Source organism: Solanum dulcamara, chromosome 2, assembly GCF_947179165.1.
Source record: "Solanum dulcamara chromosome 2, daSolDulc1.2, whole genome shotgun sequence".
In the NCBI taxonomy this organism is placed as follows: domain Eukaryota; kingdom Viridiplantae; phylum Streptophyta; class Magnoliopsida; order Solanales; family Solanaceae; genus Solanum; species Solanum dulcamara.
The window spans coordinates 14,031,966-14,104,054 of record NC_077238.1 but is presented as its reverse complement, the minus strand read 5'-3'; the positions used below and the strand labels follow the sequence as shown (position 1 = coordinate 14,104,054).

At 36.0% G+C, this 72,089-nt stretch overlaps 1 protein-coding gene and 1 long non-coding RNA gene across 2 annotated transcripts; one reads left to right on the top strand and one right to left on the bottom strand.

Moving 5' to 3' along the window:
- The first annotated feature begins 35,677 nt into the window (after positions 1 to 35,677).
- On the top strand, positions 35,678 to 51,242 carry LOC129880361 (uncharacterized). The gene is made up of 3 exons (XR_008765370.1): positions 35,678 to 35,971; positions 40,725 to 40,787; positions 50,975 to 51,242. It is a non-coding gene; the product is annotated as an uncharacterized LOC129880361 (long non-coding RNA).
- An 11,781-nt stretch (positions 51,243 to 63,023) lies between these two features.
- LOC129870267 (agamous-like MADS-box protein AGL5) lies at positions 63,024 to 63,566 on the bottom strand. Its single transcript, XM_055944991.1, has one exon. The coding sequence runs from the start codon at positions 63,564 to 63,566 to the stop codon at positions 63,024 to 63,026; it is 543 nt and encodes a 180-aa protein (XP_055800966.1).
- Between the last annotated feature and the right edge of the window lie 8,523 nt (positions 63,567 to 72,089).

Below are 72,089 nucleotides of genomic sequence, written 5' to 3'. Positions count from 1 at the left end.
TATAATATGCTGAAAATATTACGCTTAAACCGTGACATATGATTTAATTAACATGCTGGAAATTATCTATCGAAAGCGTATGTACATGATATGTAATAATAGAATGATTGATAGTTTGAATAAAATATACAAGAGTTGGGCATGTTGTTTAGTATATATAAATATATGAAAATATTAAAATTGATAAACTAATTAAAGTATAGGGTTTATCAATATTTATTTGTGTGGTAAACGTATTTCATTTAAAATTAAAATCTGAAAGTCAACAGAAATAATTAAAATAACTAATTTCTTTTGGTATATTTGTTTAGCGCACGCAACCACATAAAATTTGTGTCAAAGTAAAAAAAATTGCAAGTAGCACGTAGATTTCCCCTCCCCTTAGACTATCCCCAATTTCATTATTATTATTATGAAGAGTAGAGTTTACAAGATTATTACAAAATTAAAACAAAAGGTAAATGGACAAATAATACAAAATGTAAACGAAATAGTGATATTTTAAACTTTCGCACTCCTCGTGTCTTGAACTTTGAAGTTCAAGCCCTGCTAAATCATAAAGAAAACACAACTAATATACAAATATATATAGAGGTATATCATGATTATATAATTTGCTACAACAAAGCAAGCAAATAGAACAAGAACACATTTCAAAAATAATAAACCAATATATCAAAGAAAGTGGGAACTAACCTGGATACTTCATGTATTTATTTTGACAAGATATAATATGTAAGAACCTAGAGTAAGGACAGTACAATAAGATAGGAAAAGAAAGTACTAACCGGTTATTATGAGTTTTATGTCAACGAAAGCGGTAGCAATATCCAAGATCCAAACAAGCCGAAGTAGCAAAGAGACAAAAGAAAAGAACTTAAAAGCAATTAGTATTTTGTTAAAGCTCTCTTGTGTTCTAATGTATTTTTTTCTTACGTGTTTCGTCCTTTTCTTTTCTGTCTGTTTGTTGTCTTTTCCCTCTGTTTGTCTGTTTTGTGTATCTGTTCTCTCTGTCTGTTCTTCCTTTTTTTTTCTTCTCCCTTTCTGTCTGTGTGTGTCTCTTTTTATAGTGATACACACATGGATAAAAGATCATGAAATCAACAAAATCTACTGGCTAGATTTTGAATTTCAAACCTTTGACAAATAAGTCAGTGATGGTGTATTTCATTTAAAAAATATGACAATATTTTCAAAATTCTCTCCACAAAAATCAAAACCACCTCTTCTTTTTAGATTTGATCAAAACTTTATTCAAAAGATGTTTCATAAGTCAAAAGGGTCATGCCAAGGGATCCACTATCAATAAATGTACAACAATTATTCAACCAAATATTCAAACAAAAGTTAAAGTGTGATGATACTTCAGATTTTATAAGAAAATAAATTCAATTGTATGGATCCAAACAAAAATATAAAAATATTATAACTTTTTAACATAAATGTGTCAAACAAAAATTCAGAGTCAAATTTTCGTAGATCTATATCACAACTAAAATAAAATCATTGAACTCGAGTTAAGGCAAGATTATCAATTTCACGATTTTCACATAACGAACAACATCATAAAACTCATATTAGATCCGTAGACAAATTAAACTTAACGACTTATGATCTTGACATAGCAAATAATACCACAAAAATTATATTAGATCTGTAAACAAATCAATCTTCAACAAATAATGTTTAAATCACTAATAATTAGAACGATAATACCTGAGAGGATTTGTAAAGATCCGTCTTCAATAGAACGATCTAAAATTGTGCATAATTAAAAAGTCATGATATGAGCATGAACATGAACATGGTCAAAACAACATAAACATGATCCGTGATCTCAATCGATTAAGAATGAACAAAAATCTTTAAATCTTGAGTTTATCAAATTATGAACAGCCCAATATTAGTTAAAAACAAAAATCTGTAAACATAGTTAAATTTGAGAAGATCTAGATCATCCAAACAAGAAACTTATCAAGAACTTAGAATACAAAATATAATCAAACCAACATATACACAACAATCATATGAAATTTAGATTTATAAGAAACATGACATATGTATACTAAATTTTAAATACAAACATACCAACATATACGCCACAATCTTATGAAATTTTTATTTGCAAGGAACATAACATATATATCTATATACACATATAATGACATAAAATTTAAATGCAATCATACCAACATATACACAATTTTAGATTTGCAAAAAAATAAATAAAAAAAATAACATAATATATATATAATGAAATAAAAGTAAAATGAAACTATACCAAGACGGATTTATGAAGATCCGTTTTCGATTTATTATTTTGTTTGTCTCATGGAGGCGCTGCTCGTCGGAAAAGGAGGTCGGCGCTGCCGTCGTTGAGGAGCTTCTGTCCGTGCTTTATCGCTGCTGCACATCGTCGCCGGAGATCGTTTGGTTCGTTGTTGTTCACTGCAGCTGGTGGCCGCCATTGTTGAAGGTTGCTGCTGTTATCAGCAACTTCTAGGAGAAGAAGAGCTTGCCGAAAAATGTTGTGGCTACTGCGTATTGTTGTTGGCGTCACTGCAGCTGCTGCTCGCGTTCTATCCTCCATTGGTGGCTGACGGCGGAGCTGCTGCACGATGGTTGTGCGGCGGTGGTTGTGTTCTCATCTTCTGGTGATATCGCGGTGGTGATACGGAAAGGAATTGAGAGATAGGGAGGCGGCGTCTATGGTTGTCTTCTTCTCCTTTGGAGAAGATGACCCAAAAAATGTCGTAGGGTTTTGGGGAGTGAGTAATTAGAAAAATAGGAAGAAAAATATTAGGATTAGTCATGTCCATAGATTAAGTCAATGAACGGACAAGATTAAAATTGAGATTTAAAATTAGACCACATTACATTTGATTAGGCTAGAATTGAAATAAATTGGAAGTGGACTAATTAGAGATGTACTAAATTGGATAAAAAGACTATGCTTAAAATAAAATGGAGGAAAATTGAATAGATAGTCATCTAATTAATATACTATACAAATATATATATATATATATATATATATATATTGAATAAGTAAAATCATACACTTCATCAAGTAGTAATATTATATATATAAAGTAAATATGCATGTACATACTATATAAATACATGCGTATATATACATATATATATAAATACCACATGTATATAATATGTACTAAAAATAGATGTGTAATATATATTAACATAAACAAGTAAGAATATATAATAAACTTAAATAATAACCCTTTTATATATACATATACACATAAAACATATTAAAATAGATATGTAATACATATATATTAATATGAATAAGTAAAATTATAAAATAAACTTAGTAAATAATATATTTTTTATATAAAGAAAATACTCATGTATATACTATACAAATATATATATATATATATATATATATATATATATATATATATATATATATATATATATGTTGCAACGTATGCACACTAAAATAGATGTATGACATACGTACTAACTAAAATCCACAATAAACTTAAATAAGTAATAACTTTATATGCATATGTATATAAGTCGTATTAAATTAGGTATGCGATATGCACAAATAAATATGAATAAGTAAATTGATAAAATATACTTAGTTCAGTAATATTTTATATGAAGAAAATACACACACACGTATAATATATACTAAATAATGTGGAAAAATATTTGAATGTACAAAGCTTGTTATTTTCATAAACGATAAAAAATGATGTTAATAATATTAACAAATAAAAAAAAATATTATAAGCTATGAAATCCAAAATATATGATTTTTTATTATTATTATTATTATTATTATTATTATTATTATTATTATTATTATTATTATTATTATTTTGTAAAAACTAAAAAATATAAATTTATACATATATATATATAATACAAGAAAATAATTTTTAAAAATGTCTATCTATTAAGATAGTGATTCGAAAAATAATTATAGGTCGGTCAAAATTGACTGTTAACACACTCACTATTACACAGTTTGCAGATATCATCGGTTCCTCTCATGTGACCATTCACACACTCATATTTGGCCCTCTCATAGGACCCAACTAAACCATATATGTGTCAGAACGTGACACTCAATCCATGAACGTGTCAGAACGTAAAACCCGATTCATTAATTTGTCAGAAAATGACACCCAATCCTCACAACTACAAAATTCACATTTACAAATTAATTAACCAATAGAAGAATGTACATAAATCACTCCGGACTTGTACTAACTCATCAAGATAGTTAACCCCTAAGGTTTATCACAAATATTCTCTTATTTCCTATCAATGTACATGCAACTATGACATTTGCAAATACACTTCTAAGTACAATAAAATCACTGCTAGTTTCTCTCAAAATCATTAAGCAATCCCTTAACCAGGTCACTTCAAGTTAGACCACTACTAACACCCGAATTTTTGCCCATGACCCATGACCTAGAGCTTAATTATACACCTTCTCATTAACTTCCCTTCTATACTACGCAATGGGTATAGATTTAACTACTCAGACAAGAGAAACCTAGCCTACCTGGGTGCCAAGCAACTGTGGAGAGGTAATATAGCTCCAATCCCTGATTCTAGATGTCCGATAGGCAAAATAGGCTTGAATTCTACTGGTTGAAAACCTTCCAGTGCTAAGATTCCTTCCCTATCTCTTCTCAAGTTATGAGCAGCCTTCAGAGGGTTTTTGCGGGAACCCTCACTTGTAACTTACCCTCTTAAAGAAGTGGGAAAATAAAAACAATCGTGACTTAAGTTCTGTCCACTTTCTCTCACTTGGCGATCAGAATCCCACTGGAGCAGTGCCGCCATGGTGGGACTATTCTACTTTGGCGGGATTGTGGGATCCAATTGAGTTAATTTTATTGATATTTCTTTTAATCTTAATTAACGATGGTTCGGGTCGTTATAATAGATACTAGTTTACCCTTCATTCATCCCCAAATGATACATGAGAAGAAGGCACGAACTTATTGGGGCACACTTGAAAGAATAACTACTTTCCATGGTCTAGGGGAAAATTCGCGTAATATGAATTACGGTGTGAATGAAAGTATCTTGAATACACGCTTGACAAGGATTACTTATAGAAAAATTGACCAACTTATAAATCGTATTGCCCCTCTCATCCTGCTCTAGCCGGATTCTTCCCGCTGGAGTGGCACCTTTGAAGCGGGGTTTCTACCACTATGGTAGGGTATCGCGGGTAGTAAAGAATGGGGAGAAGAATGATTTATCCCCATTCATCTTACTCCTTCACTCAAACATCCCCAAAACACTCTCAAACTCTTCGCTCTGATCGTCTACTTTACTGTAAGAATTTTATCTAGAACTTTAGATTTATGGTACTATTTACATTCTAACTACAACATGTTAAGAATCAGTAGAATGAGAGGCACATGGGGTAGGTTTTCAACCTTTTAGAAATAAATTGCTTGCATTGGTATATTAACATAGCATGGACCCTCTCTAATATCCACAATGTCTTTACGACGTCTTGGGCGTAAGGTTAACAACAGATTTTACCCGAATCATTTTAGAACATGGGGTGAAAGTTGAAAGGTTTTTCTTGGACAAAACTTTAATTATGTTATTATGAGTTTTTGAACCAAATTATTTTGTAAATAAGGGGCTAGGACACTTAGAAATACTGATCTGTAGATATTTTTAAAAAATAGCTGATTTGGGGTATGGAGGCACCGTGAACTTGCATGGGTGTTAATACCAGATGAAGCCTGCTCTGGCGGTATTCATCCCACTCTGGCAGGGCTATTCTGGCAGGATCCTACTGCTCTAGCGGGATTTCACCAGGCAGTGGCCTCGCTTCTTGGAAATTTTCCTCTCACTCTTTCTTCTAAACTCAACTTTTACACATATACTACCGAGTTCTAACTAAATCTTCTTGAAATTTGTAGGTATAATATTATGGAACACAACAACGATTCCAACCTCCCCTTTATCTGCTTTCCCGATGCCTCCAGTCAGGAGAGACATCACGATTATTGGAAAAACAAGTTCCTACTAGAGAGACTTTTTTATATGCTGGGAGTGGCGGACATGATACCTATTTTCTATTCTAGGCTAGAGGAGTTTGGGTGGGGCCTCTTGACTGAATCCCCTCCCTCTACATGCACCAACTGGGTGAGAGAGTTCTATGCCATACTCTCTACGATACATTGGAGTGATCCTCACCCCACCATCTATATTCGAGGAGTGGATATCCCACTGAGTCCCCACTATATCAATGTTGTACTAGAGAAACTTAACGCCTCCAATGTTGACTATGAGGCCAAGTTGAGGGAGATCGATCTGGAGTGGCTACGGGACACTTTAGTGGACCTGGAGCATTGAAACAGGGTCTATTGGCCCATCACAGAGGGCATCACCAGTACTGATATATCAGACAAGTCCAAGAGATGGCTACACCTAGTGGCTAGGAGGATTTGCCTTTCTGGCAACCGCACAGATATGACCTTTCCACAGGCTCTAGTGGTGGCTTGCACCACTCAAAAGATAGGCCTGAATATGGGGGCCCATATTGTGTAATAATGGAAGGTGTTCTATTGGGGCAATAAAAAAGCTTTCTTTGTGTCGGTTCTAATCTCCGCCATGTGCAAGATGATCAGTGTGCTGCTTCTAGATGTTGCTGAGGTACTCTATATGGATCTCCCCTTTAACCTCTTACTTATCAAGCGGGCTTCTTCCCGAGGGCAGAAGAAGTGAAGGATGGACGGGGCTGAGAGAAGCTAGGCAACAACAGTTGTGGAGGATGAGATCAAAGATGAGGATGCTGCCCCTCCCACTCAATCGCAGCCACCACTCAACCCTTACTTGGAAGAAGGCCTAGCTATGGTCTGGAGATGGATAAGGGGGCACTTTCCCAAGACAACTGCTTTAGTACCACCAGCCACCACCTTGGAGGTTGATATGCTCCGTCGTCTTCTGCAATGAGAGAGAAGGAAGAGCATAGAGAGGGATCACCTCATGATGCAGATGTGGAGGATCAAGACTAGCGTCGCTCCCCACAGGGAACTTCCCATATTGGTGTGATAGAACCTTGGTATTGTTGTGAAGAACTATTGATATTCATATGAATTTAATGATAAAGAGTGGGGTAATAAATGAAAAAATTAAGTAAGATGACATGTGGTGTTCGATGTGGTAGAACCTTGAACTTGTTGTGAATATTAGGATATATTTATATGTTTTTGATATGATGTTTGATTAATTGGGTGATTTTGGACTATATAATATATATGTGAATATCTATTTTATTTTCACTCATTACTTATGCATCCACTTATCTGTGATGGTTGAGAAAGTGATATGAGTGAGATACTAGATATTGGGACCGAGGGTTTTATCGGTCGAGGAGATTTACTGAGGTCAGTGGATATTATAACTGAGGTCTTTTTTGGTGGCTGAGGTATTTTCTGACGGATGTTATAACCACGGTCTCTTCCAGTAGATACATGGTCTTTATAAAGCCCCCATGGGTTCTAGTCTGAGGTGATCAACGGATGTGTATCATTAGGGCAAACATTCATCATGATATATGACACTGTATTGCATTTTGTTGCATCATGCATCTTTTGCCATTGTGGATGGTTTTACCTGTGATATTTCCCTGATATGTATTATTGATTGTGCTAAATTGCTTGCTAATTAAATTGTATTTTTGTTAAGGTATATGAATATTGTGGAGTTAGAACTATTAGACGGGCTAATTTCTGTGCAAGTTATAGTCTGGGGTTTAGATGGTGTGGCACGAGTATGTGTATATTACTAGCTTTACTTAGTCTGAGTTTTTTACTTGCTGGATACCACATTGTTGGTACTCACTCCTTTCTAACTACACTTTTGTAGGTTCTGAGCCCGGATAATGACCTAACTTTTCTTATTTTCATTTGAGGCTTTCTGAGGCAATTCGAGAGGTAGTTATTGATGTCGACTGTCTTTCCTATTCCTCTTTAATTATTACTTTGTTCTATTCGAGAGACAGAGATTGAGACTTGTATTTATTTCATATCTTATAATTAGAAGGCTTGTACATGTGGCAACCAGTCTGTGGGAGATTTTTGTAGTTTTCTAAGTTTTTGGTTTATCTATATTTATCTATCTAATCTACTTTTAGCTTTTATCTTTCATATTTAGTGGGTTTAGGCTGAATTGTCAGGTAAAAAATAATAAGTGTCATCATGCTCAGATTTTTGGTCATGACAAATTGGTATCAAAGCCCCAGGTTCATAGGTCTCACATGTACAAGACAAGTCTAAGTAGAATCGTGAGGATTGGTACAGAGACATTTGTACTTATCTTCGAGAAGCTATGAAGACTGTTAGGAAATACCTTTACTTTTTGATTCTCTATCATGCGTCCTTGATCCTATCTAATTCCTATTGTTTCACTCCATCTTTTCTCTTATAACAATAACTCGTGCATGGTACTTCATGTGTGCAATTGAGATATCATCGCTTGGGGTTTGTGTCGGATCTAGCATTAAGGCAAAAGTGATATAATTATGGGAAGGATGTGTAGTCAGACTTGGAATGCTCTACAACTCGAAAGGGATGTGTAAGGTTGTGGTTCAATGATACGATTTGAGATTATGGCATTGAAAGATGAACAATTGTTAAGAGACTTCATGAACTCTCATCCTTTCTGGTTAGTTATTCAGCAGTGAAAAATAGCATTACTATAGCTCATTTGATATCTGAAGTGGTTTGATAATAAAGAATGGTATAATTAGCAGAATGAGTATGCGGTGAGCACCGTGACTTTGGGGACTACACACTATGAAATTTATCATAAAGAAATATGTTGCGTATTATATTATGGTGATAACGTTGTGCCAATTGAGATTAAAATTTATGCGGGGATTTCATAGAGTGGGTGTATATCAAGAAGGGTTATGATAAGTCTATTGCTATGATACTTATATTTACTTGGGTGAGGTTATGAGCTGTGTTGCTTCTGCTATCGACCTGGCCTACGAAAAAGTGCATATCATTTTTGGCTGGAGACTGAAATGTTTTGGTAATGTATAGCGGTTATGTAATATGTAGAAAGATATAGATGATCTAGGAATGATCTCTCAGATGGGTATGATGTATTTTAGTGGTAGATCTGTCGGGCTCTTATGGTATGGTATTAGTGATATATGTGAATGTAGAAATCGATTAGCAAGCGTGACTACTAGCTATTGAGGTGTTATCGATTATTTCACCTACTTGGGAAATGAAGTTCAATGTTGCATTTACATTTGAGAAACCAACTGGTTGTTACTATGGATGTGGGAGTTAGGCATGGTTTATAAGAAAAATTATAGTGGTGGATCTATGGTGGGGAATTAATTTGTTTGAATAATGACATGTATTTTGAGGATCTAATTGGGGACTGGTGAGTTTCTTATTAGACAAAATGAGTAGTTTGACATTGAAATGATAAGCTTATGGGTGGAGAAAGTTCTATCAAGTATATTTGCATGAAGGCAAATGAGTGTACCAACAAGAGAATACATATGGGAATTGGTTAATTCACAGGATTAGATAGTATAACAAGTTTGAGGTTAACTCCGTGATGATGGAAAGGGTGGATGAGCATGGTAATAGTTGTTTGGGATGGACTCTGATTAGGATGCAACTATGTGGTGATGGGATTTTGGTTAAGGGAATCCAGTATGATTTTGATGACTTGCGAGTATCTAGGATATCGATTTCTACCACTTGATGAGTAGCTTAGTTATGTGAAATGTTGGGTCCTGGAACACATGACTTCATCCATCTTGTTTTGGTTATGGGAATAGTATCGGTGTTCATCAGTCGAGTTGAGCATGCTTTGAGAGTAGAGTCTATGGACATTCGACTCTAGCATTATGGTAAGTTCTATAGTGGTCTTGAGTATGACAACTAGCATAATTTGGGTTCCTAATGAGGGATAGGGTAAGATTGACGTATAAGTGTCTAATGATAAGCTAAGGTATGTGATTGCATATAATCTTCAAGATATGGGCTAATGTTGATTGATAAAGTGATTGGTTTACATGATTTGAATAGAAATTTCAAATTATGCATTGTAAGTCTACATTCGTGGTGGTTGGTTTTTGTCAAGGTATGAATTGGCAAGGTAAGAAATGATTGATTGTAGCGATTGTTGAGCATTTGGAAGAACTTTTGCATGGTTTAAGTTGTAGCGTTTATTACTCCGGTTGTGAAAGAGTTCAATGAAGTTTTTATTTGAGAAGCTTGATTTAAGTTAAAAGGTAATATGTTGTGGATGCTTGGCCAAGAAAATAATAATGATAAATGAGTTAAGGAAAGGAACACGAGTCTGGTGCGTCAAAGAGTTCTAGAATTTGGTATTGGGTCATGTGTTCATAGTATACAAAATTATAGGGGTAAGGAAGGGTTCCTCTACGTGTGGCATGATGCATATGATGGTTGAATAGTAGTTGAAATTGGGTAAGTGTAAGATTGCGTGAAATTGATATTGATCGTGATTTAATAATTTTATCTTAATAAGAAAGTACTATGAGATTCAAAATTTAGAATTTAATCAATTGGTTGAGACCCATACCTATCATGGGATGAGAGAGGTCCATAGTTTGAAATATTGGGAACAATAAGGTGTTGCTAAGAAAACCTGGATGCTAGTGGCGGTCTGAGAGTAAAGTAACTGGCCGATGTGACTATGATATTGTAGTAGTATTGGTAGTGTCAGCTTCACTAGAGTATTGTAGAGAGTATGAGAAAATTGACAAGTGTGTCTACGATTGTTATGAGACCAGGCTGGCTAACTGCGGAGTCAGAAGAATGGGAATGTGTGTTATGGACACTATAGAAAGAATATCTTGTGATATTCAACTTCGGTTCTATGTATTCTTATGTGACTACCTACCTTATTTTAGACAGGGTTTAGTGTATGATTCTCTATCTATGATTAATGGCATGTTTTCACTTCCGTGGATAGATTCCTAGTGTGGATCGGATGTACCAATCCATGTCCTTTTCGGCAGGGTAAGATGTGATGCAAGTTTGGTTATTTCAGATGTGGCAGATTTGGTGTTACCTTGTGGTAGTTGAAGGTTTTCAAAAATTCTACAAGCGTCATCTTGCTTAAGAGAACTTATAGAAGATCTACCTTATATATTGCAGTTTTTCGACAGTCTTGGTTTTTACCTTGTTATTGAGGATATGTTCAGCTAGGTGTAATTTGATACTTGTAGGACTATTGGGCCTGGTTCTTCCGTTTGGAAATTGACTACAATCACAACTACTGTTCTATTTTTCAGCGGTGTTATTAGAGGTTTTGTATGCTTAGATGTACTGTTAATCAGGTGGTTACTTAATCATCTCCTTCTTTGGATCAAATTAGTTGGGTTCTCCCTTGATGAGTATGTATTGTCTAAAGATCTGGTGTTTACAACTAAATCTCGTTGAAGGATTAGGTTAAAAAAGGAAATTTAATTAAGATTAGTGATGGGTGTGTGCATTATGCATGTTTGGTGGTTGGTTCTGGATTCACTCCGGGTTTTAGCAGGTAGTAGTTAAGAATATTCTATGGTTATGTGAGGAAAGGATTCATTCTGATGGTTGTGCTGTGATTTAGAGAGTTTAGATTCAGGGTTGGTTCATGGATTAGCCTATGGTTTGGTAATCACTCTTGGGTTGTAGATTTTTCAATTTTGATCCAGAAGTTCAATTTTGATAGTTGATCCTGATGATATGGTCTAAGGATGGATTCAATCGGAAAAGACAAATACCGAACTTGGAGGTTACCTCAGGCTCTTGGTAGCATCGAATATCCTTCTTTCTTTTACTTTATATTTGAGGATGAGCATGAATTTTAGTGGTGGATGATGTAATGACCCTAAAGGTCATTTTCGATATTTTTGATAAAATTACCATTTTACTCCTCCCGTCCGTTGCCCCGAGTCATTTTAGATTGGGTTTAAAAGTTGGTATTTGAAATCTTGTGAAAAGTTGAGATTTTGCTAGAGAAATGAGTTTTAAAAGCTCAAGTTGTCAAATTTTGAGTTTCGGAGTCATTTGAAGTTTCATATTTTGGAATAAAATTTCGTTGATTTCATCAATTTCGGAATGTGAAAATTCGTCTAAGTGAGTTGTCAAAATCAAATTTGCAGTTGAAACGTGGAATTTAGGTTCGAAGTTGGAAATTGAAATAAGTTTTGATCCAAGTTTGACTTTGGTCAATATTTGGGGTTCGGATGCTCGAATTGAATTTATGATGGTTCTAATGATTTTTGAAGGTGATTCTAACGCTAGAAAAGGCTTCGTTGTATTTTTTGAAAGTTCCGAGCTCATTTTGGTATTTTGGAGGCCTAACTTAGTTTAGTTGCTACTTTTTAAATTTCGAATCAAGTAGACCTCGAATTCAAATTTTGTCAATTTCATTGAGTCCAAAATATTATTTCCAAGCTAGTAGCATATTTTATTTGTGTTCGGGATGTCCCAGATGAGCTTTGGTGTTGTTTTATCAAATTATGGAAATTAAAAGGTTCATTATTAATTTTTAAAAATCAAAATATTATTCCTAAACTTCTAAAATTTTGAAATTGAAAATTTTAATGCATTTTTGCTAAGCCGAGATTGAACTTTTATCACAAAATAAGAAATAATTATTTATCAAGTAGAAATGATATTTGACTGGTCAAACGAGTTCAAAATTGAGTTTCGATTGAAGGAGTAGGTCTGTATCATTATTTAAGACATTTAAGAAAAAGAATCGGATCATTTCACAATCGTATTAGAGATTTACGGCTCTATTAGTGAAAATATAAGTTGCAGATTAGCTGGTGCAAATAGAGCTGTACAAATATATAAATTTCAAACTGTGTTCATTTGGTATTTTGAGCATATTGGGAGTTATAGAACTCAGAATGGAGTGATTCTTGTGGATTTCTTCTTGATATAATACGAGGGTTATTATACAATACTCAATTTTACATTTTCTCATGATTTCTTTATTTGGTTTTCTTTCCTTATCCGTAAATATCTTGGAGGAATTTAGAGTTTTGTCGATTTGGACTGCAATTTTGATGAAAAAGGTATATTTAGGATCCTTGTGTGATGGGTAACTTTATTTTATATAAATATATTGATTCATCAATTACTTTTATTATATTAACCGTGTATAATTTAGTGTTTTTCGGTAAGTTAAAGTTTGCTAACTTGAGGATTTCAAAGTTGACTTTAACTTAATTTTTGATAAAATTTCATATTTAAACTTTCCTAAACATTGGTAAAATATTTTTTAAGAAATATTTTAGATTTGAGTCAGAGTTTTAGATCCGAATATTGAGAGTTTTTCTCAAGAACATGAATTTTGGTAAAATTGGTGTTTGAGGGATGATTTCAACTCCAAATTCGAATTGGTTTTCAACATTAGTTTCTAAACACTTCAAAGATTGTTTTCATGTAATAATTTTCAAATTTTGTTTTTGTTTTTGAAATCAGGTTTTTTGGGTATTTCGGACCAGTTTTGGCTCAATTTTAAAAATATTAATTTGGATATCATTAGATTCGTGTTCTTATTGGGATTGGATATTTGAATATATTATATTGATTCGGAGCGCCAACGTAAGGGCAAAGCTCAAGTTTTGGACTAGTGGATCGGATTCGAGGCAAGTGAATTTCTAAACCTATTCTAAAGCTTGTAGGATCATGTATTCGTTTCTTATGTGTTTAGGATTGATAGAAAGTGGTGTTAAGAACTATTGATATTCATATGAACTTGATGATAAAGAGTCGGGTAATAAATAGAGAAATTGAAATGAGATGACATATGGTCTTCGATGTGATAGAACCTTGGGCTTGTTGTGAATATTGGGATATATTTATATGTTGTTGATATGATATTGATTAATTGGGTGATTGTGGACTATATGACATTATATGTGAATATCCATTGTATTTTCACTCATTACTTGTGCATAAACTAGTCATTTAAATTGCTTATTTTCTGATTTTACTTCCGTATTTAGTGGGTTAGGCTTACTTGTCCGGTGGAACAGGATAAGTCCCATCACACCCAGAGTTTGGGTCGTGACAGTGGGATTATTCCCGCCAGAGCGGGATAGGGCCTGCTGTGGCAGGCCAGTCGAGACAAAAATAGGGAAAACCCCTAAAAATGTTATTTTTCTGCAAAACCCATTCTTAAGAGCAAAGAGGCGACCTAGGGTAGTTCTTCAGAATTTTTCCATGAATTCTCGCGCCAAAGGTAAGTTAATTACTCCCCTAATCCATATTCGATTCTTAAACTTAGAATCATATTTGATTATCATTGGGAGAGGGTTTTGACCTGAAATTAATGGTGGAAAAGGCCCTAGTTGGGCATTAGGATCATGGGTTTGGCCAAGTGTTAGTAATTTGTTATAATCCAGATAAATTAGGTCATTTTTTTATCCTTTGCATATGTGTGATTATTTTTAGACCAAAAATAAATAGAAAGTCTTCGAAAAGGGAATCCTCTAGTTGTTTAGAATTTTCAAGGCTTGATTTTGAGGTAGGTGATGGTTCGTCTTCCCATTTGTGTCATATGTGCTTGTTAACTGCTACATTATATGCATATATATGAATGTGAGTAGGTGAAGATGAAATGAATCAAATAAAATGACTATTTAGGATCAATTGCATGCAATGAACCTATTCTTGGTATTTGTAACTGTTTGAGACTATTCATTATAATTGTGATTGTGTTGTGTTTGATTGGATCGGGTGTCACATTCTGAAATATGATTAGATCAGGTGTTATATTCCGACACGTATTTAGATTAGGTGTCACATTCTGATACAATATTAGATCGGGTGTCATGTTTCAACATACTAACAAGTGGAGTGTGAGTTTCATGAGTACACCATTCTTGACTGTTGCATACAAATTGAAACTGTTGACCTGTGTATATGTATGTGTACTGTTAAGAGATGACAAGTGGTAAATTAGGACTTGAAGGTTCTCACATTGGATGCCCTAATTGGGAGTCTTCAAACCCACGAACTGAACAAAGCTCAAGATAGTTGAATAAAGAGACCAAGTAGGAGAAGTCACTTGCTATAAAGGTGAATCCAAGTGAACTTTTCACTGAACATGAAGACATGGCCTATCTAACAAAGATATTTCACAAGATAGTGAGAAAACAGAGAAGGTTTGCAAAGAAGAGAAACTCTAGTCGACCTATAAATGCCATAAATCTGTGTCACAAGTGTGACAAGCCAGGAAATTTCATCAAAGACTACCCAATGCACAAGATGGAGTATAAAGACTATATCAAACTGGAGGAGACAAAAGAAGGGACTTTGTCCTTTATAAAAAGGGAAGAAAGGCTGCAGTTGACTATGTTGTTAAGAAGGATCTTGCTGATTAAGGAAACTCCTCAAGTGATTTTGAGAAGTCTACCAATCCTGAATATTCTTCCATGATAGGAATGAAGGATGATTAAGAAGTGTTTGATTTGATATTTGTGTTTATGGCAAAGTCTGATGATGAGGGAGGTGAAGAAAAAGCTGAAGCAGAGGTAACTCTTGCTGACCTCAAACACAACTTGCACATATAATCTTCTAAAAGATTGAGAAGTCTAGCAGCTGTGTTGATTGACTCAATTATTGAGTTAACAAATGAGAATGATATGATGAATAACAGCCTAGACATCTTTCAAGATGAAAAGTTTTCCCTAGTTGCTCAATCTCTGATCTGGAAGAACAAATAATATTTCTGGTAGCAGCTAATGTAGAGCTTAATCTTGAACCTAAGATGTTGAAAAAAGCAATGCAAATAGAAAAGATGAAGTTAAAAGCTTACAGGCTGAGCTTGAACAGAAGTTAAACAAGGCTGAAATGAAACTATCTGATCTAAAAGAGAAAATAATGGTTCTAGAAGCTGATAATGCAGAACTTAACTATGAGCTTTAGAAATTGAACAGAGGTTGTTCTAAAGGGAAGGGTGAGGCTAGTAATTTATAGTTGGAGATTAAAGGTAAGCTGCATGATGCTAAAATGAAGCCAGCTATGGCACTTGAAAAAAATGAACAACTTGAAAATGATCTAGCTCAGGCAAAAGAAAGTTGAATAAGTAGCTAAAATGGACCACCCCCTAAAAAGTACTTGAAAATTTGACTAGGGGTACAATGGTGGAAGAAGACTAGGAATCTTGAACATCAATCCTCCTTACAACCATCATAGGAAGTATGTATCTATGTCTGACAACCTCTTTACAACCTTATGTGTCTTCATTGTTTGAGGAATGGGCATATAAAGGAATGACTGTCCAGCTTGGAAAAGATCTCAAGAAAATCTCTCAAACTGTTAAATAGAAAGTCAAACAGAGCAAGGGACTAGGTCCTAGCTCTGGATACAACAGTAGTATAAGAAAAGCTTCTTTACCATATTGGACCAAAAACTCTCTTATTATGCCTTTATCTCATTATTGGGGACTTAGATTGAAATGGGTTCCCAAATCTAACAACAAATCCATGTTGCAGGGAAGTAGAGGAAGTAACAATCAGTGCTGGTTCATAGATAGTGGATGCTTAAACCATATGAATGGAAAGATTGAAAACTTTCTTTTACTCAAGACACTTTAAGGTGGAGATGTCTCATTTGGAAATGGTAAGAAGGGGTATATTCTGGAAGTAGAAAGAATTGAAAGATCCCGTGGACACTCTATTGAGGATGTATATGATGTGAATGGCTTGAAGTATAGTCTTCTAAATACATCTCAAATATGTGATAACAGAAATAAAGTTAGAGTTTTGTCAGAAATATGCATTATGACAAATCTAATGTCAAAAGAAGTGATTCTAAGTTCTAAAAGATGCAAGTAGATTTGCATCAGTTTAAGAGAAGTAAAGTGTGGCATTTGGTCCCCATACATTCTGATAAAACTATAATTGGGACCAGGTGGGTGTTTAGAAACAAACTAGATGAGCATGGTGCTATTATAAGAAACAAGTCAAGGATGGTAGTGCAGGGATACAATCAATAGGAAGGTATAGATTATGATGAGACCTTTGACCCTATAGAAAGGATGGAAGCTATTAGAATTCTTATTTCATTTGATGCCTTTATGGAGTTCAAGCTCTTTCAAATGGATGTAAAGAGTGTATTTCTTAATGGCTATCTGAATGAAGAAGTTTATGTGAAACATCCCCCTGGATTTAAGTATGTTGATCATCCAAATCATGTTCTCAAACTGAGTAAAGCTATGTATGGACTGAAATAGGCTCCTAGGGCTTGTTATCAAAGGTCATCAAAGTTCCTTCTAGAAAATGGTTTCAAAAGAGAGAGGATTGGCAACACTCTCCTCTTAAAATCAAGAGGCAAGGAGTTTCTTATTGTTCAGGTGTATGTTGATGATATTATTTTTGGAGCCACCTCTGAATCTCTTTGTAAAGAGTTTGCTGACTTAATGGAAAGTGAGTTTTAAATGACCATGATGGGAGAATTGAGTTTCTTTATGGGATTGAAAATCAAGAAGACACTTAATGGAACTTCCATTTTTCAAGAAAAGTATATCAAGGAGCTTCTCAAGAATTTACATAAGATAGATACAAAGCCCATTGGTACTCCCATGGGAATCAACTCTATGTTGGATGCAGATGGAATTGATTCGACAGTGAATAAAATAATGTACTGAGGCATCATTGGATAATTGTTATATCTAACTGCAAGCATGCTTGATATTGTATTCAGTATTGGTATGTGTGCTAAATTCCAAGCCTGTTCAAAGGAATCACACTTGAAGGCTGCCAAAAGAATTCTAAGATACTTAAAGAAAATAGGGGACCTGGTGGGTATGCAGATACAGACTATGTTGGGTACCAGGTAGACAGGAAGAGTACTTCAGGAATGGCTCACTTTTTGGGGTCATCTCTTATCTCTTGGGGTGCTAAGAAGTAGAATTTTGTTTCTCTCTCAATAGCTGAAGCTGAATATGTGGAAACTTTTTCATGTTGTGCACAAAATTGTGGATTAAATAACAACTAGAAGACTTTGGAGTAGTCAGTCAAACAATTCTTCTTCAGTGTGACAACACTAGTGCATTGAACATGGCAAAGAATTCAGTGCAACACAAAAGGACCAAGCATAGTGATGTCAGACATCACTTTTTGAGAGACAATGTTGAGAAGGGCAACATTGCTATAAAGTTTTGTAAAACTGAGGATCAAATTGTTGACATCTTTACCAAGGCTTTGAGTAGGGATTAATTTGAGAAGAATAGGCTGAAGTTAGGAATGCTAAAGTTGAACTGATCTTAGTTTATCTGAAGCTCACAACCCTCATTGACTATGATTAGGATGCAGATATCTTTGATCTTTGATCTTTGCATTGCATTATTTTATGAAAGTCAGTCTTATACCTGTGTAAGTATACACTCACAAGAAATGAGCTTGATTAAAAGGAAAACTGGAGGAGCAGGATAAATCATTCCTAACTTGTAGAGAGGGACCTGGTCCTATCTCAAATGTTAGTATTCTTTACATTGCATTATTAACTGCTTATGTGAACCGTTATGATCGCCATATGTCAGTCATCTGTCTTTTGACCATTGTCCCATTATTTAAAACCCAATCATCATGATCTTTTTGAAGGGACCTGACATACCTCTTCCTTTCCTTTTATACCTTCAAAATTTCATCATTTTCAAAAATCAAAACCCTATCTAGTCCTAAGCAATTTCTCTCTCTCTCTCTTTCTCTCTCTTTCAAACTTCATCTCTTACTCTTTGCTCTCAGATCTAAAAATGTCTAACCCTAGTTCAAAAACTCAGGATATGCTAAAAGCTCTTTAAGATATTGACCCTTCTGCATTTCCTACTAGTTTTGACATCTCTTCTTTTTTAACTCCTGCTTCAACCCTTCCTGTAGGTGAAGTATCTGAAAATCTTGTTATTAATGCCTCTATTCCAGTCAGTGAACCAGAATTCCCTATAGTCTCTCACACTCTGGACTTAAATAAGCCTTTGAATATATATCGTGATGACTCTATTTAGTCCATACTTCCATTTGAACCTAAGTTGTCTTTGTCTCTACTTGGTCTGCCTTCAACCGCTATTATAGAGCAACATTTTGAAGGGGATTTCCCTGAAAGTAGAGGAAATGAGTCAAATATTCTAACAATGAGCAAGGAATTAGTAATTCAGAACCTGGATGCAGTGAGTCTTGCAACCATGCAGGACAAGGTTATTCCCTCATTTTCAGAAGATAAACCAGGTAATATGTCATGACTCGACCTAGGACCTTATAGTAACACGGCGATTAGAATTCCGAAAGACTTCAACCAAGCCTCTTAGCATAATATTCATGAGAATACGTAATGAAATTAAGCAATAAAGCTAAATCAAGATATGAAAGAAAAATCTCAAATAGAATGTAAGTCTCAAACCAAGAAACGACAACATGGACTCTTTCAAACATCTAAAATGCCTCTACCAATCTAGATGAGGGCGTATGACAATCTCTTAGCTCACCCAATATAAAATATAAAGAAGTCATAAACTCATAAGAAATAAAATGTATCATCCTCAGAATGTGAGAACTCACCAACATTATGAAAGTGCTAACTCTAGCCACGAGCGGGAGAAAGACAAATGTGATCATCAGATCCTATATTATGATACAATATAGGCAAAAAATATGTGTTAGTACATGGAATGAACTTTTTTTTTTTTTTTTTTTTAATTTTTTTTTTACGGGAACAGACCCTACACGAGGCTCCCACCTCTCGTGCACAGCCAGGGGTTGAGCCGCACACCCCCAAACCTTATTATACATAAAACAGAAAAATACACGGAGGGGGACATAAACCTAACCTCCAATCCTATGGTGGTTCATAAGTCGGTCATCCTACTAAGGTCAGCCAACTCATCCCCGATACAAACACACGAAAAGGAAACCTAGAAACTATGCACCTAAAGAAGAGGTCTCCTCTCGATACACAGAAACTAGGAAAGCATAAATAAGGGAGACTCGCCCTTTACATAAAATAAAGGAAAAATCTAAATAAAACTGGGGATGAATCCTCATAAAAGCTATATACAATAAAATTTTAGCGTCAACGAGGATCATCAAATAACATGGCTAAAAATATAGCATAGAGACAAACACTGCAATTGGGCGCTCAATGCACTGCTGCAACACTAGTAGTAGATCATGGAGGCTTCTTAATCCTTTTGGTCTTCCTCTGTCTAAAGCTAGGTAGGCCGGCTCTATCTAGCATGTAGTATCCTCGTGTACCCTGAGGTAGCTGCTGTAGGGTGGTGTAGTGGCCTGGAGTGGTAAGAGTGTGACTGTGCTTGGAGAGAGCATCCGCAGTGAAGTTTGCCTCCCTGTATACATGCTTGCAAGAAAAGAAAACAAATAATTCAGAAATATCAACAAGGTCATGAGTTATCCGGTGAAGGCTCCACGGAGGTTTCGTCTGATGATTGATCCATTTAGTGATCAACTCCGAGTCGACTTCTAGGATAACGTGCTGAAAGCCCTGTTGAATGCACCATTTAAGCCCATAAACTGCCGCCTCTAGTTCGGCTTGATTGTTGGTTCCCTCCCCTAACGGTATGGCGTAGGCGAAGATGAATCTACCCATATGATCTCTTAAGATGCCACCCCTCCAATTGCCCCTGGATTACCCAACGCGCTTCCGTCAGTGTTCAGCTTAACGAAACCGAGTTGTGGTTTAGTCCACGAGACTTGGGTGATCTTCATTTCATGAGCACACTTATCTATGTAGGAAATAGTGTGGATCCAGTTCGAAGGCCAATGGATATAGGGGTACGCGATTCTAAGTAGATTAGAGATGTCTTTGAAAACGGCAAATTTCACTCTCGCCAGGCTAGAATTCTTTCCCCCGTATTTGCTCGCGCACCTATTCTTCCACAAATTCCAACATATAAATATTGGGGTGGAGTGAAAGATAAGTTTGTGAGCTTCTGTGTGGTACTTGTGAAGCCACCAGCTCATAACAAGAGGTTTGAGGGGTGTGGCTTCATGCTTTATCCCTAGGGAGTCAGAAAAGTAGCGCCAAATATTCCTAGCGAAGTGGCCCGTGTTGAAAATGTGCTCTATGGTGTCTGGACCTGGACTGTGGCAGCAATAGCATGGAGTGGAAACCTGACCGAATGCAATGATCTTTTCCTCCGTTGGCAGCTTGCCTCTAAAAGCCCTCCACAGCAAAAAAGAGCATTTAAAGGGGATGTTTTTGTGCCAAGTGTAATGGTCGGAAAGTGTCTTGGTCCTATGTTCTCTCACAAGCTGCCATGCCGAGGAGCATGTGAAGTTCCCATTGGTATTCAGCTTCCAAATGGCCTGGTCCGGTGTGTTTCCTTGCAGCTGAAGTGTGGAAGAAGTGATAAGAGGAACTAGTTGCGCTGGTGCCAATTGATTTAGCATATCGATGTTCCATTGTCCATCTATAAGAAAATCAGCCACCCTAGCATTGCTTGCTCTTCCCAACTCCTGCCTATAGTTGGCTAAGGGTCCGATACCTAGCCAATCGTCCCACCAAAAACAACATGAACCCGAGTAAATCCTCCATTGAATGTGAGGTTCGGCAATGTGTTTGTTGTGCATCATGTGTTTCCACACAAGCGACTGGCCAGAATGGAATTTTTTGATGATGGGGTTGGCTCTCTGACAGTATTTGGCTCTAAGGAAATCACCCCACAACGTTGGTTTAGCTCTAAAGATCCACCATTGCTTTAACTGGAGAGATTTGCACACATCTATAGTTCTCCTTAACCCAATACCTCCTTCGTCATAAGGGTAACAAAGTTTTTTCCATGAAGCCCAATGGTATTTTTTTTGTTATCCTTCCACCCCCAGAAAAAATCAGCGGTGACTCTATATGCATGAGCAATAAATATATGACATAGGCAATATGAATCATCAATGTAAGACCAATATCATTAAAGTATGAGTAAAGTCGTGAAAAATATTAAAACATTTATTTCACTGGTCAATGCATCAAAAACATCATAATCAGCATAAGAACTTACATATGTGGGAGATAACCTTAACCAATATTAAGACCATGCTACCTATTATATAGAATCTGATGATCTCCACATTGAGAAGAGGGAGGCTACTTTCCAAGTTAGGCTCCATCCAATTATTATCATGATGTGCAAGATGTGGATCTACTAGCTAGGCCATATTGGCAAACCTACAGTGGCAATGTATTTTGAGAGACTAGAGGTTGCTACTAGGGCATAGGTCGAGCCCCCATCTCAAAGTCCACTTAGTTCTAAGTACATCATCCCATGGAATACATATCATGTCATAATCATAAATCATACTTTTAATAATCATAAACTTTTCATAATCATAATTCATAAACTTGTTCATAGGAATAACTCATTATCAAGTAATTCATGTAATGTGGGTGTAGACCTTCCACAAAATATCTTGAGGATCTTAAGTCATCTCTCTCATTAAGGATATTAATTCACCCTTTCATTAGAGTCTTGAGTCACCTTCTAGGATCTTAAGTCACTATTTTATTATAGTCTTAAGTCGCCTTCAAGGATCTCAAGTCACTCTTTCATTAAACTTGCTTGAAACATCATTAAACCTTTATTCATATCCTTTCATAAAACATTCATAATCATCCTTGCGTAACACATATTACATTTTATTCATAAAGCTTTTATTGAAGTAACTTAAAAAAAATATGATCATATCTCATAAATCATAATTGAAACTAGCATATATCATGGGTCATTGAAATTCAACTAGAAATCATGCAATATCATGTGAATTATGTATAATTAGGCTAATAGCATAGATACATATCATAATTGAGAAGACCTAATATAAAACATGAAATTAGGGCTTTTAATTAAAAGAGTCATAAGAGAATTGAGAAAAAAAATATTGGGATTCCATGGGTGATGCACATGGATGAAGTCCCGCATACTTTGACCTTGACGAGTCCTTAATTGAAAAGAGTGGAGTCTTAACCTTGAAGAAATTCCCTTGAATTGCTTATGGAAGAAGAAGACTTTAAAGAAATTAGTACCAAAAAATGTCCATATTCATTAATGAGATATAGGGAAAATACTAAAATAACCCTCATTAAATATTAAAACTGGGCATCACGAAGGACCCACCATGGTCGTGAACCACCATAGTCTGTAAACTTCACCACAACCCGAGTGATGTCTGTGGTCAGTTCCTTGAACTTGGATAAAAAGGAAATCTAAAGGGTCCCCTTCACGTAGACCATAATGGTCCGTAAAGGTCACCACGACCCATGGTGAGAGACATGACATAAGAGTCAGCAGGAGTGATCAGCACAAAACTCACCATGGTCCATGAAAGGCATTACGTCCTGTGGTGCTGTGATTGTGGTCTTGGCCTTGGGAAAGTTTCTGAGGGTCTCAAAGATGGGTCACCACGCAGGGTAGCACAGCTTGTGGTGCTCACCATGGCTCATAGTCCCTTTTTGTGGTACCATCCCTGCAGGATTGAGTTTTAGAACCTTAACCAATGTGGCACTTCACGAACTGTGGTGCTCCATACGGCTCGTGATGGCCTTCATGGTCATCACCTAGTTCCAAAAATTTGTATTTTCTAGAATTTAATCTTTTGTTCCTCATTTTTTCCACTTTCCAACTTCCAAGGTATTACAATATCTCCCTCTTGATGAGATGTGGAAAATTATGAAAGCTATACATGCTACGGAAATTGAGGGGGTTGAGTTGGTGTCTTATTAACTCAAGGATGTGGCAAATATTTGGTATAACCAATGGGAACAAGGTAGATGTGAGGATGTTGAACCTGCTTGTGGAATGAATTTGAGAGAGCCTTTCTTGACCACTTCTTTCCCCGAAAATTGAGGGAAGCGAAAGTGGAGGAGTTTGTGAATCTGAAGCAAGAAGGCATAACTGTTAAGGAGTATGGCCTGAAGTTCATCCAGCTATCTAGGGATGATCCTAGATACGAGGTCAAAAATGAGAAAGTTTGTCTTCAGATTGGGGAGACATGTGAAGAGGGAGTGCAAAGCAATATTGTTAATCTCCAACATAGATACTTTAAGATTGATGGTGTATGCTCAACAGGTAGAGGATGAAAAGAGGAAAGACAAAGAGGAGCATATGAACAAGAAGGCAAGGTCAGCTGGGCATGAGAATGAACAGAAGCAGAACAAGGGTAATAGGTCCTTCTTCCAGAAGAAGCCTTTCAACTATGCCTCATCCACAGAAAGTGCACCTATGCTGCAGAACAGGTATGATCGGCAGGGACAAAGTCGCCAGAGTTTCAGACCCCATGGTTCTCAATCCCAGACTAGTATGAGTCAAGGTTCGAGAAGGAAGCCACCTTGCGGCAAGTGCGGTAGGATCCACTTGGGGGAGTGCAGAGCGGGAAGGGTTGGTTGTTATAAATGCGGCCAAATGGATTATTTTCAGAGGGAGTGTCCAACAGGGGGAAACAGAGCCCAGCATTCTACCACTGCACCACTGGCTAGGGGTGATCAGAGGGGCACTACTTCAGGCACGAGGGGAGGTACAAACCATTTATATGCCATGGGTAGTCGCCAAGATCAAGAGAACTCTCCAAACATCGTAACGGGTATGATTCGAGTCTCTTCTCTTGACTGCTATGTTTTGATGGATACGGGTGCCATCCTATCTTTTGTGACTCCTTACGTGGCTAGTAAATTCAATAAAATTCCTAAATGTCTTCTTAAGACTTTCAGTGTAGCTACTCCTGTCGGTGATTCTGTCTTAGCTGAGAGAGTCTATAGAGATTGCACTGTGTCAATTCATCATAGGGATACCTTGGCTGACTTGGTTGAGTTGGACATGGTTGATTTCGATGTGATCCTTGGCATGGACTGGCTTTATGTCTGTTATGCCTCAGTTGACTGTAGGACTCGGATCGTTAAGTTCAAATTCCCGAATGAGGTTGTCATAGAGTGGAAGGGGAGTCCTATTGTGCCTAAGGGTAAGTTTATTTCCTACCTTAGGGCCAGGAAGCTAATCTCAAAAGGGTGTATCTATCACATTATCCGAGTGAAAGATGACAATGTTGAGTCTCTATCCCTCGAGTCGGTTCCAATTGTCAATGAGTTTCCTGACTTCTTTCCCAAAGATCTACCTGGAGTCTCTCCCGATAGGGAGATCAACTTTGGGGTTGATGTTCTTCCTGATACCCAGCCTATCTCAATCCTTCCCTATAGAATGGCTCCGGCTGAGTTGAAGGAGTTCAAGAAGCAACTGAAGGACTTGTTAGATAAGGGGTTCATTAGGCCGAGTGGGTCACCATGGGGTGCTTCCGTCCTAATTGTGAGAAAGAAAGATGGGTCCCTTAGAATGTGTATTGATTACAGGAAGCTGAACAAGGTCACCATAAAGAACAAATACCCTCTCCCAAGAATAGATGATTTATTTGATAAACTTCAAGGTGCCACTTATTTCTCAAAAATAGACCTAAGATCTGGCTACCATCAGTTGAAGGTGAGGGAGTGTGATATTCCAAAGACAGTGTTTCAGACCCGTTATGGCCACTTTGAATTTTTAGTCATGTCCTTTGGGTTGACTAATGCCCCCGTAGCTTTTATGGATCTTATAAATCGAGTGTTTAAACCATATCTTGATATATTTGTGATTGTATTCATAGATGATATCTTGGTCTACTCTAAGAATGAGGAGGAGCACGCACGTCATCTTAGCCCAGACCCACATCCCCAACAGATATAAGAAGCTTCTTGAGTTTTGCTGGCTATTATCAAAGGTTTGTAGAGGGATTCTCATCCATATCATCACCATTGACTAAGCTGACCCAAAAGAAGGCTAAGTTCCAATGGTCCGATGCCTGTGAGGAGAGTTTCCAGAAATTGAAGACCAAGCTAACCACTACTACTGTCTTGACTTTGCCCGATGGAACAAAGGGCTTTGTGATCTATTATGATGCATCTAGAATTGGATTGGGCTGTGTGTTAATGCAGAGGGGGAAGGTGATAGCATATGCTTCAAGACAACTTAAGATTCATGAGAAGAATTACCCAACTCATGACCTCGAACTGGTAGCTATGGTATTTGCGCTTAAAATTTGGCGCCACTACTTGTACGGAGTGCATATTGATGTATTCACCGATCACAAGAGCTTACAATACGTCTTCAGCTAGAAGGAACTCAACCTGAGGCAAAGGAGGTGGCTCGAACTACTTAAAGACTATGATATGAGCATCCTCCACCACCCAAGTAAAGCTAATTTTGTCGCTGATGCTCTTAGCAGGTTGTCTATGGGTAGCACTACCCATGTAGAGGAGGGAAGGAGGGAATTGGCAAAGGAGGTGCATAGATTAGCCCGATTGGGAGTTCGTCTGGAAGAGAACAATGAAGGCAGAGTTACTGTTCAGGATTGGTCTACATCCTCTCTTATAGCAGAGGTAAAGGAGAAAACAGGACCAAGATCCCATCCTTCTCTAATTGAAAAGAGTTATTCACAAATAAGAGGTAATGGTTTTTACCAAAGGGGGAGATGGTGTATTGAGGTACCAAAATAGATTGTGTGTACCTGATGTCGATGATGTTTGAGAGAGGATTATGGCCGAAGTGCATAGTTCTAGATACTCTATTCATCCGGGCTCTACAAAAATGTACCATGACTTGAGGGAAATCTATTGGTGGAGTGGGATGAAGAGAGATATTGCGGAATTTGTCTCTAAGTGCCCAAATTGCCAACAGGTGAAGGTTGAGCATCAACGACCATGTAGCTTGGCCCAAAATATTAAAATTCCGGAATGGAAGTGGGAGATGATTAACATGGACTTTGTTATGGGTTTGCCAAAGTCCCAGAAGCAATATGATTCGATTTGGGTAATTGTGGATAGGATGATGAAATCAGCTCACTTCTTGCCAGTTAAGACTAATGACACCGCAGAAGATTATGCAAAGTTATACATTCAAGAGATCGTCAAATTGCATGGAGTCCCCTTGTCTATTATCTCAGACAGAGGAGCTCAATTCACTTCTCAATTTTGGAAATCCTTTCAGAAGGGATTAGGTTCGAAGGTGAACTTGAGTACGGCCTTTCATCCCCAAACAGATGGCCAAGAAGAGTGCACCATCCAGATATTAGAAGATATGTTAAGGGCATGTGTGCTTGACTTCAAAGGAAATTGGGACGATCACTTACCTCTCATAGAGTTTGCATATAATAATAGCTATCATGCAAGCATTCAAATGGCTCCTTATGAAGCTTTATATGGGAGGAGGTGTAGATCGCTAATTGGATGGTTTGAAGTTGGTGAATTTGAGTTATTTGGGCCTGATTTTTTTCACCAAGCCATGGAGAAGGTGAGAGTCATTTAAGACAGGCTAAAGATAGCCCAAAGCTGCCAAAAATTTTACATCGACGTGAGGAGGAGAGACTTAGAGTTTGAGGTGGGTGATTGGCTATACTTGAAAGTGTCACCCATAAAGGGCGTCATGAGGTTTGGAAGGAAGGAGAAGCTCAATCCTTGATATATTGGTCCTTACTAGATTTTGAGGCGGATTGGGAGTGTTGCCTATGAGTTAGAGTTACCCTTAGAGCTAGCCTCTATTCATTCGGTATTCCACATTTCGATGTTGAAGAAGTGCTTAGGAGATCCCTCATTGGTAGTCCCCATTGATAGTATTGGAGTTAAGGATAGCTTATCCTATAAAGAGGTTCCGGTCCAAATTCTTGATCGCCAAATCCAAAAATTGAGGAACAAAGAGATCGCCTCAGTTAAAGTCCTATGGAGAAATCAATTTGTTGAGGAAGCTATATGGGAAGTGGAGAAAGATATGAAATCTAAATATCCACATCTATTCGTGCCTACCGACGAGAATGTTGAAGGTAATGTCCATTTCCTTGACTTAAATTTGTTTGCGCATTATGAGTTTGATTGGTAATTTGTTTGAGAATTTAATTGGCTGAATGACTGAATTCTGATTGTGATTTGTACCCCGAGTCCATTCTTGGTTACTCATCATTCGAGGATGAATGATCCCAAGTGGGAGATAATGTAACACCCCTCAAAAATTTCCCCTAAGATTCGGACCTTTCTTGTATACGAGTAGGGTCGAACTCGAGTATTGTGAAGTATATGCATGAGTTAATATGAGTCCCTGAGAAATTAAGCGGTGTTAGAGGCAATGTGAGGCACAAAGGACCCCTAGGACTAAGCTAAGTCCAAAAGATTCGTCGTGACTAAGTTTTAGGATGAGTTCGTATAAGGGGTCGACTTCTAACGACCCTACCTTTTGAAAGATGACAATTTGGGTGTCCTACAACCTATTGAATTAAAGATCGTCGAGTCTTCTTTTCAATGCCACCAAAAATGTAATTTTTGGTGTTCGAAGTTAAAAGATACGATGATCCCAAGATGAACCAGCACGACAGGAATTTCAGGCCTGGGGTGCAACTGCTGGAAATCTGGGCTTGGCGCCGTAGTGGCGCGACACGCCACTATCGCGCCAGGAACAAGCCTCAGTAGTTTGTCCCCTGGCGCGGTGCGCCACTACGAGGTGTGCAGGGTTTTCAAGCCTATTTTCCAGAACCCAGAAAATATGGCCTTGGCACTGTAAGGGCGCGACGCGCAACTATCGCGCCAAGAACATGCCTCAGTAGTTCGGTCCTTGGTGAGGCGCGCCACTAACTGATGTGCAGGTTTTAGGCCTAATCGAGCTGACGCTGCAATGGCGCGACATGCCACTATCGCGCCAGGAACGTTTTCAGCCTATTTTTCAGAATTTTAGAGAAAGGGCAATTTGGGAATTGTCCCAAATTATATATACTCGAGCCTTGGGCATTTTGGGACCATTTTTCAGCCTCTACCTCTCTCTCTAAAAAAGCCCTAAGTATGTGAGAATATGCATGAGCAATAAATATAGGACATCAGAAATATAAATCATAGATGTAAAACCAATATCATTAAAGCATGAGTAAAGTCGTGAAAATGTTAAAACATTTATCGCATTGGTTAATGCATCAAAAACATCATAATAATCATAATAACTTACATATGTGGGATATAACTGTAACCGACATTAAGACCACGTGAGGTATTATATGGAATCCGATGATCCCTACATCGAGAGGGGGGAGGCTACTTGCCAAGGTAGGCTCCATCCAATTATTATCATCATGTGCTATATGTAGATCCACTAGCTAGGCATATTGGCAAACCTATGGTGGAAACGTAGTTTAAGAGACTAGAGGTTGTTACTAGGGCTTAAGTCGATCCCCCACCTCAAATTGCACTCGGTGCTAAGTACATCATCCCACAAAATACATATCATGTCATAATCATAAATCATAATTGTAATAGTCATAAACTTTTCATACTTATAATTCATAAACTTGTTCATAGGAATATCTCATTATCAAGTAATTCATGTAATGTGGGAGTAGACCTTACACAAAACATCTTGAGGGTCTTAAGTCACCTCCCTCATTAAGGATCTTAAGTCACCCTTTCATTAGAGTATTGATTCACCTTCTAGGATCTTAAGTTAGTCTTTCATTAGAGTCTTAAGTCACCTTTAACGATCTCAAGTCACTCTTTCATTAAACTTGCTTGAAACTTCATTAAAGCATTATTCATATACTTTCATAAGACATTCATAAATTTCCTCGCATAAAACGTATTACAACTTATTCATAAAACTTTCATTGAACTAACTTTAAAAAAATCATGATCATATCTCATAAATAATACTTGAAATTAACATATATCATGGGTCCTTAAAATTCAACTTGAAATAATGCAATATGATGTGAATTATGCATAATTAGGCTAATAGCATAGATACATATCATAATTGAGAAGACCTAATATAAATCGTGAAATTAGAGATTTTAATTGAAGAAATCATAAGCGAACTGACAAGAAATTAGTGGGATTCCATGGGTGAAAGGAGCCCATGGATGAAGTCCCACTCACCTTGACCTTAATGAGTCCTTAATGGAAAAGAATAGAGGCTTTACCTTAAAGAAATTCCCTTGAATTGCTTGCAGAAGAAGAAGACTTTAGAGATAAAATTGAGAGAGAAGGTTTTGTGATTTAGGAATTATGGAGAAAATGAGAGGATTAGAATAATTTAGGGTAGTTAATAGGTAGGAACTTAGTCCTAAAAACCGTCTATATTCATTAATGAGATATAGAGAAAGGACTAAATAACCCTCAAGAAATCTAAAAATTGGGGCTACACGGAGGACCCATCACGGCCCGTGGTGGTGTCTGTGGTCAGTGCCTTAAACTTGTCTAAAAAGGAAATCTAGAAGGTCCTCTTCAAGGATACATTATGGTTAGTAAAGGTCACCAAGGCTCATGGTGAGGGACCTGGCATAAGAGTCTGTAGAAGTGATCACCATGGAACCCACCATGGTCTGTGAAGGGAATTACGTCTCGGGGTGGTATGATTATGGTCCTAGCCTTGGGAAAGATTCTGAGGGTCTCAAGGGAAGGGTCACCACAGAGGGCCCCATGTCTCGTGGCGCTCACCATGGCTTGTGTCCCTTATCATGGTCCCTTCCCTACAGTACTGAGTATTAGAACCCAGACCATGTTGGTACTTCACAAATTATGGTACTCAATATAGCTCGTGATGGCCTTCGTGGTTATCACCTGGTTTCAAAAAGTTGTATTTTCTAAAATTTCATCTTTTGTTCTTCATTTTTTTGACTTTCCAACTTTCGGGGTCTTATATAATCCCAACCTTCCTTCTGAAGAACTTTCTTCTAACTTGGACAAAACTTTTGAATTTCCCCACCCTCCATGAGTTCTATTGATGAGGAGAATGATGAGTATAATATGCCCTTGTCTTGGGGAATCAAAAGAAGAATGGTCTCTATGTCAAGTAAAGGGAAGGAAAAAGTGGTTGAAACTCCAAGATCAAAGTCAAAACGCTATCCTACTACTAAGAGCTATACCAAGAAATTTATGAGTGATGCTATGAAAGTAAATAAGGAAAGAACAACTAAGGGAAGGAGAAAACGATTGTCAAGGATTGATGAGACTGTCATCCCTGATCAAGGAGATATCATTGAGGTGTCTAAAGGGAACAACAATAGTGAGACTAAATTAGAAAAAGGTGAGGAGACTTGAGAAAATAAAGGAAGGCTCCACTGAAGGGTAGAAAAGCCACAAAACCAAAGGCAATAAAGGTCTCTGCAAAGAAGTCTGTTAATAAGAAGAGGAAAAGGAAATAAGAGGAAGAAAAAGAAGAAAAGAAACCAACCAAACGAAAGAGAGAATCATCCTCGGAAGCATCCCTAGAAAAGAGAGAATCATCCCTTGATATGGATGAAATGGATACAGCTGAGTTACTTGCAGCATCTGAGCTTGAGCCTGACAAGGGACTAGGTTCAAGTAGTAAAACGGTGATGATTAAGAAGGAACTGTCACAAAAACAAAAAGTCAACATTTTGCGGACTCAAAAAGTATTAAATGGCAGGGTGTTCGATACTGATATCATAGTCATTCAAGGGATGAGTGAGTTGGATGATGCTGTGGAACTTCAAGGGTGGATACACCTATTTGTTCACCATGTTCCCGTGCTACATGAAATACAGGTTAGAGAATTTTACTATAATGTTATGGTTAAGGATAATAGGAGTCTTTACTCCCAAGTAGAAGGTTTAGATCTATGTATGGATGAGTATGTCCTTAGTGACATTCTAAAAGTTTCAACAGATGGGATTTGGTCTATGATAGGAATGAGTTGTTTAAAGAGGTTTGTTAAGGAGTGTGGGAAACTCCAAAAGTTGAATACAACAGGCATTCCGAAGAAGTTTTTAAAAGTGTTGTACTAGTTATATTTTGAGTTTGTGAACAAAGTGATGTTTCCCAGGTCTTAGAAGAGAACAGTAGTATCTGCTGCTGATTTGTTTTTCATGGAAGCTTTAAGCAAGTATGATGATATTAATTTGCCAGCCCTTATCTTGGAGCACATGCACAAGACAATTACTGTTAAAATGGAAAACATTCCATGGGGTATAGGTGTTTCCTCACTCGAATGTTCAAACATTTTAACATTTGTTTAAGTGAATGCGTAAAAGGAACTGTGAAATAATCTTTTTCTATGAACACTCTAGTAGAATGTGAGTGTGTGGAGGGTAAGACAGGGTAGGTGAGCAAAATATCTGAACTCTTGATCCATCAGACCCAGTTAAAGCATGAATTGGAGGAAATAACAGGACTGCTAAGTGCTAAAGATGCTGAGATTGCCAGACTAAAAGGAAAACTGCTAAGGCATAATCAAAGGGACCCGGTTCTTCTGATCTGCAGGCTTTTAAGGAAGAAAATGTTGGTCTTGCTGCGCAGGTCTCAAGTCTTAAGGATAAGTTGCTTCAACATCATGAGATCTCTCCTGATAATTTGTCCCTTATTCTCAAGTCTCTTACACAAAAACCCTTATCTTCTTAGTGTCATTTCTTGAAACTTCCCTGATTTTCCTTGCTCAAGTCACAATGGTTAATATTTGCATTTATTTTGTAATATTTTGAATATTATCTTTTAACTTGTTGGAATGAATGACTCTGTTTCTTATTTAAACTTCTTCACTCATTACTTATTGATTTGTGCTTGTGTTGCCCTTAGTGGCCTTGACTTTTTTGAGATGTGTATGTTTTGCTCTTAGTTTATAGTTGTTCCTTTTTATGATGTCAAAAGAGTGAATATATTATAAGCTGCATGATGATATTAGATCAGGAAATTATGTTGAAAGGGGGAATTGGTGATAGGGGAATTTCTTTGCTCTATGTGACTGGTGATATGGGGAATTGTTTTGCGGTGTGTAACTGAATTGAATGTGTCTAAAAAAGAGAATGTTGTAAAAAGGTTTGTCATTATCAAAAAGGGGAAAATTGATAATGTTGTTTTTGATGATTTATCAAACTAAAGGAACAGGTAAGGGACCTGATCCCTTTGAATACTCTGAGTTGATAGTGAAAGCAAACAACAACAACAACAACAACAACAATCCAGTGAAATCCTACAACATGGGGTCTGGGGAGGGTAGAATGTACGCAGACCTTACTCCTACCAAGGTAGGACGGCTGTTTCCTGGAGACCCTCGGCTCAGTAAAAGCATAAATGCATAAAAAATGTTAGATAAGAATAGAAAATTAAAAGCTTTATGAGAAAAACAACAAACAAATAACGAATAGGTAACAAATAAATACAAATAACTAAATACTAATAACAAATAACGATTAAATAAATAATATAGTGAAAGCAAACAATAGTATGAAACAGATCCTGCCAAATCTGCAGGTCTGGTGTGTGCACGTATGAGTCCATTTGCAAAGGGATAACTAGAGTTAGTTATGGAGAATAGTTGAAGTCTAAGCCAGCTAGGGATTCATTGATTTAGCAAGCAATAGAGTTATTGGTTTAGATCTGAGTGTGGCAGAGTTGTTGCATAGAAGGGGAAGGGATTGTGAGTGCAATTCCTAGATTGCAAGAGTTAGTAATCTGAATCTTTGGCTCATTTGATTAGTGAGGTTGGAAGTGAAATATTATGATATATGTCGTGATTTTTTTCCCTTGAGCAAGAAGTTTTCACGTAAAATCGTGTTTGATTTGACTTTTTTGTACTTTAATTTTCTGTATTATTTTCTGATAAGGGACCTGGTTCCTGATGTTTGGTGGACGTGTACATTCTAACACTTGGGAAACTTGTACATTCTTACACTTGGGAAACTTGGAGGAGCTATTTTTAACTTGAAGCATCACGTTCAATTAGTCAAGAAAGGCATATTGTGTCTGAGAGATCATTTCACAGAAAAATAGTGATGAGCTTCATGAATTTATTATCTTGCATTGGGAGTTACTGAAATGGCATACATGGCAGAATTTGTAATTGATTCTTGCTTGGCCAATTCTTGTCCACTCCATTACAAGGTTCATTGGATTTCTAAATCACTTTGATATTCACATAAAGTGTCGTGCGACTCAAGTATATTCATGGAAAAAGTTGTTGCTTACAATCTTGTTTGATGTTCTTGAGCCTGCTAATCACACTAAAATAGAAGATAGTGAATTAGGTAATGAGCTGCGTCAAGTTTTGTTAATCAAGAGATTAATAATTCTCACTGACGATGTGTGGAAAAATTTACATATGAGCTTTAAAGATGCTCAGAATGGGAGTAGAATTATTCTAACAACCCAGTTGAGTGACGTTGCATTTATGCTAAATGTGAGAGTGAACCCCATCATCTTCATTTATTCAAAGATTATGAGAGTTAGACATTATTACAGGAAGAGGTGTTTCAAGGGGAAAGCTTTCCATCTAAACTTGGTGATGTGGGATTTCCAATGTGTCTCTTATCGTTTCTAGAATTGCCTAACTTGGAGATTCTAAGGTTACTTTCCAGATCCTTCGTAGGGAATCAATGAGAAGTGAATGCTTCAGAGTTTCCTGAACTCAAATAGTTAAATTTGGACAGCATCAATATTTTCTAGTTGTCTTATCTCTACAACGATGTTTTTTTAACCAAGTGTAAGTAGCTTGGGGAAATTCATTCTCGTTTTGGTGATGGTAACTCTAAAAAGAATTGACTTAAACATGGCAAATGATGCATTCACAGTTACAATACAGTCTCAAAACAGTACACTCTTGTTGTATTCAACCTAATTACATTTGATTCTGTTGGTTACCTTCTCATATACCAAATGAGGTTATATGCTATAACCTTGACTCTATGTGGTAAAAGCTGAACTTGTGATGATGGGTAAAATATGTTATTGAACTTTGAGAAAAAGATCACTTATGTCATCCGTTAAAAGTTGGGTTCATCTATGCAATGGTTGTTCAACAAAATGCCCATTTATGCCATTATCTTTTAATGGAAAATATAGATGGATTTGCAAATTCTTGTTTTGCACCTGGCCTCTTATTAGAGTTCCATGCCACCAAATTAAACCGGCCCATCCATTTAACAATTTGAGTAACCCGGGTATTAATTTCAAATGGGTTAAAGGGTGGGCTGGTTTAAATTTGGTGATGTGGATCTCTAATAAGAGGCAACGTGAAAAAAAGGGTATTGCAAAATTACATATATTTTTGATAAATATAATGACATAAATGGCCACTTTGTTGAAAGACAATGGTAGGGATGAACTTAACTTTTATAACATGATATAAATGAGCCTTTTTACAAAGTTTGTTGATTTATTTTGAAACTTTTCCTTATATTATAACCCACAAAAGTGCTAACTTATAACATTCGAAATTTAATTTCAATTATAGTGTAGATTCTACTTGATTTGAAATATTCCATTGAGTTATCTTCTATAACTATTTTACTTGATTTGGAATATATTTATATATTTCATTGAGTTATCTTCTATAACTACTTTATTTGGTTGAAATATATTTATAATTTTTCCTAGATTAATAAAGTTATTTTCTAATTCATATTATAGTTATTCAAAATAACTTATTCTCCTTTATATTTGTGCGTGTTCTGGAACTTTTTTTTCTTTCAAATTTTTGGTGGCCTGTTGGGCTATTTTATTCAATGTTAATTAATCGACATATCATTCTAGCCAATCGGCCCAAAAAATCAACAAAAAAAATAATCTAAAACAAGGAGCGCAGCCTACACCGAACTGTATATATAATAAGAAAAGTAACCTAATAACATTCACCACTTTCTCACTGTTCTTTTTCAATCTTTTCTTTGAGATGCTTCCTTCTAGCAATTGCTGAAACCTCACACTGAGCCGCCTCCTCTTGTGGATCTGTTTCCGTCTTGTACCTCTCCTTTTCCATCATCTACAGCTCACACTGGAGAATTCACTACTGAGAGTTAATTGTTCTTCCTTCCTTTTCCTTCCTTTCTTGCTCATTCCTTGCCATTTGACCTTCCTCTACCTTTTATTAGGAAGTAATGTGTTGCCCACCAGTGCGTGGAGTTCATGGAGGTAGCTGTCAGGAGTTTGCGGTGCGACCTCAAGTTCGTCTTCCTCCTTTTGCTTATGTTTCTTTCTCCATTTAGATCTGACCCATATTTTTAATGTGTCAGCTAATTTTGTGCTTCTTTATGCCCAATTTTGCTTGGACATGCTTGAACGTTAAAGATGACACTTTACCCCTGATTTTTTGGTGAAAGTTCTTGTGTGCTAACATAGATTAGCAAAAATTTTGTTAAAGCAATTGTAATGATATCATGTGGCTTAATCTGGTTAGTTTTTATCTTGATGTTTGGAATCTGTGCTTTTTCAAAATTAATGATGCATTTTTCTACTGTTGGTAACTCTGTAAAAATTTTGAATTCTTGCATGCTTTTAAGATTAATAGCTAGATTTGCTGGAACTATTAAGAAGTTGATAAAAAAAAAATATCCCCTATCTTTTAAATTGATTTTTTCTCCTTATTCTTTTTCTACTTGCCATAATGTAATTAGTAAGAAATTAAAGAAGAGTAATACTTTGTTGACCTATAGTATAGTATATGTAAATTATTTAAATTTTTTTCTTTACTTGATTATAGTTCTTACAACTATACAAAAATGATTTATATTAGATTGGAGGGTGAATTACACAAATAAAACGAAGCAATAAAAAGACAAGGATATTACTTTGTTGATTTTTTTACTCATTTGAAGATTTCACACAGTCCTATAAATATAGGCATATTTTCTTCATATTTTTTCACCACATCTCAAATCTCAAGACTCAAAGTGCTTTTCTCTCTTTGTCCTTTCAATTTTTCACATATACTTTTAATTTTTCACGTGAAAAATTGAAAGGAAAAAAAGAGAAAAACACCTTTGAGTCTTAAGATGTGCTAAAAATGTATAAGGAGTTAATATGATTATATTTCTTGGACTATGAAATCTTCAAATGAGAAAAATGGTCAAAAAAGTAGTACCCCTATCTTTTTATTTATTCATTTTGTTTGTATAATTCATCGTATAATCTAATATAAAAATCATCTTTGTATATTTGTAAGAACTATAATGATGTAAAGAAAAATTTGCAATCTTTTACATATACAATAGGTTTTAATGAACTTTTGAATGAATAAAATTTCTCCATAATATATTAATACCTATGTCATAAATTTTTTATTTTTTGTTTCTTTATTTAGGTGTATTTTGATACATATGTTCTAACATTTTTATTTTGTTTTTCTATATAGGTTCGTGTTGAATTGATTGTTATTTAAAGTGTTTAACTTTGTGTGACTTAACATTGTACGTACATTATTACTCTGTTGTATAATTATAGGCACTTTATATTTTATTTTAATTATTTGTCAAATTTTTTGATTCAAACATCATTTTCCTTCTCTTGATTTATCTCTCGTAGTTTTTACAAGTTCTACTCCGAGTTCTAAGGAGTCTATGGAACAATGTCCTTTTTTTAATTCAGATATTGTATCACAACATATAAAATATTGGAAAGGGAAAAGTTATTACCATTTGATTACATACATGCTATAGATTTATAGATCTAGATTACTTGATTTGATCTATCTCTTATGACGTAGATCTGTTAAAAATTTGCGATATCACAGAATCTAAAATTTTGGGTTGTTAACACTTTTAAAAGTTAATCACTTTCAAAGATAACCTAAAGAATAAAGGTTATTCTTTTTATTTTGTTTCGTGCATTTTAATTTATTTATTTTAGATTGTAAATAATATTAGTTACATATCAACCGTGTTAAAAATCATAGATTAATTTTACTTGGACATAGATTAATCTAAAATTTTGGGTTGTTAACACTTTTAAAAGTTAATCACTTTCAAAGATAACCTGAAGAATAAAGGTTATTCTTTTTATTTAGTTTGATCATTTATGTTGATATCCAAGATGATAAGGAGCCTTTACTAGTTTACGGAATCGAATTTAAGAGAGTAGAACTCCTGTAATTGATCTTGGTGTGAAGGGTTGATATTAGTGCATCATGGGTTGAGAATATGTTTCAAAATGGGAGCTTGGGACTCAAATTCTGACTTTCTATCTCCGTGCAACCTGCCAGGGTGGGACCATTATGGTGGGCCAGTCGCAATTATAAAATAGAAAAAGTCCCAAAAATGTTATTTTTTGCAAAACTTTATTCTTGAGAGCTGAGGGGCGATCTAGGGCAGCTTCTCATCATTTTTCCGTGCATTCTTGCACCAAATGTAAGTTAATTACTCCCCTAATCTGTATTTTAATTCTTAGAATCTAGAATCATGGTTGATTATCCTTTGGGAGGGTTTGGGCTTGAAATTAATGGTGGAAAAAGCCCTATTAGGTGTTAGGATCATGAACTTGGCTAAGGGTTAGTATTATGATATAATCTGGGTAAATTAGGCACTTTATTGATCCTTTTCATATGTGTAATTATTTTTAAATCAAAAACAAGTCAAAAGACTTCGAAAAGGAAAAGCTCTAGTTGTTTAGAGTTTTCAAGGCTTGTAGAGTTCAAGAATGAGCCAGCTCTTTTAGGCTTTTATGAATTCTTCTCGGTCTTGGTATCTCCTTTTAGGAATTAGACTTAGACTTTTCAGACTCTTGTTTATTTTATGGTTTTCTGGGCTGGATACCCTTTTCTTTATACTTGTTGGTTAAGTAGAGCTTTGGTACAATGACTTTCAAGTTTTAGGGGTATTTTCTGCATGTTTTAGTTTCATTGCTTGAGTTATGGGAACTCAACACTTATTTCATCATTTAAACCTGCTTTCGTATCTTTAAATGTTTTTGTCTCTTTAAGTTTGCTAAGTTTGGGGTGTAGTATTGGTTCTCCCATCGAAGGGTTAATGTGGGTGTCAATCACAGCAGGTCAGGGTCATTACTGTAACACCCCCAAAAGTTTTTACTAAGATTCAGACCATTCTTCGTGTACGTATAGGGTCGTACTAGACTATTGTAAAGTGCATGCATTAGTTAGGATCAATTTCTAAGAAATTGGCAAGTGTTGGATGTGATTTAGGGTCATAAGGGATCCCTAAAACCAAGCCAAGTCCAAAGAACTCGTCTTGGCTAAGTTTTCGAAAAGTTTGTATAAGGGCCGACTTCTAACGACCTTATCTTTTTGAATATAACAAACTAGGTGGCCCATGACTATTAAATTAAAGGTCTTTGAGTCTTCTTTCCAACGCCACCAAGATTGCATTTTTTGGAGTTCTAAGTTAAAAGTTATGACTATCTTACGATGGACTATTGCTGCAGAAAATTCAGGCCTGGACTATAACTACGGAAAAACCTGGGCTTGACGCCGCAGTGGCGCGACACGCCACTATAGCGCCAGAAACAAGCCTCAGTAGTTTGGTCCTTGGCGCGATGCGCCACTATTAGGTGTGCAGAGTTTTTAAGCCCATTTTCCAGAACCCAGAAAATTTAGGCTTGGCGCTGCAAGGGCGTGACGCACCACTATAGCACCAGAAATAAGCCTCAGTAGTTTGGTCCTTGGTGCGATGCGCCACTATTAGGTTGCAGGGTTTTTAAGCCTATATTTGACTTGGCGCTACAGTGGCGCGGCGCGCTTCAGATTTTTGAGAAAGGGCAAATTGGATATTTTCCCTAATTATATATACACTAACTTGGTCACGTTTTAGACCATTTCTTTTCAGTCCATTGCCTCTCCAAAAAGCCCTAATCCCCATTCTCTCTTCCTCAACCCATCCCCAACAAGAATTGCCTTCAAAATTTTTAAGGATTCAAGCCTTCCATTGAAGATCTAACATCAAGGTTCTTTCAAAGTCTTCACCAAGGTATATAAGGCTACTCAAAGCATAGGTTGAGTCCACCCATGTTCCCTACATCTTCTTCGATATTGAATATTCATAAAAATGGAGTTTATTGATAGATTTATGTCCAAATGGGTCTTTTTTTATCTATTAACTAATTTTTTATTGTGTGGATGTTGTTTAGTCAAGAAAGTGATGTGCTACATGTTGATATGAGTTGTTAAATAAGGTTGGTTAAATCTTCTTAAATATGTTGGTTTTCTTAAATTGTTGATTTAAAATTTTGGAATCTTGACGAGTCCCAGAAAGATTTGCTAAATGAATAGAGGAATGATTGGATAGAATTGTATGATGTTATAAATTCATATTTAAACTACACTTGAAAGATATGATTGGGATTGATCGAATAGTATGATTGGAAGAGGTTTGATTATGACAGAATTGATGATTTGACAAGGTTCCAAATGAGAATTGTCGATATGATTAGATTGAGTTGATTTGATGGAATTTTATAAGCATTGAGTCTTAGGAGGAGTATCGAGCATCAAATTGGGTAAGAGTAAGTAATAACTCAAATCCAATAACTACGTCGACAAACGTAGGAGGGGATTGAACCGTTAAGTCAGATGTTTCCCAAATTATTGTCCTGACATGATAGGACTTGGTTGGATATGGATCCATGATTGGTTGATTTGTTCATACCCTACTAAGGTATGAATGGACGTGGCAATAACGTCGGCTTGTTGTACTATCACTGGCTCATAAGTGATGGTTGTCGGATAAGAGAAACTCTCATATAGGTCTTGATAGTACTCTGAGTCGGATTGGATTGAATTGTATGTGATTGTTCCCTTCTAAACCATATTCTTTTTTAGACTTAGGACACTTGATTGAGTTGTTCTTTCTCCTGAGTTGGGATTTCGAGTTGATTTGATTCTTTCTTTGATGTTTGTTTCATTCGGCCATTTTACATACTCGTATATTCCATGTACTGACGTCATTTGGCCTACATCATTTCATGATGCAGAAACAGGTAATAGAGATCATCAACTGATGCACCGTTGAAGATCTACTCACTACCAGCTAGTTGGTGAGTCCTCCCAGTTTCCGAAGGATATCAAGATTATCTTTATAGCTTTAATTTGTTTCTCTTATTTTGATTTTTGGTAGCCATGGATTTTTCATCGGCACCTCCTGAATTGTTGATAGAGGCTTCATAGACTAGAGTGTGGAAATGTTAAATTGTTTGTTTTAACTAGTTTTATTCTAGCTAGTTATTGATTGGGTAATTGTTCAGCCTTTGGCCCTAAATTATGAACATTATCCTTATGATTGAATCTTCCACTGATAGAATGTGAATGAATGAAAGTGCGGCTAGACCAGGTGGTTCGCTTGAAGGCCAAAAATAGCTTTTGAGTGCCGGCCACGTCTAGGATACCCTTCCGGGGCGTGACAAATATGGTATCAGAGCACAGAGTTCAAGAGTCCTAGGGAGTCTATGAGGCCATGTCTAGTAGAGTCTTGCTTATGGGTGTGTTGTGCACCACACTTATAATCAGGAGGCTATAAGACATTAAGAATTATTTCACTTCTTTCATACTCTGAACTCGTGCGATAGAGTTAAACTCTATAAGACTTCCTTTCTAATTCGTGTGTTTATACATTGCAGACAATGCCTCCTAAACGTATTGCCAGCCAGAGAAATGCCAATAACACAGAGATTCCACAGTCAGAAATACGCCCATTGAGGACTAGGGATCGACCTGCAAGGTATGCTGAGGCACCTCAAGTGTCTACTACTCCGCCTGCACCAACTTCGGAGGCAGAATTTCGAGGAGCGATTGCTATGCTCACTCAATTAGTGGCTGCCCGCAATGGTAACTAGAGTTTGACAACTCTTAGCTCTAGTTCTCAAGAGTCATCTACTTCCATAAGAATTAGAGACTTTTTGAGAATGAATCCGTCGCCGTTCACGAGTTCTAAGGTTGATGAAGATCCCTAGAATTTCATTGATGAGATGTGGAAGATTTTGAAAGCGATGTATGCTACGGAGATCGAATGGGTTGAGTTGGTGTCTTATCAGCTAAAGGATATGGCAAACATCTGATATAACCAGTGGGAACAAAGTAGAGGTGAAGATGCTGAGTCTGCTATTTGGGATGAATTTGAAGGAGTCTTTCTTAATCACTTCTTTCCCAGAGAATTGAGGGAAGCGAAAGTGAAAGGGTTTGTGAATTTGAAACAAGAAGGTATGACCGTTAAAGAGTATAATCTAAAGTTCATCCAGCTATCCAGATATGCTCCAGAGATGATCCCAGATATGAGGTCGAAGATGAGAAAATTTGTCTTCGGATTAGGAAGACATGTGAAGAAGGAGTGCAAAGCGACATTGTTGATCTCCGACATGGATATTTCAAGATTAATGGTGTATGCTCAACAGGTGGAGGATGAGAAGAGGAAAGACAGGGAAGATCATCTGAGAAAGAAGGAAAAATCAGCTAGACATGAGAATGAACAGAGGCAGAACAAGGGCAACAAGTCCTTCTTCCAGAAAAGGCCTTCCAACTATGCCTCATCTACCGCAAGTGCACCTATGCCGCATAAAAGGTATGATCGACAGGGACAGAGTCACCAGAATTTCAGATCCTAGGGTTCTCAATCCCAGGCTAGCATGGGTCAAGGTTCGAAAGAGAAGCCATCATGCGGCAAGTACGGTAAGCTCTACTTGGGAGAGTGAAGAGAGGGAGATAAGGGTTGTTATAAATGTGGCCAGGAGGGCTATTTTCAGAGAAAGTGTCCAACATGGGGCAACAGAGTCCAGTATTCTATCACCGCACCATAAGCTAGAGGTAATAAGAGGGGTACTACTCCATGTATGAGTGGAGGTACAAACTGTCTATATGCCATGAATAGTCGCCAAGATCAGAAAAACTCCCCAAACGTCGTGTCGGGTATGATTCGAGTCTCTTTTCTTGACTGTTATGTTTTGATAGATCCGAGTGCCACACTATCTTTTGTGACTCCTTACGTGGCTAGTAAATTCAATAAAATTCCTGAATGTCTTTTTGAGCCTTTCAGTGTAGCTACTCCTGTCGGTGATTCTGTCTTAGCTGAAAGAGTCTATAGAGATTGCATTGTGTCAATCCATCACAAGGATACCTTTGCTGACTTAGTTGAGTTGGACATGGTTGATTTTGATGTGATCCTTGGCATGGATTGGCTTTATGTCTGTTATGCATCTATTGATTGTAGGACTCAGATTGTCAAGTTCAAATTCCCAAATGAGGCGGTCATAGAGTGGAAGGGTTGTCTTGTCATGCCTAAGGGTAATTTCATTTCTTACCTTAGGGACAGAAAACTAATCTTGAAAGGGTGTATTTATCACATCATCCAAGTGAAAAATGACAGTATTGAGTCTCCATCCCTTCAGTCGGTTCCGATTGTCAACGAGTTTCCTGAAGTCTTTCTTGAAGATCTGCCCGGAGTCCCTCCTGATAGGAAGATCGACTTTGGGATCGATGTCCTTCCTAATACCCAACCTATCTCTATCCCTCTATATAGAATGGCTCCGGCTGAGTTGAAAGAGTTGAAAGAATAATTAAAGGACTTGTTAGATAAGGAATTCATTAGGCTGAGTGTCTCACCATGGGGTGCTCCCATCTTATTCGTTCAAAAGAAATATGGGTCCCTTAGAATGTGTATTGATTACAGGCAACTAAACAAGGTCACCATAAAGAACAAATACCCTTTCTCCAAAATAGATGATTTATTTGACCATCTTCAGGGTGCCACTTGTTTCTCAAAGATAGACCTAAGATCGGGCTACTATCAGTTGAAGGTGAGGGAGTGTGACATCCCAAAGATAGCTTTTCAAACCCGTTATGGCCATTTTGAGTTCTTGGTTATGTCCTTTGGGTTGACTAATGCCCCTGCAACTTTTATGGATCTCATGAATCGAGTATTTAAGCCATATCTTGATATGTTTGTGATTATATTCATTGATGATATTTTGGTTTACTCCAAGAATGGGGAGGAGCACGTCTATCATCTTAGAGTCTTGTTGCAAACTTTGAAAGACTAGGTATTGTATGCAAAGTTCTCCAAATGTGAATTTTGGCTTGCATTAGTGGCTTTTCTTGGCCATATTATATCTGAAAATGGTATTTAGGTTGATGCTCAGAAGATTGAGGCAGTAAAAAATTAGCCCAGACCCACATCCCCAATAGATATAAGAAGCTTCTTGGGTTTTGCTGGCTATTATCAAAGGTTTGTAGAGGGATTCTCATCCATATCATCACTATTGACCAAGCTGACCCAAAAGAAGGCTAAGTTCCAATGGTCTGATGCTTGCGAGGAGAGTTTCCAGAAATTGAAGACCAAACTGACCACTGCTCCTGTTCTAACTTTGCCCGATGGAATAGAGGATTTTGTGATCTATTGTGATGTATCTAGAGTTGGTTTGGGATGTGTGTTGATGTAAAAGGGAAAAGTGATAGCCTATGCTTCAAGACAGCTTACGATTCATGAGAGAAATTACCCAACTCATGACCCTGAGCTGGCAGCGGTGGTATTTGCTCTCAAAATTTGGCGCCACTACTTGTATGGAGTGCATGTTGATGTGTTCACCAATCATAAGAGTTTACAATACGTCTTCAGGCAGAAAAAACTCAATCGGAGGCAAAAATGATAGCTCGAGTTGCTCAAAGATTATGATATGAGCATTCTCTACTATCCAGGTAAAGCTAAGTTGTTGCTGATGCAGTTAGCAGGTTGTCTATGGGTAGCACTGTCCATATAGAGAAGGGAAGGAAAGAATTAGCTAAAGAGGTGCATGACTAGCTCGATTGGGAGTTTGGCTTGAAGAGAATAATGAAGGCGGAGTTAATGTTTAGGATGGGTCTGCATCCTCACTAGAGGCAGAGGTAAAATAGAAGCAAGACTAAGATCCCGTCCTTCTCCAGTTGAAGGAAGTTGTTCACAAACAAAAGGTGATGGTTTTTACTTAAGGGAGAATGGTGTGTTGAGGTACCAAAATAGGTTATGTTTCCCATATTTTGATGATGTCCGAGAAAGGATTATGGCTGAAGTGCATAGTTCTAGATACTCTATTCATCCTGGCTCTACTAAGATGTATCATGACTTGAGAGAAGTTTATTGGTGGAGTGGAATAAAGAGAGATATCGTAGAATTTGTTTCCAAGTGCCTAAATTGCCAATAGGTTAAAGTTGAGCATCAAAGGCCATGTGGGTTAGCGCAAAATATAGAAATTCCAGAATGGAAGTGGGAGATGATCAATATGGACTTTATTACAGGTTTGCCGAGGTCCTAAAAATAACATAATTCGATTTGGGTGATTGTGGATAGGATGACGAAATCAGCCCACTTCTTGGCAGTTAAGACTACTGACACCGCAAAAGATTATGCAAAATTATATATTCAGGAGATCATCAGATTGCATGGGGTCCCCCTATCTATTATCTCAGACAGAGGAGCTCAATTCACTTCTCAATTTTGGAAATCCTTTCAGAAGGGATTAGGTTCGAAGGTGAACTTGAGTACGACCTTTCATCCCCAGACAGATGGCCAAGCAGAGTGCACCATCCAGACATTGGATGATATGTTGAGGGCATGTATGCTTGACTTCAAAGGAAATTGGGATGATCACTTACCTCTCATAGAGTTTGCATACAATAATAGTTATCATGCAAGTATTCAAATGGCTCCCTACGAAGCTTTGTATGAGAGGAGGTGTAGATCACCAATTGGGTGGTTTGAGGTTGGTGAAGTTGAGTTGATTGGGCTTGATTTTGTTCACCAAGCTATGGAGAAGGTGAGAGTTATTCAAGATAGGCTAAAGAGCCCAAAGCCATCAAAAATCTTATACCGATGTAAGGAGGAGAAACTTATAGTTTGAGGTGGATGATTGAGTGTTCTTGAAAGTGTCATCCATGAAGGGCGTCATGAGGTTTGGAAGGAAGGAAAAGCTTAGTCCTCGATACGTTGGTCCTTACCAGGTTGTGAGGAGTATTGGGAATGTCATTTATGAGTTGGAGTTACCCTCGGAACTAGCCGCTATTCATCCAGTATTTCACATTTCGATGTTGAAGAAGTGCTTGGGCGATCCCTCATTGGTAGTCCCTATTGATAGTATTAGAGTTAAGGATAGCTTGTCATATGAAGAGGTTCCGATCCAAATCCTTGATCGCTAGGTTTGTAAATTGAGGAACAAGGAGATTGCCTCGGTCAAAGTCTTGTGAAGAAATCAATTTGTTGAGGAAGCCATATGGGAAGCAGAGGAAGATACGAAAGCTAAATATCCGCATTTATTCGTGCCAATCGATGAGAAGGTTGAAGGTAATGTCCATTTTCTTGATTTGAATTTGTATGTGCATTTTTGAGTTCGGATAGTAAATTATTTTGAGAATTTGATTGGTTGAATGACTGAATTCTAATTATGATTTGTACCTTGAGTCCATCCTTGATTTACTCATCATTCGAGGATGAATGATCCCAAGGAGGAGATAATGTAACACCCCCAAAATATTTCACTAAGATTCGGACCATTCTTCATGTACGTATAGGGTCGTACTAGACGATTGTAAAGTGCATGCATGAGTTAGGATCAATTCCTAAGAAATTGGAAAGTGTTGGATGTAATTTAGGGTCATAAGGGATCCCTAAAACCAAGCCAAGTCCAAAGAACTAATCTTGGCTAAGTTTCCAAATGAGTTTGTATAAGGGTCGACTTCCAATGACCTTATATTTTTGAATATAACAAACTGGGTGGCCCATGACATATTAACTTAAAGGTCTTTGAGTCTCCTTTCCAACTACACTAAGATTGTATTTTTTGGAGTTTGGAGTCAAAAGTTATGACTATCTTACGACGGACTAGTGCTGCAGGAATTTTAGGCCTAGACTATAACTGCGAAAAAACCTGGGCTTGGCGCCGTAGTGGTGCGACGCGCCACTATAGCGCCAGAAACAAGCCTCAGTAGTTTGGTCCTTGGCGCGATGCGCCACTATTAGGTGTGCAGGGTTTTTAAGCCCATTTTCCAGAACCCAGAAAATTTAGGCTTGGTGATGCAAGGGCGCGATGCGCCAGAAAAAAGCCTCAGTAGTTTGGTCCTTGGTGCGATGCACCACTAGTAGGTTGCAGGGTTTTCAAGCCTATATTTGACTCGGCGCTGTAGTGGCGCGGCATGCCACTACAGTGCCAGGAGGGTTTTAGCCCATTTTTCCAGATTTTTTAGGAAAGGCAAATTGGGCATTTTCCCTAATTATATATACACTGACTTGGTCACGTTTTAGACCATTTATTTTCATCCATTGCCTCTCCAAAAAGCCCTAATCCTCATCCTCTCTTCCTCAACCCGTCCCCAACAAGAATTGCCTTCAAAAATTTCAAGGATTCAAGCCTTCCATTGAAGACCTAACATCAAGGTTCCTTCAAAGTCTTCACCAAGGTATGTAAGGTTACTCAAAGCATGGGTTGAGTCCACTCATGTGCCCTACATCTTCTTTGAGATTGAATATTCATAAGAATGGAGTTTATTGATAGATGTATGTCCAAATGGATCTTTTTCATCTATTAACTAAATATTTATTATGTGGTGTTGTTGAGTCAAGAAATTGATGTGCTACATGTTGATATGAGTTGTTAAATAAGGTTGGTTAAATCTTCTTAAATATGTTGGTTTTCTTAAATTGTTGATTTAAATCTTGGAGTCTTGATGAGTCCCAAAAAGATTTTCTAAATGAATAGAGGAATGATTGGATAGAATTGTATGATGTTATAAATGCATATTTAAACTACACTTGAAAGATACGATTGAGATTGATCGAATAGTATGATTGGAAGAGGTTTGATTGTGATAGAATTGATGATTTGACAAGGTTCCAAATGAGACATGTCGATATGGTTAGATTGAGTTGATTTGATGGAATTTTATAAGCATTGAGTTTTAGGAGGAGTATCGAGCATCAAATTGGGTAAGAGTAAGTAATAACTCAAATCCAATAACTACGTCGACAAACGTAGGAGGGGATTGAACCGTTAAGTCAGATGTTTCCCAAATTATTGTCCTGACATGATAGGACTTGGTTGGATATGGATCCATGATTGGTTGATTTGTTCATACCCTACCAAGGTATGAATGGACGTGGAAATAACGTCGGCTTGTTGTACTATCACTGGCTCATAAGTGATGGTTGTCGGATAAGAGAAACTCTCATATAGGTCTTGATAGTACTCTGAGTCGGATTGGATTGAATTGTATGCGATTGTTCCCTTCTAAACCATATTCTTTTTTAGACTTAGGACACTTGATTGAGTTGTTCTTTCTCCTGAGTTGGGATTTCGAGTTGATTTGATTCTTCTTTGATGTTTGTTTCATTCGGCCATTTTACATCCTCGTACATTCCATGTACTGATGCCATTTGGCCTGCATCATTTTATGATGTAGAGACAGGTACTAGAGATCATTAATCGACGCACTATTGAAGTACTACTCACTACCAGCTAGTTGGTGAGTCCTCCCAGTTTCCGGAGGATACCGAGTTTATCTTTATAGCTTTGATTTGTTTCCCTTATTTTGATTTTTGGTATCCATGGACTTGTCATCGGCACCTCCTGGATTATTGATAGAGGCTTCATAGACTAGAATGTGGAAATATTAAATTGTTCATTTTGACTAGTTTTATTCTAGCTAGTTATTGATTGGGTAATTATTCAGCCTTTGGCCCTAAATTATGAACATTATCCTTATGATTGAATCTTCCACTGATAGAATGTGAATGAATGAAAGTGCGACTGGACCAGGTGGTTCACTTGAAGGCCAAAAATGGCTTTTGAGTGTCGGTCATGTCTAGGGTACCCTCCCGGGGCGTGACAATTATAAAGTTGGTATTAGAGCTCTAGGTTCGTTGATCTCATTGTACCAAAATAAGTCTAGTAGATTCGTGCGGGACGGTACAGAGATGTTTGCACTTTTATTCGAGAAGCTACAGGACTTTATGAAATCTTTTTATCTTCTTCTCCTTCATGCTATTACGTGATTCCAATTGGTATCTGTTGATCCAATTAGTATCTAACCTCTTTCACTCTCTTATCCATAAATGGTTAGCACGTGTTACAATAGTGTCTGACCCATAGCTCCTGTCTAGCCAGAGGAAGAGCCAGTTGTTAGAGGACTTAGTAGTGGAAAGGGCAGCAGAAGGGGATGCAGCAGAGGCCGAGGAAGGGTAGTACCCACCAGGGGTGAAGCCCAAGCTGAGGATATACTTAGAGAAGAGGCTCTTGCACCGCAGGCTGAGGTAGAAGAGGATGTAGGAGGATGATGAGCAGGAGGAGAATGAACAGGATAGAGCTGCAGATCTCTCCCCTATGTACCCAGTTATAGCTCAACAGATTATGACTTTCTTGAGTAGGTTGTCCGACACTGGAGCCATTCCCACAGTGCTTGTAGCCCAAGCTCCAGGTTCTCATCCATTTGCTGCTGCAGTTACTCGGATGGATGAAGTGTTGGGCACTGATTGTAATGCCCTAATTAATTAAGATAATATTCATACTTCGATAGATCTCTCCTTAGTAAATACGTTATGTTTTACTCATATTTTAGGAACTTGAAATTTTGCGAGATTTTAAATTTTGCTTACCATAAATTTGCGATTGTAATTTAAGGGGTTGTATTGGGGTATTCACATAAAATACCAATTAGAATTACATTTAATTTGATAAAAGGAGCTTATATATATGTATATATTTATATATTTTTGGCAACCACTTTATACTTTTTGGCAACCCCTTCTAGAGCTTATAGTTATAGATATCACTTTAGAAGTCATATTTTCTCCACCTCCTCTCCAAATTTTGGCTCCTTAAAGATAAGAAAACCCCTAAACACTCTCTACATCATAATCCCTCACAAAATCACTAAGAAAGCTAATCCTTTCTGCTAAAACACAAAGCAACCCTTCCCTTGTGGTAAGTAAACCAAATTAGTTTTTGAAACTGTGTAGCTGTTAATAATTTTAGCATATCTCCTTGTGTAGAGCTTTGTTTTTGGTAAATAAATATATTTTGGAAATACAAATTACACACCTACAATCCTATGTTTATGTTGGAGTCTAATTCTTCTATTATTGAGTCAAAAAAGAGGATGCAACATAGAACAAGTTCTGTCTAGATTTAAAAATCCCATATGTACAACTGTTAGTGTTTTGATTATATCTTTTTGTACAAAATGTCTTTTCCAGTAATTCTTATTTGTTTAAAAACTTAATACATATATATATATATACTAATTTCATGAAGGACATAAAGTCCAGTTTTGCCATTTGTATTTTAAAATTTAGTTATGACATGAGATACTGGGTTGGCCAGATTTACTTTTTTGGTAGCATAGTCCTGTTTACACATTCTAGGCTTACTTTTGATGATAAATATTGTTTTATATCAATATTATGGAGATTATGGAAATTAAAGAGGGTATTTAATTGTATTTTTAAGGTGGTTTATACGTGGGTACACGTTGAGGAACTTGAAACCTTGGGCTGTCTTTGGTTTGAACCCTTGAGGTTGTGTTAGACTGTTTGTATACTAAAGGCTGAGGTTTGTGTATAAATTTTTACTTTTACTCTTGTTACCTGCTGGTATATTTGAAGTCCTTTCTTGGTACATTGGTTATTTCTTATTACTTTGTATTGTCATGTTGGTATCTTTTGAGACTTGCAAGATACTTGTTTAACTCATCCACTTGTACGGATTGCTCGATCACTTGAAATTCTTGTGGACTTTGTCCTTCTTGTGGCTGTGAATTCATCACCATTGGCATTCCTCTTGATTCAGACCTTTTGCCATCTTGATTCTGGATTTTTGGTTCGTCTTAAGTATGGATGTTGTCCATTTTAAGTACAAACTAGAAAGCCGCTTTTAATATGATTCTTGGTTCTCTTGATTATTGGGTCTTTACCCTTCTTGATACAGACTTCGGTCCTTCTTGGTACTTGATCATATTTGGTGTGACGGCATGACGTACACATTGGGTGAAACTTGTTATTAAATCTCTTGTAAAGACGGTTCTGTGAATTCTTGACACGTAAACTTTTAAATATCGAACTTGATACTCTTGATATATTTGCTTACTTGATTTATTTATTATGTTTCAATTGTGCTACTCGTGACCTGAGAAGTGTAATTGGAAAATCTAAGGGCTTCAAACTTATAGTTCTTACACCACTAAGCTTTATGTTTAGCGATAATTGTTTCTATCGTAGGAAATGTCCGAGGAGCTGCTTGAAGTTGTCCATTGGAGATAAATTTTTTGATAGCTTTAAGGAAGATCACATTTTCATATAGACATCTATATTTTATAGTAGTGGGACATGTATATGATCCATGGGGGTGCTTATCTATTTGTAATTATTTTGAGTGTTGATCCATTTATGACACCATGGTTTGTAACTTAAATATGGTTGCTTGTTTTTTTGTTTAGGGGTGTGTAAATCCAAGTCTTATTATACTAAATTTATTGTTTAATTTGAAATATTTGTAAGAAGCAAGAACTAGTTAACATGGGTACTCATAAGGTTGGAAATAGTTTACAACATGAACTGCATTGATATGGAATGATACATGGAAGCTAGTGAGGTATTTTCTTAAATTAAATTGTAAAGTGTTTCCCCATACATTGGAATTTTTATTTTGTTACATTTGAGATCAAAAAAATTTTAAAGTGGACAAATTTTACACCTTTAATTATTTTGAATGCGCTAAATTTTACTACTAGATTATATAAATATATCTTACGTTAAGCTCTTTAAATGTCAGAAGTATTATATACGTTCTCTTTTTAAGTAGTAGCATCCTTCTAAGAAGGTCGCTACAGTAATGCCTTCTTTTGTCCACTTATGAGCCCAATGATGACTGGCACTAAGCATGAGAGGTGACTAAGTTCTTAAAACTGAAGCCTTTGGTATTCCAACATTCTAAGAGTGAGGATGCTTATGAGTTCATTCTGTATTATTATGAGAGGCTGCACAAGTTGGGCATAGTTCACCAGCATAGAGTTGAGTTTGTAACCTTCCAACTTTAAGGTGAAGGCAAATAGTGGTGGAGGGCCTATATGGAATGTCGATCATCCATTTTCCCCCTACCCACATAGGTTCGATTCCATGCTTTATTCCTAGAGAAGTATGTACCCCAGACCTTGAGAGATCTCAAGAAAGATGAGTTCATGGCTTTAAAGTAAGGTGGTCTAACAGTAGCCACTTCTGAGGCTAAGTTACATGCCTTGTCCAGATATACTACTAGTTGGTGACTAAAAAGGAGGAGAGGATCTGTTCATTCGTGAAGGGATTGAATCCTGGATTGCAGGTATTACCTATCCACATGACCTCTGTAGGTAAAAATTTTAATGAAGTGACAGACTTTGTGAAGAAGGTAGAAGGAGTTCGATGGGATGGGCAGGCCAAGGCTTTGGCTAAGAATCCCAAGAATACAGGTAACTTTCATGGCTCTTATTCTAGAGATTCTGGTAAGTCGGCAATTGCAGTTCGGCCAATTCAGTCAGCTATGCCCTAGTCTACGGGTGGTTACTCAGGATCTCTATAGTAAAATCCTACCTAGGAGGGTCAGAGAGCTTTGTTCATACCAAGAAGCAGGTCGTCACTTGACCTCAACTGCTTTAATTATGGAGAGCCAGGGCAATGAGGAGAGAGTATCCCCATCCTTGCATGACTGATCTCATGCTGCAACAGGTCAGAGTAGTGGTACTGGCAAGCAGAGGTAATAATGGTAGAGGACATGCATAAGATGGGTAGGGAGGAAATTGGAAAGGATGTGGAGGTCGTGGTAATGGTAATGCAAGGAGAAGAGTAGTTCAGCCAGGCAGAGAGGTTGCCCATTAGGATGACAAGGCATAGTTTTATGCCTTTTTGGGAAGGGCAGAGGCTGAGGCATCTAATATAGTGATAATAGGTACTATTCTTATCTAACTAGATGGATACGATCTTATTTGATTGGGGTTTTACTTACTTTTATGTGTTAAAACAGTTTGCCTTGGGTTTTGATGTGACCTGTGATATACTTGATGCCCCTATCCATATTTCTAACCAAGTTGGAGAGTCTGTTGTAGTCACCGATGTCTATCATGTTTGTCTTGTTCTATTTATAGGTTTCCTTACTTGGGCTGACTTGGTAATTTTAGATATGACTGATTTTAACGTGATCTTAGGCATGATTTGGTTGTCCCCCTATTATGATGCTTAACTATAATACTAAGACTGTGACTCTAGAGATCCCAGGTAAGGAAAGGTTAGAGTGGGATGGGGTGTACAAGCCTAATCCAGCTAAGATTATGACCTTTCTCTTGACTATAAAAATAGTGGGGTAGGATTGTTTGGCATATTTGGCTCATATTCAGGATGTTGATGTAGAGTCTCCCTCTATTGAGTTTATTCTTTTGGTTTCTAAGTTTAAGGAAGTGTTTCCCACTGATTTGTCTAGTATGCCTCCGGATAGAGATAGAGATTTTTTTATTGACTTGGAACTGGGCACTCGCCCAATCTATATTCCTCCTTATCATATAGATCCAGCAGAATTAAGTGGGCTTAAAGATAAAATCCAAGAACTCCTTGATAAAGGTTTTACTTGACCTAGTGCTTCCCCGTGGGGTGCTCCAATCTTGTTTGTTAAGAAGAAGGATGGTAGTATAAGGATATGTATAGATTATCGGCAGCTGAATAGGGTCATCATTCGAAATAAGTACCCATTTCCTCGCAGAGATGATCTCTTTGACCAGTTATAAGGTGCGACAACCTTTTCAAAAATTGATCAAAGTTCTAGGTACCATAAGCTAAGATTAAACCTGAGGATATACCAAAATGGTATTTAGAACTCGGTATGGGCACTATGAGTTGCGAGAAATATTGTTTGGGCTGACAATGCACCTGCAGCCTTTATGAGTTTGATGAATAGGGTGTTCAAGTCATTCCTAGATTCTTGTGTAATTATGTTTATAGATGATATTCTAGTCTATTCGAAGAGTAAGAAAAAACATGCATACCATCTTTGTATTGTTTTGGGTGTCTTGGGGAAACAAAACTTGTATGTAAAATTTTCTAAGTGTGAATTTTTTCTATCTTTAGTTGCCTTTTTGGGACATGTGGTTTCAAAAAAGGGGTAATGTTAGATCCTCAAAAGATTGAAGCTGTCAAGAACTAGAGTTGACCTAGCTCTATGACTAAAGTTAGAAGTTTTGTAGGACTGACCAGCTAATATAGTTGGTTTGTGAAGAATTTTGCTTCGATCATCACCCATCCAACAAAGCTGATTCAAAAAAGGATGTCATTTGAGTGGACTGATAAATGTGAAGAGAGCTTCCAAAAGCTCAAAACTCTTCTGACCACGACACTTATTCTAACCCTACCAGTAAGGATTTCTTTGTTTATTGTGATGCTTCACATTCAGGCTTATGTGCTATATTGATGCAGGATAAAAATGTTATGGACTATGCATCGCAGTAATTTAAGATTCATGAGAGGAACTATCTGAAGAATGATTTGGAGTTGGCAGCAGTAGTTTTGCTCTAAAGATTTAGGGCACTACCTTTATGGTGTCAAGTATGAAGTGTGTACTGACTATCGCAGCCTACAACATGTGTTCACTAAGAAAGACTTGAACCTGAGATAGTGAAGGTGGATGGAGTTACTCAAGGATTATGATGTCACCATCCAGTATCGTCTAGGTAAGGCTAATATAGTGGCAAATACATTAAGCTTGAATTTGGTTAGTATGGGCAGTCTATCTTGTTTGGGTGCTTGTAAGTGACCCCTGACTAAAGATATTTAGGCCTTAGAGGCTAAGGTTATGAGGGTAGTCATCTTAAACAAGGGTGGGGTGTTGGCTAGTGTCAAGGTAAGGCCTACTTTTATTGAGAAAATCAAGGCCAAGCAATTTGAGGATGAAAACTTTAATAAGATTAGAGAAGACACTTTTTTGGGAAAGGCCTAGGATGCAACCCTTGATATATGTGGGGTGGTCAGTTTTAGAGGGAGGATTTGTGGTTCTCGAGTAAATGGCTTGATTCAGAAAGTGCTGACAGGGTCTCATGGTTTGTGGTACTCTATTCATCTAGGTGTGACCAAAATATATCAAGACTTGAAGCAGCTTTATTGGTGTCTGGCATGAAGAAAGACATAGATGAGTTTGTGGCTAAGTGTCAGAACTGTCAGCAAGTGAAGTATGAGCACCAAAGGCCTACAAGTTTACTTTAGAGAATGTCCATTCCTAAATAGAAGTGGGAAAGGATAGCCGTGGATTTTGTGGTAGGTCTTCCTAAGACCTTGGGAAAGTATGACTCCATTTGGGTTATGGTTGACAGATTGACTAATTCATCCCACTTTATTCCAGTCAGAGTAGACTATAATGCGTAGTAGTTGGCAAAGATTTATGTGACAGAGATAGTAAGGCTGCACGGTGTGCATCTTTCTATCATCTCAGATTTATGTAAGTTCTCTTACAATAAAAGCTATCACTCTAGCATTTATATGACACCATTCAAAGAACTATATAGGAGAGGATGTAGATCATCCATAGGGTGGTTTAAGACTGGAGGTGTGAAGCCTTTGGGGGTTGGCTTCGTAAAGGATGCTTAGGATAAGGTAAGAAGCATCCAAGCTAAGCTCATAGCATCCCAGAGTCAACAGAAGGATTATACAGATAGCAAGGTAAGGGACATGACATTTTCAGATGGTGAAAAAGTCACCCATTAAGGGGGTGATGAAATTTGGCAAGAAGGGCAAGCTTAGTCCTCGCTATATTGGCCCTTTTGAGATCCTTGACTATGTAGAGCCAGTGGATTATAGGTTGGATTTACCACCTAGGCTATCTTGGAGTCCATCCAATTTTCTATGTGTCCATGTTGAATAAGTATCTTGGGGATGGAGATTATATCATCAAGTGGGACTCATTCTTGTTAGACAAGGATCTTCAGTATGAGGAAGAACCAATTACAATTCTAGATTGTGATGTTCGAAAGTTGAGGACCAAGGAGATTAAATCAATCAAAATTCAATGGAAGCATTATTTGGTGGAGAAAGCTACTTGGGAAACTGAGAAGAACATGTGAGGCAAGTATCCCTAGTTATTTGATGATTAACGTACTATTCCATTTTTTCCTTAGCCCAGTATTTTCTAGTTTTGTCACTTGGGGACGAGTGATGGGTAAATTGATATCTATTGTAATGACTTGTTCCCATCATTAAGGATAAACCAATGGGAAAGGAATTTGGGCCGCCAGAAAACTTCTGAGTAGTGACTTGGGAATTTTGAGCCTAAGCCGAACTTGGACAAAATCTAAGTCAGGAGAGGTCTAGGATAATACGGTAATGGATGGAGGATTTAATTTTTAGGTTGATCATTTGAGTTGATAACCAAGATGATAAGGAGCCTATTAAGCTTTACGGAATCGAATTCGAATGAGTAGAACTACCATAATTGATCTTGGAATGAATGGTTGATATTAGAACGTTATGGGTTGAGAGTGTGTTGCAAAATGGGAACTTGGGATTGAAATCCCAATTTTTTTTATCTCTGTGCAACCCGCCAGTGCGGGGTCGCTGAGGTGGGCCAATCCCAATTAAAAAATTGGAAAAGTCTTAAAAATGTTATTTTCTGCAAAACATCCTTCTTGAGAGCTAGAGGTGACTTAGGGAAGTTTCTCATCATTTTTCCATGAATTGTCATGCCAAAGGTAAGTTAATTACCTCCTAATCTGTATTTTGATTTTTAGAACCTAGAATCATGGTTAATTATCCTTGGGGGAGGGTTTGGGCTTGAAATTAATGATGAAAAAAGCCCTACTTGGGTGTTAGGATCATTTACTTGTCTAACGGTTAGTACTACGATATAATCCAGGTACATTAAGCCATTTTATTGATTCTTTGCATATGTGTAATTGTTTTTAGACCAAGAACAAGCTGAAAGACTTCGGAAAGGGAAAGCTCTAACTGTTTAGAGTTTCTCAAGCTTGGTTTCGAGGTAGGTGATGGTTTGTTTTTCCATCTATGTCATATTTTCTGTTAACTGCTCCATTGTATGCATATATGTATGTGAATAGGGAAAGATGAAATGACTGGTTATGATCAATTACATGCAATGAACCTGTTACTTGATAGTAGTAATTCTATGAGACTATTCATTGTGATTGTGATTGTATTTGTGGTTGTAATTGGAAAAGTCTCAAAAATGTTATTTTCTGCAAAACATCATTCTTGAGAGCTAGAGGTGACTTAGAAAAGTTTCTCATCATTTTTCCATGAACTCTCGTGCCAAAGGTAAGTTAATTACTCCTCTAATTTGTATTTTGATTCTTAGAACCTAGAATCGTGGTTAATTATCCTTAGGGGAGGGTTTGGGCTTGGAATTAATGGTGGAAAAAGCCCTACTTGGGTGTTAGGATCATTTACTTGTCTAAGGGTTAGTACTATGATATAATCCAGGTACATTAGGCCATTTTATTGATCCTTTGTATATGTGTAATTGTTTTTAGACCAAGAACAGGCTGAAAGACTTTGGAAAGGGAAATCTCTAATTGTTTAGAGTTTCTCAAGCTTGGTTTCGAGGTAGGTGATAGTTTGTTTTCCCATCTATGTCATATTTGTCCCGTTAACTGCTCCATTGTATGCATGTATGTATGTGAATAGGGAAAGATGAAATGAACCAAATGAAATTACTGTTTAAGATCAATTGCATGCAATAAACCTGTTACTTGATAGTAGTAATTTTATGAGACTATTCATTGTGATTGTGATTGTATTTGTGGTTGATTGGATCGGATGTCATGTTCTGACACATAATTGGATATGGCATCACTTTCTAACACAATATTGGACTGAGTGGCATATTCCAACACATTATTAGATTGTGTGTCACATTCCAACATACTAACCGTTTGAGTGTGGGTTCCATGAGAGAGCCATTCTTTGACTGTGGCATTGAAATTGAGACTGCTAAACTATGTATATGTATATGTATATGTACTATTTATGAAATGATAAGTGGTAAAGTATTATGTATATGTGTGCTTACTGTGTTGTGGTTACCTATTTATATTTTACATACTGGGATAGCCATGTGATCCTATCAATACACCATTGTTTGTATACTGATACTACACTTTCTCTTCCTTTGTTGAGTACAGGGCATTTTTAGGCGGCTGTTGAGAGACCTCATGTAATACCCCGTATAGTTTTAACTTAGATTATTTTGTGAAACAAGAGAAAAATTATGAAAACTGGATACAGAGAGCAAGTCCGCGATGAGGTATTCTTTGATTCGAGAAAATGTTTAGACAGTAGAGTCCGCGATGTACCCACATCACAGAGTTCTGAAAATAGAATTTGGGTAGAAGGTCCGCGTCGCAGATCTACGGAGTGATTTTCATCCAAATTCAATTTATACGTAGGGGCACTTTAGACTTTTCTTTACCTATTAGTTAATGAACCTGGGTATTTTTAGGACTAAATTCGACCCTATTAACTAACCTAAAACCCTATTCTCCCTCATTCTTTTACAATTCATCTATTTCAAATAATTCTCTCAAGATCTTCATCAAAAATTCAATTTTTCTTCAAGTTTCTTCTTGTTTCTTATTCAACGTATGTGGGCATTCATCCAAGGGTACCTTTCACCCATGGAGTCCAACAAATTCTCAACTTTTCAATCAATTCAAGTATGTATTCTTATGAGTTTGATGATCTCAACTTCAATTACGTGAATTATGATTTATGAATCTATTTCAATATGAATTAATGATTACTATATGGAATTGAAGAGTTTTCTATGATTTTCCTAGATTACTCTTTAGGGAGAATGACATGGATAATGAGTATTTTCAATTATACTTCCAATTCATATTATTTTAATGATTTATGTATGGTTTGATATAAATTATATGATTATGCATGTTTTCAATTCAATTTCATGATTTTTAAGTCAATTAATTGTGAACCTATGTTTTTACCTTAATTTCAAGTATAAGTCATGATCATGGAATTTCAAGTGTTCAGCAAGTTTAATGAAAGGGTGAATTAAGACCGTAATGATACTCTTTATAAAATAAGATTCGTAATAATGGAAGGCCTACACCCACATTACGTGAAATCGCATGATAATGAGCTATTTCTATGAACAAGTTTTTTTTATGAATTTGATTGGTAGTTTGATTGTCTTTGCACAAGATAAGTTTATGATTTCTAAACAAGTATGATTATGTTTTATGAAAAACTTATGATTTATGATAAGTATGATTTATGATGATAATATGTATTTCGTGGGATGTTGACTTAGCATCGAGAGGACTTTGAGGTGGGACTCGACCCAAGGGGTCCTTAGTAGCAATCTCTAGTCCCTTAACTACCTCGCCACTATAGGTTTTCCTTTATATCCTAGATAGTGGATCCAAATATATCTCATTTTCATATTATACGGAGTATACCTTGGCAAGTAGCATCTCTCTTCTCGATATGGGAGTTACATTCAGATTCTATGTTATAGCTCACATGGTCTTAAATGTCGGTTATGGCTATATCTCACATATGTATGGTCCCTTATGGTGATTTACTTGACTAATCCTAGCCTTTAATTTTATATGATACTCTTATGGTTTATTGTGCATTGGCTCTTCTTATGTCTACTTATGATTTTACTATCCCTTCTATCATGCTATTTAAAATGGTCATTTGCACAATATGATTTTATTATGCATTACATTGCCTATATATTTAGTATATTTAAATATACTAAGCATACTTTATTGCCTACATTATATCACAATGTACAGACAGATGCTCCAGCCTCTTCTTGTGGCTAGTTGGTGACTTATCAAAGATTGTGTGGTGAGTCCTCATGCTTCAAGAGGAAACTGGGTCTATCTTTCCTTTTCGTGTCATTCTTAGACTATGTTGGTCAATTAAAACTATTCCATGTTATGTCATTACCTTTCTTTGAGGGTGAGCTAGGATATGTCCTAGTCCCCACCTATGATAGTTCATGTAGAGGCATGTTAGATGTGTGTATGGAGTCTATGTTGTTTTGCTTCATTCTATCTATGCTATGTTCTTGGATTTCTTATGAGTTTCCACTTATTATTACCTTTTGTATGCTTATGATATGCTAAGAGGTTTGGTTAGATTTTTTTCGAGAATCCTAATCATCGTGTCACACCTAGGGCCTAGCTTGGTTCGTGACACCTCAATTAGGAGATCATTGATTGCAAACATCATGGATGATCCATCTCTTTCATTCTTCCATGAATTTTTCTCAGTCTTGGTCCCTCTTTTCAGAACTTAGACTTTTCAGACTCTTATTTATTTTATAGTTTTCGGGGTTGCATCCCCTTTTTTTTAGACTTGTTGTTTAAGTAGAGTTTTAGTACATTGACTTTCGGGTTCTAGGAGTATTTTCCGTATGTTTTAGTTTCATTGTTTGAGTTATTGGAACTCAACACTTATTTAATCTTTTAAACATGCTTCTGTATCTTTAAATGTTTTGTCTCTTTAAGTTTGTTAAGTTTAGCGTATAGTATCGATTCTCCCACTGGAGAGTTAGTATGGGTGCCAATCACGGCGGGTTAGGGTCGTGACAATTTACTTATAATTACAAGTATGATTGTATTTTGTTGTGATTGTAATTGTATGACTATCGATAAGCTCGGATACCGTACTTGATACAGGATATTTCTTGGTTGGATCGGGTACCATGCGTGGTACATATTATTGGTTGGCTTGGATACTACATATGGTATGGGATATCTTTTGATTGACTCGAGTACCACACCTAGTATAGGGTACTATTTGGTTGGCTCAGGTACCACGCCTAGTATTGGTTACTATACAGTTAGCTCAGGTACAATGCATGTAAATGTTTGATTGACTTGTGTGTTTTGGTTCCACTAAGTGGATTGGGTTTACTTATATTGTTGTATTTATTCTATGGTGGTCCATAAGTGGTGGAGTGGTTGTGTTTAATGCAGTGGTGGTTCTAGTGTAGACCAGGTTTGCATGTTAAACACTGTAGATGATGCCTTAGGAATCTTTGGTGGTCTGGGTTACTTGAAGGAAAACAGGTTTGGGTGATTGTTTATGATTTCGGGCATGTCTTGGGTGGTTGTTAAGTTAGGATATTGACTGGGAGCTTTGCTCATTCAGTAGCTTATGCAGTAATGTTAGTCTGGGTGGTCTGAGACATACATGATAAGGGGGATTGGGTTAAGGTGATTTACTAAGATTGTCAAGGGCTAGGTGTTGGCATGAGTGATTGAGGGAGAGTATTAGACCAACTAATAGAGTTTGTAGTGGATTTGGATTCGGGAATAACATAAGAGGAATTCTAGAGTTGGTAGCAGAAGGAGGTTGGGTGACTTAAGAGAGAGTGTATGAGTTCCAAGGTAGTATTATTTGATAGTAAGGGTGGTTGATTTAAGGATCGGGTTCATAATTATATCTCCAAGTTCCATGTTTTTTGATTATTTGCATGATATTATATGGTGAATTCGGATTGATCGATAATGCCGACTAGTACATTTGTTTGTAATGATACTATTCTTATTATGCCACTTGCCATAGTCTGGTTGCAGGATAAGTGATGTTTCACAGGTGAAGACGGAGATGATCTCCAATAACTTCTATGTTTCTTTCCTTATGGTGGGAGATGTGTCTTATATTTTGAACCTTGTAATCTCTTAAAAGCTCTTGTACCTGTTTAGACTAGTTTCTTGGGGAGGGTTCAGTGCCATTGACAAAAATACTATATTTTAACTAAGTTTGAGCATTTTTGTATTTATAACAGGGTGTTTAGCTTATATTTTGTTCATTTCTGCATTTTATGTTCCAGTTTGGTGGTAAGGCTTCTCCTCTATAGATATTAGAGTAGATGTTCTCACGGTTCAGTAGGTTAGGTCGTGACAATTATACATTTATATTCATATGATTTTTCTATTGAAAGGCAAATACGAAATATAATTCAATAGTTATAAAGCCCTTACAGAGTTAGACATTTGTATTTGCATCAAATTTTGTATTTTGTATTCTTATGTATTTTATTGAAAGATAAGTACCAAATATGTATTTGTACTCATATAAGTTTGATTTGAATGATAAGTATAAAATGCATTCCGCATATGTATATCTTTTAACAGTTAGAATTTTTGTATTTGCTTGTATCTGAATTCAATTGGTAGATAATTGTGATCATATTCATTTTGTATTTAGGTATACAAAGGAACTTGACAATTTTTACGAACAAAATTGAATACACCAATGCACTTGACTCAAATGAAAATAATTAAATCACACACAAATGAATACAACACGAGATTCTAATGCATTCGGAATACAATGAAACTTGACAATTTTTATGAACAAAAATGAATACAACAACTTGCTTGACTCAAATGAAAATAATTAAATATAAGAAAATTTAGCATTTTTTTGCATACAAATGACCATAATGAATAAAATAAGACATTTGAATACACACATATTAGTATTGAATATAAGAAAAATTTTCAATATTTATGATCACATATGAATAACAACACGTTAAAATAAAAATGAATATAATTAGATACAAGAAATTTGGAAGCATTTGAATACAAATTACTCATAATGAATACAACGATGACTCATAATGAATACTAGAAATTTGACAGCATTTGAATAAAACGATGACTCATAATAAATACTAGAAATTTGATAGCATTTGAATACAAATGACTCATAATGAATACAACAAATTTGGCAGATTTTGTACTTGATTTTGAATTCTCCATAATAACGATGAATCACACACACTTGAGAGTCCAATTAGAAACATGAGTATTTTTAGGGACTATTTATTTTAATTTACCATATCAGAAACGATGAATCATACACTTGAGAGTCCAATTTAAAGGAGTATTTTTACGGAGTGATTTATTCTAATTTACCATATCAGAAAAGATATCTTCCATCTTTTACTCAATTTAGCTAAGTTGTACTTGTATTTCTGTAAGAAAATCACGAAAACAATACAATGGATACAACATATAGCAAATAAAAAATGTAGCTGTGGATTGTAAATACTGAAATTGTAGATAGGGAGTCTTAATTAAGGCCTAATGTTAGCTATTTGTGAAAATTTTCGTTTCATATATCACTAAAATGACAACAATAACATGAATGAATAATGATCAACAAACTTATAACTAGGAGATGCTATTGAAGTAAAATATGACAAATCAGGTGATGGAAGATATAAAAAACTATTGCAAGCTGAATTAACATTCTAAGGATGCCCATCATTCTCGTCTCTAGCATTGCTGTCATTAGCACCGATTTCATTTGCAAGATTTTCCCTAAGTTGTATGTTCCTTTGGTCAAGTTCAGCCCTCCTTACAACCAATAACTTTTGTAAACATTTAATGTCGCTTACATCAAACTCATCGAACCTTTTTCTTCCCTCAACAAGTTGGTTGAAGAGGTTCACCATTTTCTTCTCCTTGGCTATTTGCTCTAATTTTCTGATATCTTTTTCCGGATCATTCACTATAGCTTGCAGATAGGCTCCATGTTCAACTAACTTGTATTGTCCTTGCTTCTTTGGGCAAGCTAAATAATTATTAACTATGACATTAGCCTCAGTTAATGACGGCCAACCAAAAATATCAGTTTCTCCTGGAGTAAAAGAAATTATACTAACTTTTGCATCACATAGAATAGTCAATTCATATGCTTTCTTACACAATGATGCTAATCTTTCTGGTATAATTTTTTTTCTCTTTCCCTCATCAAGATTTCTTGTGGTCCAACATACCTCCTTTCCAGTCATATTTTAGTACACAAAAAGTAAAAGAGTAGAATATATAAGTGAGTGTCTATCTCTAGATATAAAATAAGAGTTTTTAACTTATATTTATAGATGTCTGATAGGACCACATAATTAAATAGTTGAAAGTTGATTGAGATAATCTAACCAAATTTAGAAATAAATTAATTGCACAATCTGGTCTTTTAGATATTTATTAATTATTACCTATATAGATGTAGTTAAAATCCTAAAAGTCAATATTGAAGTTGGAGTTTAAATAATTATACTTCCATTTTTAAATGAGTTTATGGAAGGTTAATATTGTTGAAATTTACTTTCCTTCTACTCTATGACCTACATTAATGGTAGAATATTTTCACTTTCTCCTTTTTAGTCTAAATATATTCTATAGTATTTAGTTTCCTTTCAAATCTAGGATTTACATTAATTGTAAAATATTTAGTTTCTGTTTTTTTAGGTTTGTGTCTATAAGGAAAATAACATATTATTTTTATTTTCCTCTCTTTAATTGCTTATAACTATTTATGTACTCTTCTATTTGAATCAATACAAGTAGGAATATACAGACCAAACTGAACTGGAGAACCAAATCAACCCAACTTGTGGTTTGATTTGGTTGGTTAGTAGCTATAAGGAAAATAACATATTGTTTTTATTTTCCTCTCTTTAATTGCTAATAAATATTTATGTACTCTTCCATTTGAATCAATGCAAGTAGGGGTATACAGGTCAAACTGAATTGGCGAATCAAGTCAAATCGACCATATTTAGTTTGACTTGGTATTAATAGAAAAAAGTCAAACTGAATTCAAACCAAATCGACATAATATATTTATAATTTCAATTTTTTTATACACAAAAATATTTAATATAATCTACTTTATAAGTATTTTTTATGGCTTTCAATGTTTAAATATATTATTTCATATTTAGGCTTATAATATGACTTAAAATTTTGATATGTGTTGTGTTTTTCGTGAGTTTTTGATATATTTTTCTAACACAATGTCTTGAAAATGTCATTGTATAATTAGTTTTTCTGATTTTATTTATTCAAGTGTCTTGGAGATGTCATTAACAATATAATTACTCACTAATGTGACAATGTTTAATGACCCTCCGGGCCATTTCTTTGTAAATGTCTTCTTCTCATCGTTTAGAGTGTTTCTATAGCATTCCAAGTTGTTTATGACTTCATGGCACTAATTGTTCAGTCGCCTAGTCGTTCGTTTGAGGTTTACGCCCGTTTTCCTGATTTGGAGCTTTTTAAACTTGAATAGTTGACTTAGATCAAAACGTTAGGTAACGACCTCAAAATAAAATTATAATGGTTTCATCAGCTCTGGAATGGTCATTTTAAGTTAGTAGCATAATCGGCACAAGTCCCGAGGCTTTTGGTTCGAGTTTGAACCATTAGGCATTTTAGCCTTTAGCTTTGACCTAAGTTTGATCTTGGCCAATATTCTTGTTAAACGTATTCAAATGAGAATTTCGTCAACACAGTTAGCTTTGAAATATTGAGTTCGGTCTAGAAGGACCTTTTATTCCGGTCCCGAGGCTTCCTGTATGAGTTTGAGCACTTATACAAGATGTTGGAAAGCTTAAAGGCCCTGAGTTGACTATGGTCAACGTTCAGAGAATTACTTGTCGTATGACAATTTTGTCAGCTCCATTATATCCAGAATGCTGATTTGGTTTAGTAGAGTGCTTGGCTAGAGTCCCAAGACCTTGGGTTGCGATTTGGATGTTTAGGTGAAAAGTTGAGTTTTAGTCCTAAAGAGGTCCCGAAGGGGTATTTATCGTAAAAATATTTTCTCAAAAATTCAATGATTCAATTGGGTTCGAAATTTTGAATTTAGTGGGGTAGAATATCTGATTATTTTTATAGGTTCTCGAATTAATCCCGATGGTCTGTTCGGAGACTTAGAAAATTAGCAAAATTTGGTGTTGCTGGTGCAGGACTTTAGCGACGAAAAATAGGCTTTTAGCGATGGAAACTGACTTTTAGCGATGAGATTGCCGAGTTATAAATCTCAAATTTTTAGCATTCTTCCTCCTTTTCAAAATGCGATTGTGGGAGTGTCGTTAGTTCGGGCGACTCCTCACTTTTGTCTCAAAAGAGGAGTTTTTATTTAGATGGATCCATAAGTTTAGTTGTTTTCCTATACTTTGGCAAGATATAGGATGATTTTGGCAAAGTAGGCAAGACGTTGTATTATCACGAGGCTCATAGTGATGCTTGTATGTTAGAGAAACTCCCCAAGAAGTAAAGTTATTATTTTTAAATATATATATATATATATATATTACTTTACAAACATGAACTCCTATATTATTATATAATTTAAATAATAATATTTTAAAAAGAAGAAGAAAACTAATGTATTTAATCTTTTTAAGGGAAGTGACCATTCGCATATGCTGCTAATGTTTACTTACTGAATTTTATTTAAATTTAATTAATATTAAATAGTTTAAATGAAGATGTGTCTTTTACATTTTCGGGAATCCCAAAGGACTTTGCAAATGAACTGAAAATTTCACACAAACACACTTATTATTATTTCAAACTTAGTACAAGCCAAGGATGATTTTTAGAAGGGTAGGATTATTGTACATGAAGGGAAGGGGAATATGCTGGAGATTTTTAGCTTCTGGCTTCTCTCTATGCTCTCTTCACTTCTATGTGGACTTTCAAGGACAAGGATCCTAGAAATTTACAGGTTAATCCATAATCGTTGTTAAGAGATGAAGTAGCTAACCATATATTAAGGATAAAGTATTAGATAGTCGGATTCTAAGGGGGTTTTTAAGTTTGGTATATTTTTAACTTTTTCCTTTATTTGTTTTACCAATTTAATATCTTTTGTATTAAAACTTGTTTTATACATATTGTATGTAGGCTTGTAAACTTCATTACATATATTAATAAAGCTTATTTGGGATTTTTCTATATAATGATTATAAAATTTATATGCTCCGTCCATTTGTATAGCTGATATAGGTTATTTAAACATTTTTAATACTTTTGTTCATAATAAATTTTATTTATAAGACAACTTGTGCATCCTGTATCTACTAGTGCTAATGTTTCCATTTCTATGTCTTTAATTCCACTCTATAAGTGTCACGCCCCGAGAGGGTACCCTAAGCATGGCCGGCACTTAGAAACCATTTTTGGCTTCCAAGAGAACCACTTGGTCTCATTTCTTATTTATTCATCAGCGGAAGACATTAAGAATACTAATGTGGGCTTGTCATAATCAAAGGAAAAATAGATAATTCTTAGAAGAAGTAGTTTCTAAGGAGAACTACTCTGATTGCATCATCAGACTCTATCTATGAAGCCTCTAATACTCTTAGATGGTGCCAATGACATGTCCATGGCTACCTCAAAAGAAACATCACGCTTAACAATAATAAAAGGATAAGGAGTTCCTTCGAATACAAGAAGGACTCACCAAATAGCCGAAAAGAAATGATCTTCAACGATGCGCCTGTTGAGGATCTCTAACACCTGTATCTGCATCATAAAATGATGCAGGTCGAATGACGTCAGTACGTGGAATGTACGAGTATGTAAAATGGCAGGAAGGTAAGGACAGATATCAAGATACTCCTCTCAATAAAACTCAGCTCAGATCTCAACATTAATATGTAATGCAAGTTTAAAATATAATAATAAAAGTAATAGTAATGAGCAATGCTTACTTAGTTGGGAGTTTCTCTAACCGACAACCATCACTTATGAGCTAACGATGATACAACGAAGCGATGTCGTTGCCACATCCATCCAATACCTTGCCAGGGTAAAGGACATCACCATCTTGGATCCACTCATCAAAGTCCTCTTTTTGGGACTTAAGAGGCATAGCCTCCATCCTACGTTGGCTACGTAGTTCTGGGGTTTGAGTCAATTAAACTCTTACCCAACTCAATGCTCAATACTACTCCCAAAATATGTGCTCATATTAAACTCATCATCTAGTCTCATTGGACTTTAATTTAAATCATCAAACTCATCTCATTTCATGTTCATCAATCATTATACTTCCAAAAACATCATTTACATCTCATCAAAACATCTTGCTCAAAATATCATTTGCTCAAATTCATTCAAACTCAACTCTTTTGCTCTTTCAAAACTCAATAAAATACATATATATAGTATTAATTCATATAACTTTCTTTTTATCAATGAAAATAATAAAAAGCCAACATCTTTACTCAAAACATGTATACAAATATTTATGAACATCAAATCAATTAGGATTCATGGGAAAGTAGCCATGAATAATAATTCCAATAATATGAGAGATAACAATAATAATATTAATGCATAAATATATTAAACTAAATAGAAGAAGAATTAATTTATTTAGAATTCAAGATTTGGATAAAACTCAACTATAACTCAATTATAATGAATTTAAATATTGGGCGCATGGACGAACTCAATCCAATGCTATGAAAGCCTTACATACCTTAAATCCGAAGGTTTACTCCGAATTGGAACACTCTTGGACCCCTAGCCTTTTTTTCTCGCCGGAGCGTTTTGTGTACTATCCGGAGTATAAGAATCACCGGAGTAGTATTTTTATACTACTAAAACTAAAACTATATTTGAAAAGAAGTATATAGAGAAAAGAAATACTTAAGAAAGCTTGATGAATAAAATGAGGAAATAAGGTGGGTATTTATAGATGGGAAAGAGGGACCTAACAATAAATAAAATAATTATAAAGAAAAATCTGAAAATTTAATGGAATATATTGATGTCATGGATGATGTTAAATGGAGGACAATTTATGTCATGCATGATGTCAAATGTATCTAGATGTTTCCATGGTAGGTAAGATGAGTTCTTTTTAACAGAATACTCTTTTTTGAAGCTGCGTTTGAATAAGATAAATTCCTTATTAGGATTCGGTTTCTTCATAAGAATTGTAGATATGGAAATCTAGTTTTATATCATTCAAGAATCAACCAATTTGGAGCAACCTACAGTGAGATATGAATTTTCTTGTATAAACACTCAATTCCGTCACAGTACTATATCTTGCAAAGATTAATTTATTTGACCTACTTATACTCCGAATATTAAGATATGTTCTTCATGAAAGTTGTAGGTAATGATGTTGTGGTTATTAATAAATTTGAATCACCTAATTTTGACCAACCTATGAAAAGTTATGCCCAAAATACAGAGGCTGTATTATTTTCATCAAGAATTGAAATACCGACATACAACATTTTAGGGGTTGTTACAATAAGATTCCATAATTAACTCTTTACGATAAAAAAAATAGATTCACTAAAACATCTTGAATACTTAGATTTAAGAATAATCCTGAAAAGAAATACAGGGCCTTACATAAAACTAATACTATTAGGTGTAATTTCGCACAAGGCGAACACATATTACATTCCGATGATAAACATCACAATAATTTAGTAGACTTAATTATAAATTTTAGTGATAACATCCAGTTAAAAGACAAAGGAGTATTACGCCTCTTAGAAAACTTAGAAATTATTATAAATAAACAAAGTAAGATACAAAATAAATTAGAACAAAACTTTGATTTTTTTTCAAATCCCAATAACTAGAAGTTGATAGGAAGATTCAATATCTAAATACAAAATTCAACCTTGAAAAAATACCTACGAAAATAGAAATAGAAAAGTTAGTAAAAACTATTATTGAAAAACCTAAAGAATTAGAAATCAAAAACACCCAAGTAGTAACCAAAATTACCGAACAAATAGGACACATAACCACGGAAATTAGGAACTTAAAAGAAATAATTAAAAGACTAGAAGAAATCTCTTTTTCATGAGCGAAGAAGATATAAATTATAAGAAAACTCTAGAAAATGCAGCAAAATATCATTCAGATCCAATCTAATTTTCAGGACATATTTCGACTAGTATAACAAACAAAGTTATAGTAAAACAAAATAACACAATAATAGCTTTGCTAATAGAACTAAATATTAAAGTTGATAAATTGATCAAAGAAAAACAACCCAAACTGCAAGTATCTAATAATACAGAAATAGAGAAGCTAATTAGTCAATTAAAAAGAATAGAAATAATCCCACAAAAAACATAACAATTAGTTAAAGAATCACAACCATGGACTTTCTTTCACATGGACCAAGAAGGACAACCGAAGAAAATAGTTAAAGAGACAAACAAAAAGTAAGCTATTCAGATGACAGAATTGGTAATAATTTTATATCTAGAATTTTATCCCGAAGACACTCTAGTGAAGAACAAAATCAAGAATTAAATGAAATAATAGATGTAAACAAAGAATTTACAGATACTTCAACAAAATCAACTAAAACTATTAAACCCTAAGACATTTGTAACACTCCAAAATTTGTTGCTAAGATTCAGACAATTCTTCATATACGTATAGGATCGTACTTGACGACTTCAAATTGCATGCATGAGTTAGGATCAATTCCTAAGTAATTTAAGGATATTAGATGTGATTTAGGGTCATAAGGGATCCCTAAAACGTAGCCAAATCCAAATAATTTTTATCAACTAAGTTTCCGAATGAGTTTTGTATACGGGTCAACTTCAAATGACCATAACTTCTAGAATATTAATATTTAGGTGTCCCATGACCTATCAAATTAAATTCTTTGAATCCTCTTTCCAACACCACTGAGTTTGCCTCATTCCGAGTTCGGAGTAAAAAGTTATGACTATTTTACCAAAGTCTATCGATGCAGTAGTTTGGGGCTTGGCGTGGCGCGCTAGCAGAGCGCCCAAAACTAGATGCAATAGTTTGGGTGATGGTACAGCGTGCCACTATCGCATCTGCAGGCCCCTGGACCCTTTCTTTTAGATTTGTCTTGAGAGAAGGGCATTCTGGACCTTTCCCAAACATCCTATATCTAACCCACTACATTAGGGATCACCATTCCGCCCCATATCAGTTTCTAAGGAGTTTTTCTCTCCAAAAACGTTCAAGAACATTGAGAGCAAGGATTAGAGAAGAGAAAGAGGGCTAGAGTTCAAGTTCTAAGTTAATTCAAGAAGAGAGAAAGGTAAGGTTCCAATAGCATTCGTCAAGTTCTTCAAAGTCTTTCAAGAATCGAATTCTTCTAGGTATGTAAGGCTAACTAAAACATGGATTTGTGTTCTTCCATGTGCCCCATAGACGTGTTTGATAGAATTGTGAAAGACTTGAACCTTCCATGAATATTTTCTTAAAATTTTCCTAAACCCTAGAATATTTTTATATACTACTCATTGGTTGATGATCTTCATGACCTGAATTCTTGAACAATTACTTTTCATATTCTATTTCATGAACTATAACTACATATATTGAATATAAACAATTATGCATATGATAGAATTGTGAAAGACTTGAACCTTCCATGAATGTTTTCTTGAAATTTTCCTAAACCCTAGAATATTTTTACATACTATTAATTGGTTGATGATCTTGATGACTTGAATTTTTGAACAATTACTTTTCATATTCTATTTCATGAACTATAACTACATGTATTGACTGTAAATGATTATGCATATGTATTGATTAGAATGAAAAGCATAAATTGGGATAGCTATGAATGTGAATGGCATAAAATAGGAACATAACTTATTGTTGTCATAAAAGTATATCTAACTACTCTTGAAAGATGTGATTGGGATTGATTGGATAGTTTGATTGGTTGAGAGGTTTGATTGTGATAAAATTGATAAATTGATAAGGGTCCACATGAGACTTATCGATATGACTAAATTGAACTGATTGGATAGAGTTTTGTGAGTATTGAGTCTTGAGAGGAGTATCGAGTACCGAATTGTGTAAGAGTAAGTAATAACTCAAACCCAATAACTACATCGCTAAACGTAGGAGAGGATTGGACCGTTAAAGTTGGATGTTTCCTAAATTACTATCCTGACATAATAGGACTTGATTGATTATAGATCCATGATTGTTGATTTTCTCCTACCTGTAACGTCCCCTAAAAATATTGTATACGATGTTTCAATTCTCGCCTAAAAATGATACAGCCTCTGTATTGTAGGCATAACTTTTTATAGGGTTGTCCAAATTGGGTGATTCAAATTTCTGAGTAACCAAATGATCATTACCTACAACTTTTGCGAAGACCATATTTTAAGTTTCAGAGTTTAAGTAGGTCAAATAAATTAATTGTTGTAAGACAGAATGTTGTGATGGAAAGGAGTGTTTATAGAAAAAAATTATATCTTACTGTAGGATTATCCAAATTGGTTGATTCTTGAACTACATAAAACTATACTTCTATATCTACAATTCTTATGAAGAAACCAAATCCTAATAAGGAATTTATCCTATTCAAATGCAGCTCTGAATAGGAGTATTCTGTCAAAGATAACTCATTTCACCTACCATGGAAAGATCTAGATACATTTGACATCACTCATGACATAAATTATCCTCTATTTAACATCATCTATGACATCAATATATTCCATTAAATTTTCAGATTTTTCTTTATAATT

Coding starts and splice junctions, on each gene's coding strand:
- LOC129870267 (XM_055944991.1), bottom strand. CDS start 63,566: ATGACTGGAAAGGAGGTATGTTGGACCACAAGAAATCTTGATGAGGGA.